Here is a 53,042-nt window from a genome sequence, read left to right on the forward strand (position 1 = left end):
ACATTTAAATGTAGGTATAATGATATTGTATTGATATTTTGTTTTGTCAATTATCAATGTTCTATACATAAATACATTATAATCAGTACGGTATTGCAGTAATATTAAAAAATTATTTAATTTTAAGTTTTAATATATTACTATACGTCTATATTTATATACTATAGTAGATAGTAGATACTCTTATCCCTTACTTATCTACATTTTTACAATGACATTTCATCATCACAATATTTTAAGAATCAACTCATTTTTCAATCTTCGTTATTATCAGTCAATTTAAATTTTGTTGTTACTTCAAATTCGTTTTTACTAAATTGTTTTATTTTTTAATACGAGAAAAATATGCTCGTATAGTGTTTTTTCAGATATTATTATTTTATTAAAATGTTTTTTTCCGTCACGTTTAGACTGACGTACAGCAAACGATTCCACATACGCGAAGCCCTTATTATTAGACGATAGAGAAAAATCTCGAGATTTCGCAAAGAATCCGCACGCGTATACCGTATACCCTCGGGGTAGGTGTGTGTTCTGTATATGTATGTATACACTACGAGCAACGAGCTATAACACTATATATATACAATATACTATGTATACTGACGGGCCAAGTAATTGAACTGGAACCCTCTGACAACCGAACTGTCAATGTTGTGGACGTTGTGGTATATCTTATCGGGTGAAAAAATCATTTTCCCTCTCTCACTACATATACACACACACACTGTACGGTCTCTGTGTGTATATAATATGACACCTCTTCACCAACACTCTTAAATTTCTCTCTGATGTACAATATGATGAATGTGCGTGTGGGGGTAATTTTGTGTAATTACTGTATTACATACACTTATACCTATATATGTGTGGTACTATAGCGCGCTGTTCTATAGTACAATTTATTATGTATACAGATTATAATAATATATATACAAGTAATTTGATTTAGGAGATAAACCACGAGGTCTGTAAAAGAGTATGGATTAACGAAGCATAGAGTAGATTATTACATTATAATTACATATAGATATAAGATATATAGTGAGATCAGAGCCTGATTTAAAGAAATATTAGACGTCCTATAAACAATTTATTTTGAGTCTATATTTAACTTAAAAGATCGGAAAACATATTGATTATAAAAATAATAAATATAATATAAGGTATAGCTGACTACCAAATACAAGTTATCCATATATCACAATATTGTATACAGTTAATAACAATAATACGCATTTTTTTTTTTTTTTTGAAAATTTGGCAATAGTGTTTTTTTAACATCGCATGAATCATGATTGATTACTATAGTGGTGACAAAGAATTCAGTTCAACTTATAATGTTATAAATAAATAATAAATATAAAATTTTCTGCATTAATACAATAAAATGTGTGCATGGCATAAATAAGTATTTTTCTTTTTGTATCTATGTCTTATAAAGTATTAATGGGTTCTAAATATTTGAGGGTCTTGTTCTCGTAAGCCGTAAAATAGGAACAGAATGGGATTGCATACATTTTACAACCTCGTGCCATCACATACGGCAATTCAAGTTCTCCATTTTTTTTTTTTAAACGTTACCAACTTAGATTTTACTCAGTAAATCAAAAATGGTATTAGGTATATCAACCTAGGTGGATCAGATTTTAAATTTTTATTAGTAACATATTATTTTGCACATTTCAAGAAATAGACAAATATGAAAAACAAAGTATTTCACCTTTTATTTACCATTAGATTTTTATAGGGACTCCAGGATATTTAATGCCACGGATCCTTAACGAGCTTACAAGTTATAACCTAATTCCACTAAAAGTACCTACAAGTAAAGTTTAAACAAATTTTAAAAAAAATACCAATAGAAATAATTAAGATTTCCAAAAAGTACTTTTTTTTATTGAAAGGTTAATATTAAAACTCTTTAAAATGCATACTTATTAGGTATAGCTACTAGTTAGAATAATGTGCACTATTAATCTTAGTCATTCTTAGACAAGCGTCTAACTTAGGTGACTAGGTCTATCTTTATACCTAAAAACTAAAAGTAAGGTTTTTAACAATAGATTACATCTATTATGCTCTAATCTCAAATTCAAACTCTCAATCAACCAGTGGCACAACTTAAGTTTTTATTTGGGGGGGGGGGGGGGGTAGGCTAAAAGTACCAAGACAACTTTATATTAATTTTAATATAAATTTTCTATCTTTAGTATATACAATACAATTTTAAAATGTCTTCATTATTTATCACGTTAACAACATCTCTCTCGATATTCAGAAATGCTAAATTCGTGAAACAATCTTGGAGCATACTGATTCGTAACAAATGTTTGATACGTCTCATAGAAGAAAACGATCTGTCATCAGTTCTGTAGCAAGTGGCTGAGCTTATGGGAATAATTATTGCTACTTGTAAGTTGTAACAACTTATATAGATTAGGATAAGCATGTTTTTCGATCACTTTTCTAATATCAATAATAGGTTTAATAGTACCCAAGCAGTTTCTTTCTACAGTCATTTCTTATTTTAAATCATTATTATTAAAACAATTAGATATTACAATAAATGTACATATTTAAAAAAAATATAATTGAAAATTTTAATATTAACCGAGTAAAAATAAAATATAAACTTCCAAGTAAATCTATTTTAATAAAACATTTAACTGAACCATTAAATTTGATAATTATTTAATTTAGATATTGAGATTATAGATATAAATTATTATATAATGAATAATGATTATTATTATTATTAGATTTTATCACAAAAATCACAAAATTCTGAGATTCAATGTTTTCATCAGGGAGGGCTATGGGAATATTAAGGGGGCTAAGCCTAGTTGCGCCTATGCAATCAACAACTAACTTAATATAAAAATCAATGTTAAAACCACCTTCCCAAACACGGTACTATCCAGGTATAATTCAATCAACAAGGCCGAAACTGAAAAAATTTCGGGGGGGGGGTCCAACTTTTTTTTTAAAATATAGATACTGAAATTGTATAGTCAATAAAATATTTTCACCTCTAACATGTTTCTATTTTTAAAAATTTCAACGGCGGAGAGTCAAAAAAGATTCTATAAATTTAGTACGACAAATTATTTTATGATTTAACTATGCCTCTGGAGAGTAATGGCAGCGCCATCTACCAGCGCTGTTTTATAATTCTTAAAGTGCTCTCAAAAAAAACAAAACATGTATATAGGTACGAGGTACCTACTTCTAAAATATTGTTAACTTTACACAGACGCTTAAAAATCTTTTCGTGTTCCTTTCACCTTAAAAAGAAAAATCTCTCCTGTCCTTTATCTTGGAGTTGAAACCTAAATTAACATTTAGACCGGATCATAGATAAACTGCTTACCTAGGACCCACATTTAAGATCAATAAGAAAAAAAACTAAACAGTATACGTATACTACAGTACCACAACTTTCCCGTCCTATCCTTAAATCAAATCTTTTCCTCAGCAATTAAATTACTATATTTTGAAAATAAATGCTGTGACCTATTTGGGCTTATTGAATACAAATACGGGGTTATTCAAAAGTCAAAACCATTACAGACTAGAACAATTCACGCATTTCAATTCATATTACCTTCCGTTTGCTAACCTTTGCTTTTGGTATGTTTCCAAAACCTCACTCCACAATAACATTAACATTGAAATCATGATAGATTCTATAATCTACCCTGATTAAAACCACCAAAGCCATAGGCGTACGTACAGGATATGCTTATAGGAACACTTGCGGGCTATAAATAGTAAATATTTACAGTTTTCACTCACAATTTTTATTTTTTCTAATTAACTATAGTTAGTACTGTTAGTAGTTACAACTTACAATTTACAAAATAAAAACCAATAAATATTTAGTCATGTTTTTGATAATAAATATTTATGCTATAAAGTATAAAGTGTAAATCGTAAATACTTGGTACTTCCACAGACTACATGAATAAAATGTTACATGACAGACTATATGAAATTGGCACCTCTATAAAAACCCGCTTAATATTTGCTGTTATAATGATAATCTGATGTCATGTAAATAATAATTTTTGCAATACATTTTTGTATCAAACTAATAAATTTTTAAGACTGAAGAAAAAGTGCTATTTTTATATAGTATGATTAGCATGAATACTTTTTTTAAAGCTTAAACACATATAAATGAATAATTTCCAGCAACACCTACCACTAAGTCGGTATTATACTTAAAAGTCCGACGAAAAAAAGTCTGGTAAAAATTTATTTTTAAAAATTATATTAATATATATATATTAATGAACACTAATTCGATTTACATTAATAATTAATGGAATAAGAATAACCATTTACAAATATTTGCTTACCTAAATTATAATATTGTATTATTGTAGGTATTTACGGTGAATAATAATCATAAATAGTTTATCTATATAGTAACTAGTTAGAGAGAGTTAAAAGAGACTTAAAAGAGTGTTAAGATATTTAACTGTAAAATGTATAGGTAACAGGTAAGTCGAGAAAAATTTTGTTGTTTGTGTAACTTGAGTTGCAAATTAAGATAAAAAGTACTTTTTTTTTCGTTTTTAAACTGACGGCGCCGCGGGATTCATTTTAACAATACTTCCGTGACGTCGAAAAATAAAAAAAAGTACCTACATAACGATTTACGATCTTTCAATCTTTGGATAGGTACCTAATGAAAAGTACATACAATAATATTGTATCACAATCAGTACAATAATTTGAACAAATTATTTCGCTATTTTAGCTACACTGATTTTATCATGACCAATCAGAGAATATTATTTATTTTTCCAAATGCTTTCGGTTCCGGCGAGTGTGTTACAGAGTTATCTGTTCTGTTAAAACTTAAAAAGTTAGTTTTATCTGTTTAGTGTTTTAAATTTCAAATTTTCAAGTCTGTGTTTCCATTTACCGACACTCGTTGGTATAAAAATTCTAACATAAATATGGACGACTCTACAAAAGCTGCAATATTTGAAGATTTTGATACTAGTACATGCATTTATACATTATATTCAAATGTTTAATATTATTATTAGAACCTTAAATCATTACCACGATAATATGTGTATTTTACAGGCCAAAATGAATTTCAAATGGATTTTACTGATGATTTGACTAAATCAAAATTTAGAAAATCTCAATTCAATTTGTCTGTTTCATTAACACCCGGGGAACTTAGTGCTATATTTGATACACCTGTGGCTCAACCAAAACTAAATTGTAAGATTTAAAATTTCTATAATTGTCTCTAAAAATATGTAGGTATAAATATAAATAATAATATGTATTATATATTTCATTAGCTGAAAATGGATTGTACAATCAGTTTCTAGATGTTCTTCAAGCATTTCGCATTAGTTCACCTCTACAACTTTTAGAAATACTTCAATACTTTATTGATAATTGTATAGACACCATATCCATTTTAAAAGATCAAAATCAAGTAAAAAAAAAAATTTTTTTTATCAATTTCCCTTGTTTTTTTTTATTTACTGTGTTACTTTGTATACTTGTAGAATGTAGATTGGTTAGAACAAGAATTGAATACATGGCGTTTATTGTTAACACTTTTTCAAGTACAACATTTAGAGTCTGAAAAAGTTGATAATATAGTTAGTGATCGAGATTTATCAGATGCCTTATTCAAAGAAGATCAGAAATTAAAAGGGGTAATTTTAATTTTTGTTGTAGATAAAAAAAAAATATGCCAAACAATATTAGTATTATTACTGTTTTTAATATTAATTTATATTCAGATACAAAGAATTGTCGATTGGCTAGAGCACTGTGCTGCGGAAAATATGGAAAATGAATTCATGAAAGACGCAAAACATTTCTCTGATGAGGAAGTCGCTTGGCCTAATACTTTAGGTCAACTATTGGTATATATCTGAGTATAATATAATATAATTTGGCCTTTTTTTCTAACAATTTGGAAAAATCACCTAAAATGTAAATATTTACCTGTAATATTATTTGTTTTTTATAATTTTAGAAAAAAGAATTGATATATCAAAGTTCTGGAGCTATGGTCACTAAATTAGATCCAGATGCGCCTAACAGGCAATCAAGATCTATTCACGATCTAGACCAGGTATGTTCTTACTTATGCTATTATGTATTATTATTTAGCTTTTGTATAATAAAATATTTTAAAATAACTTGATATACCTAAATGTTATAACTAACTTTTTTGTAGTATTCAATGTTCAAACAATTATAATGCAACAATGTTTTATAGAAATGAACTAAGCCGTTAAATGTTTGACTTTTTTTATATTATACTGATGGTTAATATGTGGGAACAGTGGTATTGGTAGCAAGATCTCGACCCTTGATAGGCATAAAAAATAATAAAGTTAAACTTTTTCCTTAAATAAATTAGTGTTTAATCTTCAAAGAAGCTAAATGATCCATTCTGCTATTTTCAGCCATAATTTTAGTATTAAAAATATTTCTAGAACTTGTTTCACATTAACAAAGTTATATTTTTTCATTTTTAGAATACCTAAGAGTATTTGCAGTATGTCCATGACTTTCATAAAAAAAATATATGAGTATACGATGTATATTTCATGTATAGTAAAGGGCCTATGTTTGATTAAGATCTGTCACTGATTCACTGTATTAAAGATAGATAATATTTTATAGTTATGATTATGTATATGTACATATTACTATACAGTGTTAGTTACAGTTATAAGTATTTGAACTTAATGTATTTACCATATACAATGTGCACTTGAATGATTAAACAATTAAAAAAAAAAAAATGTTTAAATAATTTTATGTTTGTATGTTCAAACTGATTTTCAATTATTTGTAACTCCAAACACAACTATTTAAATTATTTTGGTATTGATTTTTACTTAATATTTTTATTTATTTTTAGAGTATAGGCCATAAATATTTCATGATTTTAAAATGATTTATTTAAAACTAATATAAGAAGTTTTTAATATAATATGTAATTGAAATTAATATTAAATAGGTTGACGATGATAGACTTCTAACCCAAGTGTTTACTGAGATTCGTTGTGGTCGATTAGAAAAAGCTGAACTGTTGTGTTGTCAGTATGGTCAGTTTTGGAGGTCAGCAATAATGGAAGGATGGCGGTTATATCATGATCCATTTTATAAACCCAAAGAAGAACAGAACCCTTCAGATGAAATACTCGGGAATCCAAATAGGTATTCAGTCCATTTATTTTATATGTATAACAAAACAGTTATTTCACATACTATATTTTATCATAAATCATAGAGATGTTTGGAAGGCGTGTGCTTGGAAAATATCATCAGACCAGAAAAATTCACCGTATTGGAGAGCTACTATTGGCATATTATGTGGAAACATTGATGCCGTTTTGCCTGTCTGTAACCGATGGGAGGACATTTTATGGGCACATCTTCATACTATAGTTAACGTAGCTGTTGAAAGCCACATACAAACACACAAATCCAACAACTTTATAAGTTTACCAGAGAAATATTGGGAGTATAAGTAATGGGATATTTTTTTGTTTTCAATTATTTTTTCTGTAAATTTAAACTTTATATTAATGTTTTTATTTTATAGAATGACAATGGATGATATTATAGCTGAATTGAAATCCAATCCTAAATTGGCAGTACGTCAGGAAGCACATAAACCCAGACGTCAAATTCAGCAATATTTTATGACCAATCAGTTTCACGAATTAGTGAATACCATGGCAGATTGGGCTGAAAATAGTTTGGAATCTGATCCTCAGTTTTTACGTTTTCTTGCTCATTTAATTTTAGTCATTCGATGGGCTGGAATTCAACATGATGAACTGGCTGCAAATTCCGTAATACAGAAATATATAGAGGTAATTTTAAAACACTACACAACATGTTATATTCTATGAATTTGATCCAATTATATTTTTTGCTAGGTCTTAATCCCAATGAATGATTCATTATTAGTAGCTTATTATACATCTCAATTGGAACAAGCTAGTCAAGTTATTATATATTCCAAGTTTCTGGAAAAAAGTGTTTTGACTGAACAACGAACTCAAGGATTGTTGGCTGCTGAAAAGTTTTCACTTCCAGTTGAAGAGATAACTAAACGTATTGTAGAAACATACAGGTATATATTAATTTTTTTATTATTAATAAGGTCAAATATTATTCTTTTACATCTTTCTTTGTAATAGTTGTAGAATATTTAGTACTTATCAGCAATCGTATTTACTTATTCAATTTTTCAATTAACCCCTTAATTCTGTTATTGCAACTACCTCAGGTTAATATTACATTTAATACATTTTATTATTTTAAAATAATTCTGTTATAAACAAATCAAAATAACATAGGTCTACCCAATAAAACAAATATCAACAAATGATGTGTTTCCAAGTATAATTAGTATTTGTGACCCACATACTTGTCTCTTTGATATAGAAAAAACTTGTAGATTGTAATATGGTCAATGTTCCAAGGGAAAGTCACATCTATTTTTTTTTGTGATAAACCTTAATTTTATGGGATGAAATTGTGTATTAAAGAGAATTAATATATTGGCAACAGCATTGTTTTTATATGCTTGATACTTTAAGTTTTGTTAGGCAGAACTACTTATATTAATTTATTTTGTAAATGACAAAATTGCTTTAAAATAATATTATAATAAATAGTATATTCAGTTGTGAATTGCAATAGTCGATAGATATTTAATGTTCTATGTTATATATAAATTTGTGTTGTGATGAACATTTTAAACACATCATTGTTCTTCATTTTCATATGTCAATTTTTCTACATCATTGTATTGTAGATTATTTATTTTTATTCATCCAATAATTATGAATAATGAATATACAGGTGTCTACAAAATCAGAAAATTGATTAATAATTTGTATATCTTATTATAATAAACTATTTTAATGCAATTGAAAGTTATGACTTATGAATTTATGATTATATTTAATAAATTTAAAAAAATTATAGAAACCGATTTACCAATATGACTACTGGCCAAGATCTATTTTCTGAAATTACCAGTGATGACTATGAACTAATTTCTGCATTAGATTGGATAATTTATTATCCTCACCAAGTAGAAGAGGCATTTATACAAATTAACGCCGTTGTACGTAACTTTGTTGCTCAAGGAAAAATCCAAGCAGCCCGTCTAGCATTTAATAAGGTATATTATTTTATTCTAATCAAATAACACTATAATATCATTAAGTAAAACTTTAGGTTCAAAAGGATTCAATCAATAGATTATTAAATAACTCTGATATTGATATTGAAAAACTCTTAGAATTTGATATGGTATTAGTTTCTAAAAGAATACAGTCACTCGTCTTGGAATATTTAGCATATAAATGTTACTTGGTAAGAAATATTCCTTAATTTTAAATGCCAAATGATAATTTCTAAATAAAATAATTAATGCATTTTAATTCAGGACGCAGAAGAAGGATTTGCTGAATGGTTTCATGAATATCATCAGACCAAACCAATCGAACCAATCAAACTACATGGAAATGCAGATTATGCTAAAAAATTGGTCCATGATCACCACATGGAACAGTATCAAACAGCATTAAGCAACTGGAAAAAGAATGTATCCAGTTCATCACAAGTATGTGTAACTATTTTGTTGAATTTAAAATTATAGTAAAGCATTAATTTAAATTTTCAGATTGTTGTTGAACAACTCTTTAATTTGCTTTTTTTCCCCAATGGCTGGCTTGTTGACCATGAAAATGAAGACAAAAATCGTCATGAACACTTTGAACTTTTGCGAACTATTTGTATTCCTAAGGTCAGTGATTCAGTATTTAAAAAGAATTTTTTTTTCTTAACAAACTAAATTATATTAAATTACCGGCAACTAAATTTGCGTGTGGATACTAAATATTGCTCATCTTTATTTTTATTTCAGATTTTTATGCTTTTACATACTATATTACATAGTGCTGAAAAGTATACTGAATGTATCAAGTTAGCTAGTTACATAACAGACAAGACCAATAAGTTCTACCAAGTAATAAAAATTAAAAATAATTTGAAAATATAAATAATTCCATAAATGATCTATTATTTGTTTCAGTTATTCACTCAGGCTGATTTAAAGAAATTATTAGCAAAGATTGCTGAATCATCAGTCTGTTTGATGGAGTCAAATAATCAAGAATTAGATCCTTGGGGATTCTGATTGTCTTTATCTTATATTATAAAAAATAAATGTTTAATGTTGTAAATATTTTTTTTTATAACTAAGTTTTATTTTTAAGAAGACATCCTTTTTGTATTTATTGTTTTCATCTTAAATATACATAACATAGTCAATTTAAATTCACCTCAATCAGTGAAATTTTGTTATTTTTAATCTATTAGAATAAATTGATTAATCAAACTACATAGGTGTAGAAACTTTTAATAGACTTATATCAGTTTAATGAATTAAAGCTGATTAGGAAGATAATATTAGTAAATAATATTCAAATACATTTTTAACTTAAACGACAATGAGATACTTAGATTTTTAAAACTTGAATATTAAGCATAGTATCTAGATAAAAGTATAATGTTTGTTTAAAAATACTTCAATAAATTTGAACTTGAATTCATACGAGAATTAAAAAAAATATATATATATTTTATTCCATAAAGATGCCACCTGAAATTGGATTTGATAATATAAACATCATTTTTTGAGTAAACCCTTAATATATTTATTTAATTTCTAAACAACAATTATGAAATATTTATACACTTTATTAAATGTCAACATATAATTATAGATTACAGAAAATGCAAAGGTACAACAGTTGTATAATCAATATAATATTTATTTTGATTTTACAAAATAGGATATTTTTTTTTTAGTAACTAAAGTAACCTAAATAAATAAAGAAATTGCATTCGAGGTTTCAGAATTTGTATGATCTGTAAACAAAATAAAATAAAATATTAAAAATGTTAAATAGTTAACTATGGTACAACCAAGCCAAAATTACCAGTTAACATGGGACAAAACTAAATTTAGATAGGTTAACTAGAAATTTTCTTAACTGGTTGTACTATAAAATACAATGAAACTCCTAATTAAGAAAAAATATGATTTTCAATGTATGTTTAATATGTATTTATACCCTAAAAACAAAAACTACACAAATTTTATATTTTTATCTAATAATTTATATATTTTGTATTACAAAACGTTAAATGTATATTATAAATTTTATAATTATTCTTAATAAAGATTAATTGTCAAGTAAATATTAGTCAACATTTAAGAATATTGATGAAATATTAAGTTTTGGAGCATATTAATAATATTACAAATTCTAATATTTGATAAACAACAGGAAATTGAACATAAAAATAAAATAATATAAAAATTTAGTTGATTAGTAGGAAATGCTTTCCTATTTTTTTTTTTTTTTTGTAAGAATAAATATGGTTTTTCATTTTAAATTAGGTTATAAATGTATGTAAACCATTTTAAGTTATAGTATTAAATAATACACCTCAGAGAACCCAATTTTATCTAAATATATCTTAAAAAAATTATATTTTTATATCCTTTTTTTTATCAAGTGTTATTCGCCCAATAAATTTAAAAAAAAACTAATTTAATTTAACTTAATCTGTTCTAGTTTTTTTTATATATTAGACTTGTTTTAAATACATATTTGTAAGATTAAAATAAATCAATGAAAATATTTTAAATTTATTAATACATATACCTAATTCTAAATAGGTAATAAGTTAAATTTTATTTGGATGTAAGGAAAATACTTAAAAGGACCATGGAATTCTCACCTTTAATACTGATGACTAGGCTGATACATCCATCAATCATATTAATACCACACGCTCTCGCTCACATGTCGTAAACTGCTAGAAAATTCTCACATTACATCAAAGTAGTATCGAACATTTTGGTAGAAAACTATTATTAATGTAATTATTTATATAGTATAAATTATAACAACACTCAATGGAAAGATGAAAAAAAAAACCAAAACACACATTATTTATAATAACACTCATAAAATATAACAGTCATAAATTACAATTTATTTGTTTTTAACATGTAATACTATAAATGAATTGTAAATTGTAATGTGATTAAGCAATTAAATAATTGAAAAAGTATTTTTTTTTTTTTTATAATTGGTTTGAATTATGAGAACTAGTTAATTAATATGACTAGGATAAATGAAAGGAAGGGAAGTTAAGGACACACATTTGGTCAATCATTAACCATCACAATTCACATTAATTTAGTCTAAAAATAGCAGATTACATTAATTACCCCGGCGTTTCCAGTCTTGTACTTTTCCATATGTACGATGGGTTTGGTAAGGAATTGGTTGTGTTTGATATGCAACTTGGTTAAGTGCAGCAGCTAGCATTCCATTTGTTAGAACACTGCTCATATATTGTTGTTGGTTACTAACTTGTTTATCCTATACAATGCCAGCACCAGTATATAAAAATTGATAAAGATGAAAACGGTTATTCAACTTACCCTGTTTTGGTCAGACTTAGGATTTGCTTCAGATATATGGAGGGATACTCCTTTAACAATATGATCTTCATCACAGAGGCTTTGTGCTACAGAGGCATCGTTAAAGGTAACAAAACCAAAGGCTCTAAATGGTTTTGGTATGAATACATCGGTGATTTCGCCATACTGAGAGAAATATTTACTTAAATCTGGTTCACTAATATCTTCAGTAAGGCGGCCTACAAATATCTTGTGAGGTACTTTAGAATAATATCCTTCCTAATAAAATATAACAATAAAAGTTCTGTTTTAAAATCTTTGTACATAACTGGAAATTTAATTTTATATTGATATAATATTAAATACAATACTCTAATCTATACTTTTTTTCTTTTAGCTTAATAGGCTTTAAACAAACTGGTAGTGCATATTAAAAATAAGTGTGTACGTATAACATAACAATAGGCAATGGCTAATAAATATACTTAAAAATTTTACTTTTGAGGCAGGTATTTTGACTTCAACCCATCGATTATTAACATAATGTCGCTGTCCAAGGGCTTTTGCCTGAGAACTATAATCTTCATATCGAATAAAACCAAATCCTTTAGAATTTCCAGATGCATCTCGCTTTATCTGAACATCATTATGTTGTAATATATTTTTAATTTATATAAATGCTGTTAAATACCTGAACCATGACTAGTTTTCCAAATTGTACGAAATATTCTCGCATTTGAGTTTCTGATAGTTGATAGGGTAAACCAAGAACAATTAGATCTGTACAACTCATACTATGGTAACCTTTAGACGGTTTACAGTCAGTCTCTTCGAGTTTCCTCTTATCGCCTTTTGGGAAAATAACCATATTAAATTAGATGCCCACCTCTATATACAGGCCAAATCAAATTGGACTATAATCTCATTATTAAGTAGCTATAGTAGTAGTTACCCACCCTTGGGATGGACACAATAGAATTTATGACCAGCCCAACTGCCTTCTGGAGCGTGGAATTTACCGTCGTACAGTCTAAGTGCTCTGTACGGTGAATACGAATCGAGACGGAACTTGAGACCTGTGACTCCGGGAAAATATGCGCTCAGTGTAGCTGTTGAAAGAGTACCGTCACTTTCCAACGGTATCTCCATAAAATCTTCGCCTTCGCATTCACACACCGGAATATACTTTTCTATGTTTTCCATCGTAATATTTACAATATTTTGTTATACCTAGATCAAAAGTGTCAAATTTAAGCTACCAGAATTACTGATTGATAAATAATTAATATGACAATAACTGTACAATTATTGTGGTATATCGAAGCAATACGGTAAATAATATTATTATTATAATAGTAGTAGGCAAATTATCTGTAATAACGTAGCATAAATAAAAAATAAATGTAAATATTACAAACTATACAATAATAGTAAATAATAATAATAGTAAATTATAGTAACAATACGATGTAGTACGTTTTAGTGATTATCAAGAAGTGTTTATCGAACGTCGGTGTTTTGGTTTTAAATGTGCTCAAGTTGCTCCCACTGTATCGCATTAACCTCAAACAGTTGTCCCGGTTCAATTCTGTTGGATCGAAGCAAAATAACAAGTCACTAAAAAAATATTATATTCTTTAACAGATACCGATTACAATATTCGCTAATCATTGTACTACAATTTTTTGTTTTTTCTTAACGTTTAGTACCTATTTTTATAGACAATAAACTTCATTGACCAATTTGGATATAAAGCATATTATAAAGAGAAACTAATCCAAACATAATGGTAAGTTCAATAATTCATTATTTTTATTATTATTATTTCTTTGCTGGACTTAAATAATCGAAGTTAGTGCTAAAATATTGAATGTAATATAATCATTGTTATTAAATACTGAAGTACTCATACCTTGTAATGTATATTTCAATAGAAGGTTATTTTCATTTAGGAATTTGGAATAATATGTCAGAATATATTCAATAATAATAACATAAAATAAAATCTTCACAGAAATTAATTCCAATAATAAGAATACAAATTTTTTATTTAATATGTCAATGATTTATATTATATATTATTCTGTATAATGTTTTTCATCATCATTTTTCAATCATTTCAATTGTTCACAGAATCAATATAATTTTAAGTATTACAACTTTCATACTTATTTAGTATAGATATTCTGAAAATTTAACAAATTTTTTTTTTTATTAGTTTATAGGTATAATATATTTATTTATTAAAGATAGATTATCCTTAAGTAAATATATTTATGTTTTTAAAATTAATAGGTTGCATGTTTGAGGTATATTAAAATTATTCTGATATTGTTTGTCTTGATATTCAATTTTCATTGATCTCGATTTATTTTTATTACATTTTTAATTTATTCTATTTCTTATTTCAGTTTCGTAATCAGTATGATAGTGATGTTACCGTATGGAGCCCCCAAGGCCGCTTGCATCAAGTGGAATATGCTATGGAAGCTGTAAAATTAGGTTCAGCAGTAGTTGCATTAAAGAACAAAACACACGCTGCTATTGTTGCTCTCAAGCGTGCACCAAATGAACTATCAGCTTATCAAAAAAAAATTATTCTTGTAGACGATCATATTGGATTTTCATTCTCTGGTTTATTGGCTGATGCTCGCATTCTTAGGTAAAACTTTTAAGTGGTATTTAATGCCACGTCTAGACACCCAACTATGGTTAGTAAGATAAGGAACATCTGACCATAGATGAATAAACAGTGCTTTTATTTGAACCTAACCCATGTTTTCCTTCAGTTTTCTATTTCTGTATTTTTTTTATAATTTTAATAATTTATTATTTATATAAATATACTCAAAATCAGTCAAATATTTACTTCTTATTTTGATTTCTAAAGTAATTTGGAGAAGTATTAAGAATAATGTTTGTGAATTTTTGTTATCTTATTGTCATACTTAAAATGCAGTTCAACAAAAATATCCACAAAAATTAAAAAATACTCTAAGCTTTTTAAAATATTACTTTATATAATTTAAAATAATATGTTCATGATAAAAATTTTAAGAAGAGTAGTAGTACTAAGAATGAACAGCCATGATCCACTTCATAGGTATTTATATTAACTATTAAATTGTATTAAATATATAGTCTAGTACTTTGAAGCAAAACTGCCCATTCAAATACACAGGAGTAACTAGTAATGGCTCTAGATTAAAATTTCACTTCTGGATGAAACCTATAGTCAATACCACATAAATGTCGATTAACTCCACAAACTAAGTCAAATGTGATTGAAAAAATAGTACAAAGATAACTATTTCGATTAGCTCTGAGTTTTTGATATCAGACAGCTGTTTTTCATCCTACTGACTATGGTTGTACATCTAGACAGACAATATTTTAATCTTGAAGCTTTATTGTGGTAACTTAAAATGTAATAAATTTATTTTTATTTGTTTGTAGCAAGTATATGAGATCAGAATGTTCTTCACATAAATTTGCACATGGAGATGATCTTCCTGTAAATAGATTAATGATCAAAGTTAGTAACAGAATGCAATTGTGCACACAACGGTATGATAAACGCCCATATGGAGTTGGTTTACTTGTAGCTGGTTATGATGTGAGTACTTATTAGTTATTATATTATAAAATTTAATTATATGGCTTAGTGTAAGAAGGATCATGTCAATCTTAATTATTATTTTTATTATTGAGTGTTATTTTAAAAGCTTTAATATTTCATTCCATGATATCAGTCATTACAAACTAAAATCCAAATTGCTACGTATGTAAACAGTAGCTAAAATTATATAATTATAATGATTGTTTTTACCCCAAGCCACTGTGTGATCCACAAAGTTAATAGCTTAAAAATTGAATTATGTTATAATAGGATAATGGTCCTCATATTTACCAAACATGTCCTTCTGCAAACTATACAAATTGTAAAGCTATGGCTATAGGCTCACGATCACAGAGTGCTCGTACATACCTCGAAAGAAATTTAGAAGCATTTAAGGAAGCAAGTTTGGAGGAATTGTTGAAACATGGTATGAGAGCTTTGAGAGATACTCTGCCCAATGATGTCAATTTAACTTCAAAGGTAAATTTTATTTTATTTATAATCAGCAGGATTGTTTTAAATTTGTATCATTAATTTTATAGAATGTTTCAATTGCTGTTGTGGGCAAAGGTCATTTATTTGAGATTTATGACGAGGAAAAAACTCAAGAAAAATTATCATTAATTGAGGGTGAGGAAAGAAGAGCTCCAGCTCCAACAACTGATTCATCAAGTGGTGGATCTCAGCCACCACAAGACGGACCTGGTGCCCCTCCAAGCGATTCTGTGCCAGCAGTTGCAATGGAAACAGAATAATTATAATAAAATTTAAGCTAAGAATATTCATTTTTTTTTACTAATATGTCTCAATTGATTAAAGAAAACATTGGTTATGAGATTTTTACTTTATTTATTTTAAAAACAAAATTATAAATTACTTAACAGTAATGTTATGCTTTGGTATACATGTGTTCATAATTATTTACAGATTTTTTTCACATTATATTTAATAGTAAACTTGGTTGTTGAAGATTAGTATCTAGCACTCCTCTTCATTAACTTGGCAGTAATTTTAATTTGATAACTATTATTCTTAATATTGTAAGGTGCAAACTTATAAACTATATATTATTATTTTATTTATTAACATACAGAATAGTATTAGGTGAACAAATAGTATTGCTTCTATATAATAAAATTATCTTTATTATTGCAAGTATATCAATACTTAAATATTTCCATCAGATTGAATATTTTTATGACTTATACTTTTAGTCTTTAGAATTTAGATGATTTATATTTTAGCAATTATGTTTATAATTATAATATGCCAAAGGAAAAAAAACACCTCGATGAATGGTTTAATTATTTTTTTACATTTGTCTGCTAATTCATATTTATTTTATTATTTACGTTTTTGCCCAATTCAAAAATATAATATTGTGAGTGTATTATCTGCCCAGTGCAAAGCGCTAACATTTTAAAACTAGCTCTATAATAATATGTTTGGTGCGATTGTTAACTATTAGGAAATCACAATACCAATTCATATTTTGCTTATAAATGTGTAATCCATACATTAATCATAACATAAATTCCGTCAACAATAATAATTTCTTTTTAAAAATACACTTCGTCGTATATACATAATCGTTCAAATGTAATACATAGGACATTATAATATTTTAATAACGATAAAATTTATTGAAATGTACATAAAAAGTAATAATAACATATAGGTAGTCGAATAACATAGACTGTTTTGCAATGTACAAGGTAAACAAAACAAAAAAAAGAATTCAACAATAGGGGATTTTCACGCCCTATTGTAGAAGTATACAGCACAGCAGCACCGGATGTAATCATCCGGTCTAGACCAACGTGTCTAACACCCTAGTCGCGTGATGGTGGTTTTCGACCTGGTTCTGCGGATTGTGGTGGTGCCGGCCTTGCAGGAGTTCGATGGATCCCATCAGGTACTCGTTCTCGCTATCCACGATGGCCGCCTCGTACTGCAACTGTTCGATGTAGCTCAGCCTGGTGCGCAGTTCGGTGTCTGTATCGCGTATCAGCAGAGCGTTTTCGCGATACATCCGTTCGGTGTCGACCAGTTCGGTTTCGACCCGTTTCAGTTCGTCCAGCAGTTGCTCCTGGTCCCTACATCGTTCCACGTTCACGTACAACCGGATAAGACGTTCCTCGTATTCGTATAATTTCTTGTTGATCTTGACGATCCTCTCCAGGTAGGCGATGGCTTCTTGCGTCGACGACGGCGGCGGAGTTCCGGAGTCTGCGATTTCACCGACGACTCCTCCTTTCCCTCTAACATCACAACCGCCATCGTCGTCGTTTTCGTCATCGCGGTCGTCGTTCTCCACGCTGGCACCTTCTGTGATGCCGCTGTCCTTTTCCTCCTTGTCATCGCCGCATCCGCTGCCGCCCAGGTACGCTTCCAACAGATAATTCGATCCCAACGCGTCCGCCCGGTTTCTGTGCGTTTCCGTCTCGATCTTCTCGATCTTCTTGTCGCGGTCCTGCAACTTTTTCAGCTGCGCTCGGATCGTGTCGCTCTGCTCCAGTATGAGTTTCAGTAGCTCCTCGGCTGCCTGCGTGTTGCTCAGTCGCTTCGGGTGTACCGTCCGCGAGGCGTACTTGACCACCACTTCCCGTCGGCGCTTCCTGTGAGCGCCGCGGTAACCGCTCATCTCGGACGTTATGTCGTCGTCATCGCCGACGCCGCCGCTGGTGACGCTGTCGACGATGTGACCGTTGCGGTGTTGTTGCTGGTAGCCATTTCCGCTCACTTTTCGCAAGCACAGCTTTTGGTCCGGCCGCAAGCTCTGCCAGATCTTCAGCACTCTGACGCCGGGATCCGCCACCATGGTGGCTGTGTGCGCGCCGTCTACGGCCACAGCGTAGTCACTGCCGCGACCCGTCAACGTGGTCGCCACGTCGGCGCACGTGGTACGCCTGTCCGCGTCGTTGATCCAGAGTTTTTTGTCGTATAGCCATATGGGAATTCTGTCGGTCGTCATCTCCTACGAAAAAAAACCATTTAAAGTTAATACGCGTTTTTTAATTTCATATTATTATATTATTATGTATTTCAACAATGCAACATAATGAAGTATGAACACTATGATACAATATAGCAGGGATGAGCAACTGAAAGTTATTAGAGGGCCGATTTTTAGAAAATTAAAATTTAGTATAGGCCAGAGTATCGAGCTAAAAAAAAGTCATTCAAAATATGCATTTTAATTTAGCATAGACGTAGAATAGAGTATAGACGATTGATTTTGAAGTTGTATGATGTAATTTGAAAATGTAGCGTGGGCCGCCAGTTGCCCTGCACCCCTGCAATATAGTATATACATTATGAGTTTATGACCATTATGTGCATCTATAATGCAGTGGCTCTCATTTTTTTTAGGACCACGACCCAAATTTTCCCCTTAAATCTATCGCGACCTACACTATATAGTTTTACTTTTACAAGATCAATCGTAAGTAGTTCTAAAAAAGTTTGTTTATTACTTTAATTATTAGTTATTAGTTTGTTACTTTATAGTGTAAAATATATACTATAAAGTCCAGAGGTTTATAATTAATAATATAAATTTACAAATGTACATATAAGTATCTTAGAATCTATATAATTAAAAAAATGTTCAAGACCCACCGAAAATTGTCTTGCAAGTTTGCAACCTATACAGTTAGAGAGACGCTGCCACGCTGGTATAATAAATGATGCGATTGTGTGTTTAAACCCAAAGACGTGCTTTCATATAACATTTTTTGGATTGGTTAATTTTTGCTTACTTAATTAAATAAAAACAATCGATTTCATCGAGATATGTTAGATATTTTCTAAAACATTATTAATAATATTGAAAGCGGCCTATGGGTTGCATAAAACCTCAATGTAATCAAAAGTTGTTGCTATTCTGATTCACGCGGCGAAGAATGATAGTTATTATCATATCATATTCATATAATATTATAGGTAGGTATATCATTATTAAAGTCTCTGCGCGCAGTACGAATTGAAAGTATGTATGCACCTATTGCACCTACCTACATACCTATAAAAATTGTATTACGCAATAGATTTTCGGTTTTGCAGAAGTGAATTTCCGACATTTTGTTATACCTACACGCCACATAGTGATTAAGCTCAGCTAGGTAACGCATAAATTTACTTAAAAATCACTTAGTGATAAAAAAAAATCCTTGTAAATATACTTAGTTATTCGACAAAATTCTGCATGTTACTGTATAGTTGGGTAGTAATATACCTTTTGCATTACACGCAAATGCGAATTATTTACAAACCTGTTCTCTTGGTAGACACCTAATTTTCAATCTGTTGACTGCCTAATTTGGTATTAAGAGGACGTCTCGCCGGCATTTATTGTCTCTGTCTTACAAATGCGTAATACATTATTATCATACCTATGGCAGCAAATTTACGCTCACACAGTATAGTTGACGTTTAGTTTTGTTAATTATAAATTATAATGTTAAAGGCTGTAGAGCATGGGTCACCAAATTGATCTATTGGCTACTATTCTACCTATAAAGGTAACAACGTATATTTTAATATCGAAACAAATATTACAAGTATGTAGAATATTAAAATTAAAAAGTATTGATAACTTTCAAAAATTAAAATTTTGAAAATAAACTCCGACGGAAAAATAAGCAATGACTGTTTAATTCTTGACTTTTATTCGGTTGCGGAGCAGGAAGGTATCATTGCAATGTCCCCGGATTATAATTTTAAATTTCAATGGCAAACTTATATTACCTAATTATTTTGTTTCTGGTTAAATTTGACATAGAAAACGATGAAAGCAATAAACTTATACCGTTAGTAATGTATAAGTATTAAGGAATTTTCAATATAAAATTCAAATCAATGAACGTGCTACAAAACTACAATAAGTGTCGCACATATTCCTATTTATTTTTGAACTGTGTTTCGACATTAATGACGAAAAGAAAAATCGAGAATTAATGTTAAGCGTGTACACAAGTTATTTTATATTGTTTATTAATTGTTATAACGACGGCCTCGGACACTTTTTTTGCGAAATTTTCTTATTTTCAACAAAATGGTCTATGTAGCTACCTATAGGATGTATATTATTATAGAATATTGTGTTCTGGACAAATTTAAAAACACATTTTAACACTAATATCTGTGTTGTTGAGATAATACGTAATTTAATGTCCTACACTAAAAACGTGAAAATATAAGTATGTAGAAACGTGACTTTATATTGTATAGCAGTACATAAGCTGCAAGGCACTTCAATTTCATTTCGTATAGGTAATTATTTTTGCTTTTTTTCAAAAATATTTTGATTGCACGGTGGAAAGTCTGATCGATTTCACGATTTTGAATTATGACGATTCTTTAAGACTTTAATTTTTGTATTCCTATCAGAATATTAATGTTTTCCTTTGTCGTCGTCGTCATCATTATTTATTGTCGGCGCAACAGATAGCAATGGCAGTACTGCAGCGGCAGTGAAAGCCAAACGCTTTAAAACGGACCGACGCGGCGTGGACAATAATAATAACATTTATTATTATATATTATTAGGACGACCACTGCGGGGTAAAAACGTGTTGGGATGTGAACACCTACTTACCTACCTATCTACGAGTTTTTTTTCAAGATTTAAAAAGATAATTTTTGGTTTTCGAATTAGATTCTTCTATGCGCCATGCGCATCTAGATTTTTTTCTTTTTCTATTAATCCAAATGTACGCAGAGGCAGCGAGGCGCGTCATATAATATCCACAAATATTTCGTTAAAAAGTTTTTTGTTTTTTCACAGGAAACCACGTACCTCTCTATTCATCTGCATTATTATAACCATCTATCACTTGAACCTTCAATGTGTGTGTTTGTGTTTGTGTTTGGTTTTCCGGCGGATTTGACGTGAACAAAAAACTTTTGTTACATTGATTTCTCTTGCACTATTACAATATTTATAAGTATCTAATATATATATATACTTTATTTATTTCGGTTTGTATTCGCACAACGTACCTATCAGGTTCCTATAATACAGTTACAGTACCTATATTACACTGGTGTACTACACTCACTAATGGACTTTCTACTACTACTAATAATAATAAAAATGGAAATAAAAATTAATCGGACGATTGTACTGTATGAAGTATTAATGAAGTAATAATTAGCGGTGTGATATCGTGGATACAGAAAAGTAATTTATTTTGATTTTCTGTTATTTGCTCCCGAAAGGTGTTTTCTCTTGAGTGAAACAATAGTTTCCGAACCTAAACCGGATGTTATCACGTATCCATTATTATTTTGTGTATACCTACTATATAACTATAACATAATATGTAAACAGAAAATAAATTATACCTACCTATATAACTATATAATATAGCTAGTTTATACTACATTTATAATAAATATCATAGATATATGGTAAATTGGTAAACGTCTTAATTCTTAAAACACTGTTGTCATTTTGGACAAACAACAGTTAAATATATAATATTAGTTATATAGTTATATAATGTTATTTTATAGATACGAGCGCCAATGTACACGTAATGTTATGAAATTGATCGTTGTGCGCGTGAAAATGTGAAATATACTAGGAATGGCAAACAATCAAATAAGTATATTTATAATTTATACCAGCCGACAGCCATCAGTCTCAGTTACGACTATGATAAGTATTAACCAAGTGTAAGTCGAAAAACCGCATCCTGTCTATTATTTAATGCACGTTACGGTGCAAGACGAATTATTATTAATAAATAATAATTATCATCGCGTAAAATTGCCTATATGACTATATATATTTACATATAATTGTTTCGCTGTGAGATGATAATCATTCGATTGTGCACCCGAATGCAGTTATTGTTTTCTGCGGTGTCTAAAATTATATTCTTATAATATTTATGTGTTAAGTTTATAGCGTGTACAGTGTACACTACCCATATATATATATATATATATATATATATATATATATATATATTATAATAACACCACATTGTATTGTGTGGTCCGTATAGTGGTGCACTGGTGTCTATATTATATGTTTTATACGCGCCACGATTTATAGAAGTCATAATAATATAATAGGACGAAACGTCGTGCGTATTTCTCATAGTGCAGTGTAGGTAGGTACATGTTATTATTATTATTATTATTATTATTATATTGGTCCATTATTATAATATATACATACAGACATATATTATATATACATAATATAATAATCTATCCCTGGCCATCCATTGTTGTTTTCGTGAGTACGATAATTATTATATATATATATATATATATACACACGTTATGCGTATTATAGCACATATATTATATTATTCTTGATTATATTCACGAATACGACATAATAATATTGTTATAAACTTATAAATATACTGCTGCAGCCGAGAGTAGTGTTTCACTGCGATGCTTGTGGCTTGTCCACTGACGATTACTTTTTATCTATTTGATATTTTTTAAATTTAATTTTAGGAAAATAACTGCTCATCTATCAATTTATATAATTATTATATATTAATATTATTATTTTTACGGTCGGATTACTAATTTCCATTTTATGTTCAAATGTATAGTAATATAATATATTAAATCATATTTTTATACGTTTTAAAATTTAGACGGGAATGACACAGTGAAACTTCCGTTAATGGATACTTCCGAATAGCAGACAAAATTGCAGTTACCGAGAGTGATATTTAGAGGTTTCACTATGATAAATTTCCGATTAAACTGTGGTGAACGATGACAAACACGATGTAACTGCACTCTATATGCAAGTATGAAATATTATTACTTCCTATATATATATATAAATGAATAAATGATTTTTATTAAAATAATGAAGTTTAAGTGTATAACCGTACGTCCTTTATCTATATACATATATCCGATGGTGGAGGAAGTACGTGTTTTTATTATTTTTTTTTTAAATCATTCGGTTTTTTTTTTTAGTTTAACTGGATAGTTTTTTGAAAATCAGTTGCCGTATATAAAATATATAATATTATATAACTTCGCGTGCAATCGAAATCGCAATAATTTTTAAACCGTATTTACGTGCGCGTCCAACGCTTCAGTGTTTTTAGCGCTGTATTCTGGCTGCTACTTATACACACCATAATAATATATTATATAGTTATATATTATAATAATAAATGTGTATAACGTGATATTATATTATATTATTATCATCATCGTCACTTTAATATTATTTTGTTATACTTACACTACTCTATCTAAATGGTCGCCAGAAGTAATTTTTTTTCTATAATATAATATATAATAATATTAAATTATATAATATATAGTGTCTTTTGTGAACTTCAAAGCGGTCGTTTAAAATGTAATTTCTAGTTCGTTGTCTATAATAAAATAATAACAATACGTTCATTATACCATTATACTGCTCGTGTATATAAAAATAATAATATATTTACTTTAAACCTATTAATATATAACGATTATCGAGTAGTTGTTTTAGATGAATCTACTACTAGCAAATAGCTACAAAGGAACGATAACAACGACTGCATTTTGTTTACATTTTATTACGTACAAAATATTATGTAGGTACTATATTATGTAAACGGATACCGGCATATATAGCCATATAGGTATTATATTTAATAATTAATATTGCAGAATAATCAACATTTTGAGTTAGAATAACTTATGACTTAAACATTTTGGTGGAAACTGCATTCAATTATAACGTCGATACCTCCTATAATCTATACAGGTTTTTTAAAGTAAAATCCGGATAATCCGATTTATATATATACTTACGTATATTAAGTACCTATAATAGTATAATCTGCGTATACTATAATAACTATGTAAATATTATTGTAAAGTATACGAATAACGAGTTTAATTTACGTTTTACAAAAACAAAAGTATAGGTAGGTATATATAGTATATAATATTATTTAACTGTGACTCGCCGTGTTTATATTATATTTATATAGGTACTTATCAACTATGTATACTCGACTACATTATACATTGTATCTAACCTACTACCTACTTTACTGCCGCGAAATTATCTATGGTTTATTCCGTCTACTATACCACGAAACTTACTTATAAGTTATTAGTTATTACTATATATTTGAATAATTAATTTAAGTAAATAATTCAACTTTTAAAATATTAATATAAATTATAGCCACCTTACACATTTTCCATTTTAGAATTTGAAGTCGATATGCAAAATATATACAAAAATTAAATTTGTATTAAAAAAAAATATTTTGAGCTTTAGTGAACCCGCATAAACTACTTACAACATTGTAATAAACGTGGCTCTATAATTCCGTTCAGCATAATGTTTCAAAAATATCAATTTTAAACAAGTATAACTGACGGGGATAAAGGGTAAACTTACTCTACTGACGTCTCAGCTTTGTATAATACTATATAATTATATACATATTATATTATATTATTTTATACACGGGTCTTTCATTGATTAATTGCTTAAAGTTAAGATGAGCTGTCGAATCACATTAGAGTATAGCCCTTTCGTATGCAATATAAATTATTATGCATATCTAGTTGGCGTTTAAAATGTTCACAATCTTCGCTGAAAAAAATTTATCAAAGTCGATAGAAGAGTGTTTGAGATACACGCATTTTTGTATAATATATAAACCACACAATATTTATATTTTATTTACCTATACTAATGTTATACTTAAATGTATATACCGATATCATAAATAATAATGCGGGCATTGTGCAATATCTTCGTTATAAAATTTCGAAATTATCAACATTGATTAGTCGTCGACTTCAAAAAGTAATCATCCACGGTGGTTGGTTTTCGAAAAATGCGTATATTAATATAAATTTGCGCATACCTAGGCGTGGTAGTAATACTATATTTGTATACAATGATAATAATATGTAAAGACGTTTAATATCAAAATGACTAACATTCTGTATTTATAATGTGTTTTTACTTTATAATCGTCTTATAATTTACAGCAATATGGTATAGAATAATATTTACCCATTTATGCATGATTACTAGGCATCATAATAATATAGTAAAATGCCAGGAAGTTGTTTTATACAGAATATAAACAGAACGAAGTATAAGTTTCCAAATGAACATAGTCATATTATGGTCACATGGCGTATGAAAAATGTAGAAAACCTTTGAAAATTGTATCGGCTGATGCAGTCTATAGATTCTTAACGTATCGTAGAAAATGATTGTTGTTCTCGACGAGGCCAATAAGGGAAGTGCTTTTAGATTACCACGGCGGAAAGTTAAAGTAAAATCCAAATAAAAATAGACAAACAGTTATAAATGTTATAGTACACATCTACTGTTGAATTATTTTAGCGCTTCTTCCTTGTTCGTATTGTTATACTGTTTGCAAACATCCGTGTTGTTAATATTGACACTGAGGTTCCTTGCTCCAATTATTATTTAAGATTCGTCATAAAAAATTAAAAAACGTATTTTTATTTTCTTGGACATAATATGTATTGTCACGGCCAGTAGGTAGTCAGTTATTAATGTATTAATAATTAACGGTATACATATGCATAGCAGCCTTTTTAATTGCATTATAAAAAAAACCTTGAATTTAGTAACCTGTACACTACACTGCAATACTTGTAGTATAGAAAACCTTAATTTTCATATTATACTCGCATAGGAGGTACGAATCACAGGTGTTATGCGAACCGTGATAATTATTTTCTAGCAATACACCGTTCCTTATGGTTAAAAAAACGCACATCATACTTTATTATACGAAATATTCAAATTTATAAATATTATGTTCTAAAATGCTTTAATCTACGTAAACCTATATATACTATAGGAAACGTTGTGTATTATAATTTACAATAGTAGGTTTACTCAACTAACCACGTGTCATAGATTATTTTCCTGCTACACATTTAATTTTTTATTTATTTTCGTAATGAATTAAATTTTTCATTGAATCAAAATAATTGATCAAATCAAATATAAGGTCTGAATATGGAAAAAATTATATGTTACCAACGACTTTTCGGCATATTAAAAATTTGAATTCTATATTTATTTATTAAAGAACTGAGAAGTATTACTAACTATTTCAACTGGATGACTATATTACGGTTCAAATCGAGATTTTAAAAATACATGAAATAATTAATTAATCCTAAATATATATACATTTTTAGAAAATTTAATTTTTTTATACTCTTTCTGTACGCACCTGAGTCAGATAATTTATTATTATTTTTTTTAAGGCAATGCAATTTCTTTCACAGATTTTTCACAGATTTTTTTTTAAACAATTTTTTTACAAGAATTATACGTATAGTTTTATTTATAAAATTATCAACAAGTTATAATAAGTTGAAATTTACAAATAATTTATTTTTAACTATGATTATATTTTATCCTTGTTAAATCAGAAAAGTTGATAAAAAAAAATGTTTTGCTATATTTAAGAACAAATTTAAATTGCCATACACGTACTGAAAGAGCTAAACATTTGAAATTTTCTTAAAATGTGTATTTTGATACTCCTTTTCACTTTCTTTCAACTTAATTTTAATCTAAGGCCATCCAGCTGAACTATTTTGTGGTATTAACTTCTTACCTAGTTATAATACTGTTGTATATACTATACAATAAAAACACCTAAAAAAAATTGCTTATAGAATCAAAGTTTTAGTATGCCAATAAAAAATTAATAATAATAAATGTTTAAATCTAATAATATACTGTAGGTACCTATATAATGGCTGTTTGCAATGTCAGATTTGAAGGTTGCCTAGGTTAAATACCTAGTGGTATATAATTTTAAATTAATATCTGTTATGTTTTTATTAGATTTACTGACGTGATTAAAACGTGCAGCGAGTATAATACTCGTATATACGAGTAGTAATATTAGTAATTATATTTGTATTGACATTTCGTTTTTTAAATATTTCACAAAAGAAAAAGGTAATCTACAGAAGAAGAAAAAAAATAATACGTACACTTTTATTAAGTCATCACATTACACGCAATACCAGAATAATATAAATATCGTACCTACATAATACTACGCGTCGCCAAGCTCTGCCGAGAGACCGGCAAATTGTATAATAATAATTCGTAATAATAATAATTTGTCCGATTGAGACGCCGTCGCCGCCGTCGTCGTTTTCACGAGATGAATGTGTAGCAGACGATTCGTTATTACACGGACAAATGAGCCGTACTAAAAGCTATTGTCGTTTTCAATGTCATTTCTCGCATGCATAGTGTCTCTTACGTATAATAACATAATATACAATTGGTGTGTGTGTGTGTGTCTGCGCGAGAGAGTGCGTTCAAGCCTGTGTGTGTGTGTCTCAGTGTCTCTATAGAAAGCCACCACAGCCCGAGTATTATTATTATTATTATCATTGTTGTAGGCAGGTACATTATTATATATTACGGGCACGCTGCTAAGCAAGACTCGAACGCGTTTTTACTTTTTTTTTGTGGCGCGTCGACAGGCCGTTTGAAAGGAGCCAATTTCCACGGCTCGTTATATCGGACAATTGACGATGGTCGTGGTGCCCAAACTGCACCCTATTCAAGGAGGTGTACAAAAAAAAAAAAAATTTAATAAAAATAGGACATATAATATACACTCTTACGCATATACGACATATTGTTATATATACGCTGCAGATCGCGGGAAGACACGTCAAGCTATATGTATGTTATATTTATAACCCTTTAGTTATGGGGATCGTTCGAATTACGAGATGTATTATAATATTATATATATATACTCGGGCACTCGACTGTTCCACAGTACATAACTAATGGTTTGTATATGATAAGTATAATAATAATATTACCATCCAGTGCGCAACATGTATAAGAGTAAGCGCTACGGTGCGACGTGTTACCTCCGTATCCCACGGCGGAGACATGCGTGCAACAGTTTTTCCGGCTATTTTTGTGTTCCGGCTGTTGTTTTTAGGTACACGAAATATTATTATCGCCGTTGATGACACGCACTATTAATTGAAAAATATCGATGGTTAAGCGCACGCTAGTGACGCGCGTCAAGCGCGATTTTATTTTATTACATTTAGTTCGAAAAAAGTCGAATTTAAATAGTTTTGAATATTTACATTTTTAGTTAAAAGTTAGTTTTAAAGACTATTTTATGGGTAATAATAATAAATATTATAATGATTACTTTTCCTGAAGTGATGTTTAGCGTACGATATCCATAACTCGTATTTCCAATTTAAAACCAATACTACGATTGAATTTATTATTTTTACAAAACAACATGTTAACTATTTTCTAATAAATTGTTTCAGATTGACAGACGACAGCACTCGCAGCAGTATAAATATAAACTTAATATGAATTGACATAGGTATAAACTATAATATTTTTATTATTTTATTAGATATATGTATTTTTTAAATTTTTTGTATAGCGTCTTGTCCTCGATATAAAACATGCGCAATACACATAATTAAACATTTTCCTAATAATTTCGTTTCTACCATATTTATAATTTTAATATAGTTTAGATAATATTATATAATTATAACATAAAAATATTACCTTGGCCCAAATTTTGCTAAAAAATTACGTTAATGATTCTTCTTTGATCCTGAGATTCTTTGTTATTGCTTTTTTTTCTATACTAATGACTGTAACAAACGATGACCTATCGCGAGATTCGCATTCTCATTAAAAAAAAAAAAGAAAAAGTGTACCTAGAAAATAAAATAACGATATTATCAATACGTATACCTACGTAGGTAATATGTTATTTTAAATAACGAAATAAGATAATAAAATTAAGAATTTTGATATAAGTTTATTTTATTTACGGTTATGACTAGATGAACTTAATTAATAATTAAATTCATAATTTTTTAGGGGTGCAAGGAAGACAATTTCATTAAATTCAAGATATAGGTACAACGGGAGCAAAAAAGTAACGTTGGACAATTTTCAAAATATAATCCAACGTTTTACATTTGATTTTTTTGAAATAGTCACAATATAATTATTGTTTTAGTAGGTACCTAATGAATTCATTGTTAATACTATATTTGATGCTCGATTAATTTTGTTTTTATTGGCTATTGGATAGGTACCATAGGTTTATGTTAAATATATTCATAATTATTCGTAATATTGAAAACTTAATCTTAAAAAAGTATTACCACTATAAGTATTATACCAATATTATTCTTATCAAGTTGGAGAACACATTTAATATGAGAGAAATTCGTAGCATTAAAAATTGTTGTTTTTGTATGAATACAATTTGTACGTATATCCAGTCATAATATTATTCCGTTCCAATTATTTTACTTGTTTAATAGTTTCTAAATTGTTTATTTTAAAATTTGTGGTTGTTTTTTTTATCTATGGAAAATTACTTGGGATAAGTCATGTGACAATTAATTTGATTATGTTTATGTTTATTATGAATTATTGAACATTTATTTAACTATCATTAATTTTCATACTGTTTTGCGTACAATTCGGTTATTTGATTACTATACATTTGCTATTTTACGTTTTAGGTACCTACTTGCAAATAATCTATCCATCTAAATTAAATTATAATATCACGAAGATTAATGAATCTTAAGCAGTAATATGATGTTTTATAAGAGACACTTGATTGTAGTGTGTATGTCTATAACACTAACACTAATTCTGACTATAATACTACCTTAGATCATACACAGACATACAGTATATGATCCAAGAATATAACACATTTCAAACTACATTTTAGATTACTTAAAGTATATTTTATATCATATGTCAGTTTTGTCGTGCATTCTAAAAATATGTGCAAGTCATTATTTATAAATTATTACCAGTATTGATTGACTTCGGATCGTGTGATCTAAACACGAAAGCCTGTGACGGATAATATTTATAATATCAGGATTGAGTTCGCGATAAAATATAAACATTGGTAGGTACACGAAGAATCATAGGTACTATATTTCTTGCCCTAAATAATAAATTATACATAATATATTTCATCATTATATAATATTATCGATAATTACGATGCATCATTTTAGCACTTATGTGGTATAGACATGAGTTCAAAGTTAGTATCATCTTTAATATCGATTTTGAATAACAAAAATATAAATATGGTATAACGTGAGTAGGATAAATATAGTTCTGTATAATAGTACATAGTATAATAACTATTATTATTACGTACTGTCTTCTGAACTGATATTACCGATGTTGTGATATATATTGATGAATTATCTCATTTTTTTTCTTGTGTATCCATGATCGATACCAGTAAGGGAAAGCGTAGAATGAATAATGACGTAAATTGGCGATATTCTCAGGGGGGCTTCAGTGCAGAACGTTGGTTGAGGTTGCAGGTGACATGTACGATCGCCTAGGGTTAGCTTATTTTTACCGTGATATATATATATATATTCAAGTATTTAGGTATCTACTAGGAAAATTTTAAATAAAGATACTGCGATCAGTAATACAAAATTCACATAAACGTGTCTATAATGGTAATAGAGAGGGCGTTATAAAGCCACGGCAGCACAGCATTTATCTTATGATATTTTTGTAAGTAGATATAGTGAAAATATTCAGGAAAACTAAGAAACGTATTAAGTATATTTTTTCTGTCTGTAGTCACCTCTAGGAGGGCAGCAAAAATGCTTCGTTTAGGAATTAAAGGTAGTTTTTGGTAGAAATTTGGATCTAGTTGGTACTTTAAGAGAATAAAAAGTTAAAAATTAACAGTACTTAAAAAAAAAAAAAAATAACACCTTTTAAAGAAAAAAAGAAAATTTTTACGCAATATCAATAATCGACATAATCGCATTTGCTTTGTTTTATTGTTACTCAAAAACAAATAAACGTAGGTACCTAGGCATTTGAAGTAGACAAGTAGTATACCGCTTAACGAATGTCCTGCTGTGGTGATTCAAACTTAGAATTTACAACTATAATTTTTAAGCATATGATTATAGTTAATTTAAACACGTTTGTATCGACACAGGATGCTCCTTAAATGGTATAAATAAATTTTATGTTTTTAAAAATATGATCCTTATTCCTTAAGTATATTAATAAAAAGTATAATTTGAATAAATATGTTATTCAAGGATAAAAGGGGATGAGCAATGGGTATGCTTAGAAATACTGTACATATGCGTAAACTTAAATTTATTCATTGTATACAAGTTTAGTTTTGTGTTTGACGGCAACCGTCGTATGATAATAATCTAGTTCACGTCGCAATCGCCAACATCTGTAAAGTGACTGTACACGATGTTTTCACACGGGGCACAAGAAAAACGACACACGCTCAGCGTGCAGAAGTTCTTTAATTGGCGACAATTTTCAACGCGGTGCCAAGTTTTTGGGACTTTCTGAATAGATATAAGTACCACACACAATAAAATACATGGCTGGTTAACGTTTCTCGCGACCACCGCAATGGGAATGGTGACGCCGATGTGAACATTTCCAAACTAGTGTTGATTTTATTTTCAACAAAATACACCTATCCAACGAAATATTAAGGTGATAATATTTTATGTACCTACAAACATCAATACAAGCATTACACCATGAAATATATTTATTTTAATTTTTCTGCAGTCGGTGTACCAATTATATAATATGCAACTTTCTTGTAATTATTAATTATAAAATAATCAATAACGTTATAATTATTATCATAAATATGTATGTATATTTCGAGACAATTAATTTAAATCAATTAATTTGTATATATTTAATATGACAATATATAGTCTATACGCCTAGGACAGACATGGTTAGAAATTGCTTTCGATACAAATGCATGTTGCAGAGGGTAAAGCATTATGTTTCATAATCAGTCTTCCGTAAACAGCTGAGTCAATACTCGAATATATAAAATGATATTAATATACCAAGTCAAATAATATTTATTGTTTAATTTTTTTATTCTTGAAAAACATTTTTCTTATGAAAATTAAATTCAACAAATTTTCAAATACATATATTGTTCTTTGCTTATTAAAAAGTAAACTGCGGATTAATATGTGTTGCATTCTATACTGGGAAGACGATAATTTATGTAAAGCTATATAATATGTATTATATGGTACCATCAAATTGGATTTTATTCACATTGTTATTGCCGTACATATTATATTGAATATTTGAATATATAATTACTTCAGAAGCTTATAAATAGTGGCGCCGAGCCGACCGACAAATTTTAGTGTTTCTGTATGTATATAAAATTATAGTACCTATACATAGTGCATATGTATATGTATTTGGCGGGTATGTATAATAGCTGGTACTTACTCGAACCGTAACACGTGCACTTAAAATGTGTTAATATGATATAGGTATTATGCGGTTTTAACTATTTTAAGATATATAGTAACTGTTGTGGAGCGACTGTTCGATTTTTTTTTTTTTATAATGAGTATTATAATATTATAAAGGTGTTATTGCTTATTTATAACCCATCAGTGGAATGATATAGCAGGTAGGTATGTCAATTTGGTCACGTAATTTGGCGATTTAGAGATTTGTGTTACGGTCACTGCTGCAACTGGAGATTTCCTATGCTACAATACATGTATATACTCGTATATATATACATATATATATACACGCTGCTAACTGTATAGGTTTTTTACTACGAGCGCGCATACATTAAAAAGAAAAATTTTATATTTTTAAAAAACAGTCTCATGCTTAATATCTATTCGAATTAAAAAAAAAAACCCCTAGTTAAAGACCCAGTTAATATTTAAATATTTAAGCCATAATGGTTTTTGGTTTTAAAATACAATTTTAACAAAATAATATTAGTGTTTACATAAAAGTGTGATATAATAAAAAATGTTCACGTCTTTAGATTACCTAATGAATGACGATGGACGATGGTCGTGCCCGTAGGTGATTGATAAATGGATAGGTATATTTGACATTAGCCGCCACTTCTAAATGCTTATAAAATTTGTCAACCGATGGAATGGTACCTTTGACCTCAAAAAAATAATCAAATACTTAAATAATTTAAACTAAATCATAATGTCATCAAATTTGTATTCAAGAATCGTTATAGTCTTCATAAGATTAAAATATAATTAAGATCAAAATATAATTTAAAAATACCGAAAAAATTTAATTTATATAGTAATTAAATAAAAAAATAATGTAATGCATAACTTGATAAAAATGTATTAATGTTAAAAAAAGAAATTTTCAATAATTTTTTTTTAATGATTAAATGTAAAATAAATTGTCATGTCTATGAGGAACTAGGAAATTGTATATTGAATAAAATAAAGTAACAGTAAATTATAAAATAAACAATTTAGAATATATCAAAATTTGGTAAATTAATTTAAATGGAATAATATGATTAAACAAACTGTCTTCATGCAAAAATAATATTTTTTAACGCAATTAAATCTATATCTCGTGTTAATGTGTAATCCTAACTTTAGAACAATGTCAGGTATAATTCTTTATTGAGATTAAGTTTTAATCACTATGAATAATATTCTTATAAAATTATAACAATAACTTTTCAATTAAAAATAAGTTGGTATCAGCAGGACACTTGTTAAATAGTATAAACATCTAAATATTTTAAAATGTGATCCTTAAATTTACTTAAAAATTCCAAAAATCCAAATTTAAACAAATTAATTATTTAAGGAAAAATTATAGTGGCGATTCACTTTGTATAATACTATTTAATTATATCATAATAATATAGCATTTAGTTTTAAAGACATTTCCATTTCACAGGAGTTGGCATATTGTAATATGGTTGGAAACGAAATAATACTAGCACGCCAAATTACAATTTCACTATATAAATAATACATTTAAACTTAATAATGTTACATTATTAATGTATATTTTTACGTGTATATAATTATTGCCAGTATATTATAAGTTATTATTATTGTTGTTTTAACCATTATAACTTTAAAATAAAATGTTTACTGTAGTATGTACCTCTTAAAAGAACTTACACTACAATTATTTGATTTTAAAATAGTTTTAAATAAAAATCAACACAATAATAATTGCTTAAATTTTTAATAAATTATAGTTTACTATAGTTATAATAATGCTGTTTTATACGCATAATGAATTGACTACTAAAATATATTTAAATATTGTGTATTCATGATAATTATTTCATAAAATTAGGAATATCTAAGGGGTTTAATTATAGTTTTACGAAATTAAATTATCATAAATTATTCAATCTGATGAGTGAATAATAATTACACCTTTTACACACCTTTTATTTTCTACTTTTCATTAAATACATTACTATATAATTGTCATCACGCCCAGCAAAGTTATGATATAATTGTAAATCAACATTTTCATAATGTTTTAATTCAAAAAGAAATCTACAGTTATAATAATAGGTAGGTAAAAATAAAAATTAATGTTGTACGACGTACATTTCAGTGTAATAAGAAAATTTTGATTTTTATAGGTTCGACAAAATCGAAGATTTTTTTTCTTCTTCGACGTACTTATTTACTGTACGGTATTGTACTGCAGAAAAGTACTGCAATATGCGCTCATTTCTATCATAAAAACTTCGTCTTCAATTTTATATTTTTATGATTTGGAAAATCGGCGCCAGAGTAAAAAAATATCGAACCATACACTACTTAACTCCTGTAAACGATATACGTGTAGTACAGCACTGATCCGTGTTATACATCTAATCGTTTTGCTCGCCAACAAATATATAATACGTTGTGCGTTTTATTTGTACATAATAAGATATACATCCGGGTGTGCTGTATATATACTTGCAGTTAGAATTATATAAAAGGATGTTATATCGCCAAAGAATATATGAGTCATATTGTACATGATATTATATATTCGGTGTGTGTGGTTACTAATTCACGCCAATCTAATATTATACGCTGTATTATCAATTATCATTGTCCAATATATATATATATATTATATATTTTAAAAGAGAAATAAAAAAAAATGTAGGCAGGTGTATAATACTATTCATGTATATATTGCCGAAATTAAAAAGTTTATGATGTGACTAATTCATTTGTTTTAGGATGCGACTAACTGTTTATATAAGGTGAATATATAGTTACCGGTACCATATATATATATGTATATAATATGAAAATTACGATTCTACCGCGTTGTACATATAGGTACCTATATATATATAATATAATAACGTCCTCTTCCCGTCACATTCTCACATCGTCAACGTTATCATTGTCATCCCTACTTCTCCGTTTTGTCATTTTAATCACGTAGACAATATATTATATGTGCAATATACATCATGTGTATAATATTATATTTCACAATACCCACGGACACGGTATGTTGTTTTGAATTCCGGTGACAGCAAAACATAAGTTGAATTTTGACACTTCGCCAGCACATTTATAATATATAATAATAATGAAAAGTACCTAAATAAAAATTGGTGGCTATAAGGTGTCGGTGATATACTTTGTAGGTATAATATACCTATACGATCGTACACGGTACAATGTACATACGGTGTCGTGTTGGAACGTTTGGAATGTAAGATGTAAGCAATATATTATTGTAAATAAAACAAATTAAATATATAGCTATATCAAGTAATTCATATGTATACGTTTCACAATAGGTTCGTGTGCTAAATACAACTGGCTATGCAAAAACAAAAACAAATTGAAAAGAAGATAATCTCATTTATAGCCTGTACTGAGTGTGCTGTATAAAAAACAGTGATTAGATAGTAATAATTGCAATAGGATGTCTCCGAAGAGGTCCCAGTGTAATAATTTGACTTGATGTTTTTTAGATTTATGTTATACCTATAACCTATGTTTCGTCAAGATTCGAAAAAAATCCTAATTCTATTATTAGGTATAGGTTGAAGGTAATCAAATTTAAGTTACTGATTTGCATAATATTTGTTATACTTGATCCTGCGAATTCAAAAGTATTACAAAATATATATACTTTCAAATAATCAAATAAGTTCAACGCTTACAATGACAATTACTTAAATGTTTTATGTAAATTATTTTGTCCAAATTATGATTTTACATGATTACATATTATTGCAAATGATTTAAATCCATATTATTGAAGTTTATACTATTATTTGTCCAATGTAACATTACCCGTGGGCACACTATATTAATTATTCAACGGAGAAAATTTACTGGAAACTAATTATGTAACATCGCTATTGATTGACTGTCGAAAAACGGTTAAACTCGAATATGTAGATCACGTTATACGCATGTTTAACCGACGTAACTAGAAGAATGAAGGTTGCAATTTTCATCAATAGAGAGATGCTTTATCGAAAATATCTGGAACGCGAGAGAATCGATTTTAATCAAACCACTTCTCAGTATAATGTTTGATTTTTCGCGAAGAGGTAAATTGAGACCAATTTAACACCATTGAAATATTATATTATTCTGACAGGATAATCATTGAGCATTGTATCGTGTGTGTTGTTACAAGTTAATGGGTACGAACGAATGCATAGTATATGCCCATATAATATGAGTGTGAAATATACTAAAATGGTACATATTATTATATGGTCGTTAATGATTTTATGAATAAATGGTTTTTATTTAAAGTATATCGTTTATATAGGTATATATATCATACGTCATACATCAAAGTAATCATACATGGTCTGTTTTGTATGTGATGTGCTCGATAAAAAAATCAAATTGTTATTGTTTATGAAATGAGTCCTCGAGTATTGAAACTTGGAGTACGACGATATTATTTATGTGTATTTCAAGTAGGTAGTCGCGTGAAAAGCGGCAACTCTCATGAGATATATTTGAGCACCTACCCATACGTCTTTGGTTCGTTTCAGATCGTATAAAAAATAGTAATAACGATAATATGTCAATGTGCCTGCAGCAGGTCAACGCTCGAAAATGATTGTTTATGATTTATTGATAAACGTATCCAGTAAACTTCACGCCGTCAACTCAACGAATGCTATACAATAATATGATGTAACCTATACAGCTATACCTATACGACAGTATTTCGTGTGTCATCATATCAACACGCCTAACCTGCCTACCGGAATATTATCTCCGTATTATTGATTTAATAAACCTATTGACTAAACTATAAGTACCTATACTGTATATTTGATAACGATTGCAGTATAGCAACTGAAACAAACCCATGGCCAATTCATACGTTTTAATGTGCATATTATGTATATTCCACCAGACTTTATTTGTGTTTAGACCATAAAAACCACATTTTAATTACGGTTAAATATCATTATATCCTGCTTTATCTATATTCAAATTTACGATTGACGTAGGTTTACTGTTTTTCGTTTTACGCGCATCTATAATGCTAGTACCTAAACGTTAGTTTTTTTTTTTTTTAATATCTCGGACATTTAGTTATTATATAAACCATTCAAGACATTTTAATTTAGTCACACAAATCTATATATACTTACTTGTATTTACGAATGGTAATTATTCACGTATAGTATTCATTATTGGTTCGTTTTAACATTCGTCGCGAGAGTGTCTCTATTGGATAACTATTCCCGAAGGTATTGACGATATGGTACTTACATATAGTTTATGAGAAATATTTCGATAGGGCATAGTACTTACACACGAATGCGCATAAATATTAATGGTTTTTTTTATATACTATTATAGTTAGTAATAATGTTTATTGAATATTACAATGTTATGGTCATATTATAAATTAAATTAAAAAAACATTTTCCTTTTTTTTTAGATCTTTGTGAAAGTCTTTTTTGTCTGTTACAAATAAAAACATGAACAGATAATAATATATTTATATATTAAGTAGAGCATATTTTTTCAATAATATACGTATAATTTATATTTTAAAAATAATAATATATACACAAAATATAAAATAAATTATTTTTATTCATTTAATTTAAATGTATATACATATATTATAGGTATTTTTTTGTCAGATAAAACAAGACGTTAGATACGTTGTGATAAAATCCTGGACGATCACTCATCTGGAATTCACACATAAGTTAAAACGCAAGCGCAAGACGGTGACTAAAAAATTCTTTCATCTGTGACTCAAGTTAATATTTACATAATATTATAAATACGATTACACAAAAGAACCAGTTAATACATTTAAAAGTAAAAACTATCGGCTGTATTTAATGAAAACTTTGTATTTTAGAATTTGAATTCGTGATACGAAAGTATATTATGAAGTATAAAAGTTACGATTTTTCGCGTATTATACAATTTGTAATTTAAAAAAATTATAAATATAATTATAAATAATTATAAAAATAGTGATTGTAATTTATTTTTAAGCCATAGTATTTGTATTATATTGTTTTATGTCTAAACTAAGTATTTAATTTTAATTTATTATAAAACTAGTTGAATCCACATATGTGTATTAAATTTCAGAAACTTTTTTTTGAAACTAAAACATTTCCTATACGTTTAAAATAATTATAAAACACACCAATTACAAACATATATAAAACTTCTACAGTAGCGGGTAGGTACATTTGTATTTATTAATTTATTTTAAATAGAATGAAAATAAAATAAATACTTTTAATAACAAATTGTGTTTTTATAAAAATGATCTATATATTTTTTTAATTTATAACTAACTTCAATAAACAAATCTTTTTTAATACTTCGTTATTTAATTAAATATTTTTAATAAAAACTGTTTTGGTGAGATATTACCAACACAATATAATAAAAGGTTTATAAATCTATTAAAAATAAAAAAAAACCTGTCATTCAATGGTATAACTCGGTACAAGGTCAGAAATCGATCTATATTGTATTTAGGTTTACCGCCTTATTCAAAGTATCATTCATGAAGATTTGTAATAAATGAAATTTGAAACAGTCAAGGTATTATGGTATCATAGGTTAATAAATAATAGAAATCATACAACAATACCGTGGAAAATATAATAAGAATTAAGTAATTTGTTCTTTTGAGCAAAAATGTCTATAGTTAAAAACGAATGATCGTTTTCCGAATCGTATAGACTTCATAAATTATTGCGTCTAATTATTAAGATTATAACTATTCTTTACAATATCTAACGTTAAAAAATTATTTTATTTAAATGGCTAAATAATAAAAAAAAATGTTTATACACCTAGGTATATATAGTTTGATTTATTTGACTATTATAATATAGTGCGTACACTTAAAAAATGTGTTAACATAATTATATACAATGTTATTAACGTATAACAACATATATTATATAAAATATAAAATATAAATTACACAACTACTTCCAACATTTAATAATAAATTAGATAGGTAGGTAGGTATAATACATAAACATCATAAACAGTTTAATACGACGCATTTATCCGAGAACGTGTACCTATATATTTACATAATATGTATTACAATTGGTTGACATATTATGCGTGTTTCAATCATTAAATTTTATTTGTGAGTTGAGATTTTTGAACATTTGCTTATTGCATTTGAATGATAGATATAGGTAGGTTATAATGAATAAATACAGGAATTAAAAATCATATTTTATCACGATGAACGTTTAAGATATTTCTCGAGTGTCTTAAAAAATATAAACGTACAGATATAAGAACGTTAAATAATCAACATTCAGCATTGTAAATAATGTGTAATACAAACGTCTCCAGGTTTAATACTACCTTGTGATTACATTCGTCAAGGTAACATTACGCACATTTTAATACACTATATATAATATTATGATTATTATGTATACAAACATTACGGTTTAAATGCAATAGACAATATTATTATAGTCCCAACAAAAATAAGTCTATAAAACTACATTTTTAGATTTTCTGTAGTTTACTATTTTATAAGAAAACATTTGTGTAAATTACAGCAAGGTGTAGTACTGTACTATAGGTATATTTTCAGGGTATCCACTTGATTTAATTTTAAATTTAAATAAAATGTATAATGACAATAATATAGTCGATTACATTGATGACGAGAATATTTTGTTTTGTTTTTATACATTATATAATAATATACAATTCATTAGCTCTTCTTTATTAGTAAGATTCCATTTCATAATGATACATTATGTTTAATTAGTTAATTATCTCTTTTAGATAGTAAAACACGTTTTTCCTTTATGAAGAACCCTTATACAGTATTAATTAAAAAATTCGATGCATAAAAGTACTGTAGTTTTGAATTATAATGATATTACTATAAAAGGCATATTAAGTATATATTAGTATTAGTATTATATATATATTTTTTTAAATATATGTTTTTTTTACAAATAGTAGATACATATTAATGTATTATATATATATATATATGTGTGTATGTATACATATACTCTATATATGCATGGGTAAAATATATATTATCATAATATTATTCTAATGGCATATTTTAAATTCAAATGTATTATGACTGGAAACGTTATTTATACTATAAATACGTTTTGCTTATGAGTTATGACAAATAGATTTCACTGTACCTACGTAACTCGATAAATTTGTGTATCATAATATCTCTCAAATAAAATGATTCATTACTGTGCATTTTTCAGACGAATTTAATTACAATAATGTATGTACCTCTACTCTTTTGTATAAAATGTGTATATATATATATATAATATTATGATGTGTGTGTGTATTTCGTATATTATCATCATTTGTCGTGACTAGCTCAAGCTCTGCAGAACTCGTATCCGATCCTAACTCGACGTGGTCTGACTTGAAAAGTTTCCCTATGGGCGACGTTCGGTCGGAAGAAAATAATCATTATTATTATTATTATTATATTGTATTACAACTATCGCGTGTAGGCGGTATTAAACGATTCGTAGTTCCTTGTATACACGTAATAATAATACTATAATAATATCATTATACGACGCGCGTGTGGTATTCTGTACATACATACATACATGTATAATAATACTATATCAAATTGCACGAATGATATTATATTTATTAAATATTTTGATGTACATAGTACGTGGAGAGACTTTAACGCTGCAGAGCCACGTGTGGCGCAAGCTCGCTACGAAACCAATATAGCGATACAGTATTTTATTATTTCGAACGTATACAAAAAACAACTATATAATAACGTAGTAAGTATATATACTTAAAAAAATTAATTTTTTTTTATTTGAATATAAAACATAGACTTACTGAGATTTCATTCGTACGATCATCTCAAACAGATCGCAATCGCTGCCGCCTAACACATTTCAATCGTTTACACGCGATGTATATGGTATATATATATATATATTATAAAGCACTCACTCGCGCGAGAACTCCGGCGATAACTATAATTATCACAGTTACGATAAACGAATATAATATTATATTATATTTATATAAATTAACACTCGACGAGTTGTGACTTGTGAGTATGTTCCGATCTCGGCCGCATGTCCCGGACGAGACGAATAAGACTACGAAGTCATCGATGACTACACTTGCACGGTGATGGCGAGGCCGCGGTTCGCGTCACACTGAACACTCATTCAAAAAAAAAAAAAGAATACAACAAAACGTAGAAACACACGAATCGGTCTGGTCGACGGCCGTATGCAAGCGGCGTGTCCACAGTCAACTCCCACTACATTACAATAATGTTTATGCGTGTATATATAATGTATACGACTGTATCACATCGTTCGGGTAGTGGAGGTGAGTTATTACGTCATCACGACGAGACCCACATTTCTTGGGCGGCGGCGATGTACTTACCTATATTTATACGATATTATAATAGACGATGTACATCTACATTATATTGTACCCATCGCAACCACGAGATCAATCTCAAAATCCCGGAAATCCTATAATGTTATGTTACACTATGTGCGTATACGAAGCTATTATAACTGAACTATATTATAGTACGTGTCTATCGAAACAACACTATATTATTATACCTGCCCAGTCTTAAAATTCTATAAAAACATTCTACAATTGTAAGAATATTATAATTTATCAATTTTATTTCGTATTATTTATGTATACGTATATATATTTATTAATTAAATTAAATTTTATATAAGTACTAACTAAAAAAAAAATGTTTATATTTTTTGTTATGAGCTATTACTATAATATTATTTTGGGTGCATTTTTATTTTTTATTTTAATGGACAGTAAGATATTGAGGTACAATATTTTAAATTTTATAATTATAATAAATTGCAATACGTTTTGCGAAAAAATTACGATTTTTTACTGTTTTTATTGTTGTGATTTATTACAGGTTTTCCCTTTTTTTAATCCGTTATACTCTCATATTCAATTAAATTCATAAATATCGTTAATAATTATTATTTACGATTACGACTGTTTAAATACTGTTTTTTTGACGAATATAGTATACTTAAAAGTGAGTCAAACATTATTTGTAGGATATCTCCAATAAGGCATTCGACTTCTCAATTATTTTATAGCGATCGTCCTTCTTCCAATCCCCCAACCATTAAGAGTCGAATGAGGATTAAGGGAGGTATTATTTAATTAGTGATTATAGATACAATTCCAAGCATTGGAACTATACAAATTAAAATTACAAAAATAGAAACTCCTATTGGCTATTTTATCTATATTTTCGCATAAAATTGATATAAAAATACATAGTGCCTTTGAGATTTTAAATATACTTTAAGGTTTTTCTACGTCTTGATTTGGCCTGAACTGTAGCAGCTTTGAGTATAATTACAAATTATTGAGGAATTAAAATCAATAATTTATGTTAATATTTTTAATATTTTATTAAACATTTCTAGTAGAAAAACAATATTGCTCTAATAATTAATAAATAATCATAATGAATTGACTGCCGAATTTTTAAACTAATATGTATTAATAGCTATTTTAATTTTATTATATATAGTATATACTATATACATAACAATAATATGTACCTATTAAGAACAATTTAAAAATTGTATTAATTGATTTATATTTTGTAGTATGCCAAGATGTGGAGTTGGTGGCGCTAAATTGCACATTTTGTCAACTGGTAACCGTTTGTTAACTGTGGACGATTGATGAGATTTTTCACTTGACAATTTGTACAACTAATGCTTATTCGTTATCCCAGTGATCCAGTTTATGTAAAATAAAATATATTAATCCTAAATACTGTCACTTGATAAAAAGGCGTCTTACATTAAAAAAAATATTTTTTATAATAATAAAACATTATTATATTAATATACCTATATCATAAAGATGTATTATTTGTACTGCTATTGCAGCTAATATCGTAAAATAATTTCCGAATCAATTTCGAGACAAACTCGTCAAATATCTCGCGCGTCTCGTAACTGACCGAAATAACGCGATTTCGGTTCACTATTATTATCATCATCATCGTCGTGATTATCATGATCATGATCACGATACGCGTATCGCTATTATTATTTATATATATATATCTGTGTGTGTGTATACGTCATCGGTTTTCCGTCAAAAATCGTTTACAAGACACGCCATTCGCCGTTCGCCATATATCGCGATGAGAGTGTATAAGTGCGTGTGCGGTGTTCGTCGATATACTATAATAGGTTTAATGTTTGATCGGTTTGACTGAACCATTTATCGTCTTAAACCGCCAATTATTATTATTCGCAAAAGTACGATAATAAATGAAAGTTCATATATAATATTACATACAGCTGAGTTTCTACAAGATTGCAATCGAAACTATTTTTCTATTTGATGTCTTTAAAATATCATGATCTTGGAAAATTAGTATTTTGATAGAGACTCATTGCAATATCATCTAAAAATGTATTATACAGTGAAATTGTTGCTTTCGTTTATATTATCAAATGTAATGAGTAGGATGTGCATGCGTGCCTATAGTTCAATCGGCTATGTGGAATTATGCAATCGCGTAATCTCGGGGGTTCATTCGCCCCTCTCGAAATGTTTATGAAACATTTTTTTTCATTGAACTAATATTATAACTTTTAATTTTTAATTTATGCATATAAATTCTTATATTGGCCTTCTCCGAGCCAGTATAGGCACTGTGCCTAAAGGGTCCATCCGACCCAGAATGGACACCCTAGTTGTTTAAAACAACATGATGTGTACTACTATGATACCACTTAGCATACTGCGCTATGGCACCTATAATGTTTTATCGAATCGGTTTTGGCAGGTCGCGCGCCTCAGGTGAAAAATAAAACCACTTCTGACGTATAATATACGATTATTATTATTATAAGTATATAATAATATTGTATATATGTTATAGGATATCGCGCAATAATATCACGCGATCTTTATTCGATTATGATTACCACCCGAGACGCTGCGTTCAATTAATTATCCAATACACGACTGCGTGCTGCTACCGGTCTTGAGTCGTTCGAACTGCGTTTAAATGGCTTTCCAACCGCTTAAATAATAAATGTGAACCTGTAATTAATATATTTTTTTTAATGCTCGTAATACTTATGTTGGAAAAATATGCATTTTTTTTTCTATAAATCGTCAAATATTTTTTGCAAACAGCATCTAAAACTTTTCTCCGGACTAATCACATTTAATTTAAACTGCTAAATTTAGAAATAATTCATATTTTCAAATTAATTGTAAATTTCACAACGTAAAGTATTAATTTATTCAAATTTTTATTTCCAATTAGATTTAAATACATAATATATATTTTAAACATATTTTTATTTTATACCACATTCAACCGTTAGGAATTTCCGTTTTTCCTTATAATGAGAGTATTTATTATTTGGTAGTTTCAGTTCGACGTTTATTTTTTTAAGCATACTATATTAAAAAAAAACTTGGGTACAAACTGGTTTTTATATTTATCTGTCAACATAAATACTCGATGTCGCCAGCTTTAATACAAAGCGCGTACCCTTAATATTATAAAATCATCATAATATGTTTGAACACTTCCAAAATGAAAAACATAAGATACTCTGTAGGCAATTAAATGAAATCATTTTTAACTAAACGATTTTTACTATAAATAGGTTTTCAGAGTTTTCTATATATAGTTAAAAGTAAACCATAAACATTTAAAATGATTAACTTTGTTTATTGTATATTATAACATTGTATGAGTATTATTACTCTGTTATGGTACTTATTAATTTAAGTAATTGAATTAATTTAATGTACATACCCATTTTACATTTATTAGAATAATAATGAAATTATACAAGTATAATTGTATATATTTTAAATTGTATTCAATGTACAGTGTACACATTGTTACATTGACGATTTAGGAATGTACCGACCAGACGTTACTTTCCACCGTAAAATATGTAAGTAATAGTATTAATAGAACCAAATGACCAATATCTCTTGCTTGAATCATAAAAAATCAATCATTAAATTAGAAATGTCACTGAAAGCGATACCAACCATACAATATTTAAATTTCTAAATTCTGATATATAATTTATACATCGTAAGATCTTGTTTTTCAACAAATATATACAATTACTATTTTAATGATTCAGATAACATATTATACGGCCATATATATACATACATAATAGGTGTGTGTGTGTGTGTAGATATTGATAGATATATGTATTTTCTTTTTTAAATTATTGTTTTTAATATTGACGTCTGGGTCAGTCTGGGAAGCTAATTTTGGGTATTTTAAAGATTTTCTTAAATAGATACAAGATTCAAATACATCAGAGCTGATTATTTGATTATACGATCTTGATGTTCCTCACGTAGATATACTGCCCCTCGAAAAAACACGCTGCCTGCAGTGATTGTTTACACAAGATAAAAAATGCTTTCCACAGCTCTATTATAGGCTAGTTATATGAGCCTGTCACGAATTTTATTTTTAATGCACAATATATTGTTCCCAGGAATTATGCATATCCTTTACTTCTAAAATAATATGTTTTCTTATTATATACACGAATGAAATTTATTACACTAGAATGTATTATAGTATTTTTTTATTATTTTAAGCGATTGAGATTAAGTGTCTTTCATCTTTGAAATTTTTGACCGAAAAAAGAATCATTTGATGGATTTCATTATACCCATTCCCACGTTAAAAATATATTGTTATTCAGGTATAAATTTGTATACTAAAATAATAATACATGAAATAAATTCATATTTTATAGCAAAATATTTTAACCATTCGAATGTTTACCACGTTTTCGAAATTCTATATCTTATAACAGAACAAAGAAAACGATATAAATAGCCAGCTGCACATTTGCAATTATACCTATAATTTATAAATTCATGCGTACCTATAGGTACTTTTAATATAATATTCATTAACCTCTTATTTTAATTTATGTTTGTTAATGAAATAGTTTCATTTACCCAAGCATTGTGTTTATATTATGAAAAATTTATAAATCGACGAGAAATGCAGTTCGTTTTCAATATTTTACTTTTGTTTATCATATTTTTATGTAATATAATATTTTAATAAAAGATCTTAAATTTATTAAGACTTCTAACGGATGTATTTCTCATAAATTGAAATGATAATATTCAAAGAGTATAGAATCACCAACCTACTTATTATCTATTCTATTAGTTATTGCAAACCGCAAAATTATAAAGTATAAATTCCGAGATGAAAAGCAAATAACGTGTAGGTATACTATAGAAAATTAGAAGACCACCACCTCGCTATAACTATAACTGTACAATGGTGGAAATGATCCATCATTAATTTTTATTTTTTATTTTTAAATCTATGTTTAATGACGTTAATCGTTGATGTGTATAACTGAACTGCGTTTTAAAAATCGTTTTGTAAAGATTATTTTTTGCCGTTTACAGTTAATAAATATTTGTAGATTGTACAGTGTTAGTAAACTAAACATATATTTATTCAAAATAAAAGCAATGTAAAATAATATGTAATTTACTAAATTAAGTAATAAAAAACTTTTATTTGTTTGTACTTAACAAAGAAACAGTAATTGTTCATAGTATAATTTATTACAAATACCATGGTAAATTACGAGTAATCTATAGGGATTAGGGACCATGCAAATGAGAATATATTAAATTGTATTGATCTCCAATCTAATATAAAGTATACCTAGATAGGTGCTTACTTTTCCAAATTCCAATCGTAATTTCTTGATATTATTTTTTATTTCAATAAAATAAAACTGTATTTTTTCTATACAAAACTTTATTTTAGACAATACGTAGGAGTAATAAGGAAGTTATTTTATTTTTTTCACATTTATCTGGATATATTGATTGAGAAACTGATTTTTTTTTATAAAATGTTTCATGAAAACTTATCTTATAAAAAAATAACAATGTTATTGGGTTATACGCAGTTATTTAAATTTTGAAACGTAGGTAGAAAAAAAAAGTAGCATATAGTATGAAATTAAATTGGTGCTAAAAATAATTTTCTCTATTCTTTGTTGAAACTATGAAATTTAATATTAAATGCTATTGAATCATAAACTGTTTTTATTCTTTTTTTTTATCACTTTTTTAAAAGTAGCTCAAGACTGAACATAAAATATTTATTATTTCTGATTAAAATAGAAACAAATGTGGGCATTCCCCTTTCTCGTGAATTGGAAATTCTGAATTATAAATAATTAAAAGTTATTAAGCTCCTATAATATATACTCTGATAATTCCTACATAATGAAATTATTTAATTAAAATAAATAACAATATCATTAGCAAATTTTATTTTAATATTTTTGACATTTTTTAACATAAAATAATATGTATATAATAAATTGTAATTAAATATAAAAAAAAAAGGTGGGCAAGTTGTTATCAATCTGCTGTACGGTAGTGGGTCATGGTAAGGATGTGTTATAAATTTAAATTCAATGATATATCGCATTGTATACGAAAAACGAATTTGATTGTAGACGGTCATTACTCATCAGCCTATATCACTAAGTATAAATTTATGTTGTGATTTTTGATATTGCTATTTATTTTACTATTAGTTATACAGTAGGTTAAAATAATTTATTTTAATATTAGTAATACAATAGTCAATAGGTTGAAATATTTTTTGCCGAAAACATCGCATTTAAAAATATTATAGTATGTTCAAAATATAATAATATACATGAAAGTTGTGTTCCCATTAATAATGTTTTTGAACTATAAAAAATAATGAATTTTATTATTCATTTTCGTAATTTTGAGGAATTTTGTCAAAATTTGAACTTAAAATTCCTATGAAAATAAATTGTAAATATTTTTATTTATCTGTAAGCATAATTTATGTGGGACCCAGTGAATAATATTTTATCAATATTTATATAAAAAAAAAAACGAAAGAATAAAAAATTTTAAATGTTTTTAAATAAATAAAAAAAGCAGACATATTTTTGAAATTCTATCGTTTTTAGGAATTAATCATATAAACAATTTAAGTATTTACGGTTATTCCGTTAAAATCGAGTTATATAAAAAAAAAAATAATCGATTTTGTTGTAAACTAGTTTTGTTTAAAAATTTCGCTTTTTTTATTTATTTTCTTCTTGTTTTTGACCCCTCTAAAGTTTAAACAAGATCTAATCTGCTCTCTGAAACCACCCTCAAAGTTAAAAATAGAAGGTTTTTTCACCTACTTATCGTGTATACAAAAACAAAAATTATTATTGTTTAGATTTCTTCGTAGGTAGTGAAATGGTATGCAATAAATTAAGAAACGAAATTAATCAGTGATGTTTTTTTTTTAAAAAAAAAACGTCAGTACTTATTTACGTAAATGGTAAAATCAAGAAATTCAGAAAAAATCAAAAAAATAATGTTAATTTGTAAACAATGTTGACGTCAATATTTAGATGATAGTTCTTCTGTGCATGGTGGAGGGTATACGTATGTAAGAATACAGAAGAGCAACAAGAAATAATAGATAGTATGAGATGAAACTACTCGTCTATAGGGAGTCTAACACGGGTTGGATTTCAAACATAATATGTAATGAAAACTGACGGAAGTTGTGCGGTGATCGTATAGCACACGCCTTCTCGGTCGAGCGGTGGGTATGCATATTATGATTTTATTATAGTTTTAAACAAGTTAATAATAAATTATTAATTTGATTTAGGTATAATAGACTCATGTACTTCACTACTTTAGAGTTTTAATATTTCAAGACAAATATTTTACACATTGCACAATAGACGGTACTGACTTATTACTATACTGTATACACTATTCTATAGAACTACTAATATAATTTCCATATAATATGTACGAGTATTCTGTAATTGTTCAAAAATAATGAACTCGGTCAATTTTTAAATAATAAGTTGTTGTTTTTCAGATATTTAATTATATTTTAAACTAAATATTTAATGAGCCAATAATATAGATAAAAGTTTTTTATAGAAATCTTGATTGTGAGAACTTTAAATTTATGTTTAGAGTAAAAAATTACATGTTACTACAGATTAAAAAAGATTATTGCAATCGTGCCATAAATGGTGTATATATACGTACACTTTTATGTTCTGTAAAAAATACTTTTTAATTTTATCACAGTACCTACATAATTATTAATTATACGTATTAAATTAAACCTTATGAAAACTACATTTACCTTTGCTTAAAATGTAATCTAATATTTGATTTACACACCGCCCTTTTAGTTAACAATTTAGTGGCGGTACGTGACTATACCTAAGCATCACTGTAAGGAAGATAATTGAAATAAAAGCGAGCGTTCTGAATTCCAATTTCGTATAGTCATCATAATATCAAACTTATTGAGAAGTGTAAATATTATAATAATTGTATTGCACGTATATATTATATTATGTCATAGTAATATTTAAATTCTATAAATAAAAATTACTGGAAACAAATGATCTAGTATTGCAGAGAATATAATATATATATAAAAAAAGGAAATAAAATGTAACTAATATAAAATACCTTCTTGTCATTTCAGTTTTGACCCGAAACGTTTAATCTGTGGCCACTGTAATATAAACATGATAAAAACGAAATACTCGTAAAACTACGTTTGGTCTTGCGAGTTACAACTAACAAAGGCGAGCATTGCTCGTCGAGCAATAAGAGATGTCATTTACCTACTATAGCTACAATATGTTATATATACATTATACATAGACGCAGACTCCTCGTATTTTATATTGCTACTGTCCACTGTACTTTCGCCATAGAATACCTATTATACGATTATCGGATCGTAAGTGAATGTGATATTTATACTTTAACCATATCTACAAATTACAACAGTAAAATGGTAACTATATGAGTACATTGGACGGTAGTCGATAAAAATGTCTAGTCGTCTATAGGAATAAATTTCCATGCCAAAAAAATCTTTAGGTACAACAATTACAATATACCAAAATTTTATGGTATGAAAATGACCAGAAGAACTATAACTTATATTAAATTTATGTACAGGTAGCTCTATTGTGAGCTACCTCTTCTCCATTCCGCCATTTTCAATCTTCGCTTAAATTTACTCAATGTGCATATAGAATGTATAGATCTATAAATTGTAAATATATCAATAAATGTCATTAAAAAAAAAAAAAAAAAATTGAATAGTTATGTTTTTGCCACCCCTTTATTATTATTTTTTTGAAAACTGTTATTGTGATATCTTAGCATGAATTATTTATTCAATAAATCGTATATTATCTACGTCCTGTTAATTTTCCTATATTGTAGTATAGGTAGATTGAGATACCAATAGATTTAATCAAGTTAATTCATTAATACTTAAATTAATTTTTCAAATTACGATAAATTTTTTGACGTTTTATTTTGTTGGTTATATACAAGGTTTCAAAAAACTTCGTTACTTCATATTCAGAGCGAACACGTAATACATTAATTTGTGTATTATTTTTATCAATATTGTTTATAATAACTATGTAGGTACCAAAACCATATTACCAACAATCATAAAAGTTCGTATATATATATAGGTAATATATAGGTAAACTTTAAATTATCGATATAGTTTTGTTTTTGTTTTATCATAGAAGCTTACAATCGATTGTGTTGGGCAAAACCCTCTACCTAGATAGGTATAATTAATTGATGGTTAATTATTATCTATAATATAAAATTTATAAATTTCAATATACTATTAATGATGCATTCTATATGAATATAAATATTATATAATAATAAATTAAAATATATTTTATAATTAATAAAGTAAATTTAAACAAATTCAATAATATAGTGTTATAATTGAGTTCACTAACTATAGTTTTTATTTTAGCCAAATTGTATTTATTTAAACATCGATAATACATTATCTTATTTCTTTATAGTACTAAATTATTGAATACATTTCAATAAAATCATACAATTTAAATTAAAGTGATGTAGTCTTTATAAACTTAAGTCATTGGTGTTTAGAGTTTTTTGGCCCCAAAAAACTGTTAGAAGGTATTCAAGTATAATAATATACATAAATATATAATATAATTGCAAAAATGTGATGATATTTAGCATCGTGTTGATGGAGATTTTTTTCGCGTTTACTTTTCTTGTTTTAAGACACGATATATATTTATTACACTGACAGTTTTAATAGACGAGATGCATTTATGACGGTGTCCAACTAGTTTTATCGTGTATTTTTCGTAACAAAAAGCGTACAAAATGCGTGTTTTTGTGTTTAAATCCTAGCTGGTTTATAAATATAAGATTGGCTGCATATACCTATATTCACTTCACCGGAGCCGATTAATACACGGACGACAGCCGAGTTGGGCAAGATAGCTGGTTTATACAAAATATTCAATTTTAGGATTGAAATACAAATTAAACAATTACAACCAATTGAACCAA

General features: G+C 27.7%; 4 protein-coding genes across 8 annotated transcripts; 2 read left to right on the plus strand and 2 right to left on the minus strand.

Moving 5' to 3' along the window:
• Positions 1 to 4,832: 4,832 nt before the first annotated feature.
• On the plus strand, positions 4,833 to 10,372 carry LOC132917151 (nuclear pore complex protein Nup107). The gene is made up of 16 exons (XM_060977750.1): positions 4,833 to 5,016; positions 5,104 to 5,247; positions 5,331 to 5,470; positions 5,544 to 5,696; positions 5,784 to 5,909; positions 6,023 to 6,121; positions 7,019 to 7,218; positions 7,292 to 7,531; positions 7,607 to 7,880; positions 7,947 to 8,143; positions 9,004 to 9,202; positions 9,259 to 9,396; positions 9,470 to 9,646; positions 9,707 to 9,829; positions 9,950 to 10,051; positions 10,118 to 10,372. Exons 1-16 carry the CDS (start codon positions 4,971 to 4,973, stop codon positions 10,220 to 10,222), a joined length of 2,463 nt encoding a protein of 820 aa, XP_060833733.1. The 5' UTR covers positions 4,833 to 4,970; the 3' UTR covers positions 10,223 to 10,372.
• A 392-nt stretch (positions 10,373 to 10,764) lies between these two features.
• Positions 10,765 to 13,979, minus strand: LOC132920843 (TAR DNA-binding protein 43-like). 5 transcript variants are annotated; one of them, XR_009660794.1, is made up of 7 exons: positions 13,483 to 13,971; positions 13,218 to 13,375; positions 13,025 to 13,162; positions 12,548 to 12,805; positions 12,332 to 12,485; positions 11,836 to 11,910; positions 10,765 to 10,956 (listed from the first exon to the last, which is right to left on the minus strand). XR_009660794.1 is itself a non-coding variant. In XM_060983565.1 (7 exons), exons 2-7 carry the CDS (start codon positions 13,727 to 13,729, stop codon positions 10,910 to 10,912), a joined length of 1,002 nt encoding a protein of 333 aa, XP_060839548.1. In that variant the 5' UTR covers positions 13,730 to 13,756; positions 13,830 to 13,979; the 3' UTR covers positions 10,765 to 10,909. The 5 variants fall into 5 exon arrangements, 3 of the variants coding, with proteins under 3 accessions (XP_060839548.1, XP_060839538.1, XP_060839563.1); XR_009660793.1 differs by having other exon boundaries at positions 11,836 to 11,913; XM_060983565.1 differs by lacking the exon at positions 11,836 to 11,910 and having other exon boundaries at positions 13,483 to 13,756; positions 13,830 to 13,979.
• Positions 13,980 to 14,116: 137 nt separating this feature from the next.
• Positions 14,117 to 16,982, plus strand: LOC132920866 (proteasome subunit alpha type-1). The gene is made up of 5 exons (XM_060983591.1): positions 14,117 to 14,315; positions 14,938 to 15,188; positions 15,983 to 16,142; positions 16,416 to 16,625; positions 16,688 to 16,982. Exons 1-5 carry the CDS (start codon positions 14,313 to 14,315, stop codon positions 16,898 to 16,900), a joined length of 837 nt encoding a protein of 278 aa, XP_060839574.1. The 5' UTR covers positions 14,117 to 14,312; the 3' UTR covers positions 16,901 to 16,982.
• Positions 16,975 to 42,735, minus strand: LOC132920835 (uncharacterized). Its single transcript, XM_060983543.1, has 2 exons — positions 42,396 to 42,735; positions 16,975 to 19,122 (listed from the first exon to the last, which is right to left on the minus strand). Exon 2 carries the CDS (start codon positions 19,117 to 19,119, stop codon positions 17,956 to 17,958), a length of 1,164 nt encoding a protein of 387 aa, XP_060839526.1. The 5' UTR covers positions 19,120 to 19,122; positions 42,396 to 42,735; the 3' UTR covers positions 16,975 to 17,955.
• Positions 42,736 to 53,042: the final 10,307 nt, after the last annotated feature.

Source organism: Rhopalosiphum padi, chromosome 1, assembly GCF_020882245.1.
Source record: "Rhopalosiphum padi isolate XX-2018 chromosome 1, ASM2088224v1, whole genome shotgun sequence".
In the NCBI taxonomy this organism is placed as follows: domain Eukaryota; kingdom Metazoa; phylum Arthropoda; class Insecta; order Hemiptera; family Aphididae; genus Rhopalosiphum; species Rhopalosiphum padi.

What these genes read in the sequence shown, in the direction of transcription:
- LOC132917151 (XM_060977750.1), top strand. Translation starts at nt 4,971, where the DNA reads ATGGACGACTCTACAAAAGCTGCAATATTTGAAGATTTTGATACTA. An exon ending in TTTTAAAAGATCAAAATCAA is followed by an intron (nt 5,471 to 5,543) that starts GTAAAAAAAAAA and finishes GTATACTTGTAG; the next exon opens with AATGTAGATTGGTTAGAACA. An exon ending in CTATTCACGATCTAGACCAG is followed by an intron (nt 6,122 to 7,018) that starts GTATGTTCTTAC and finishes AATATTAAATAG; the next exon opens with GTTGACGATGATAGACTTCT.
- LOC132920843 (XM_060983565.1), bottom strand. Translation starts at nt 13,729, where the DNA reads ATGGAAAACATAGAAAAGTATATTCCGGTGTGTGAATGCGAAGGCGAA. An exon ending in CTATTGTGTCCATCCCAAGG is followed by an intron (nt 13,376 to 13,482) that starts GTGGGTAACTAC and finishes TTTTCCCAAAAG; the next exon opens with GCGATAAGAGGAAACTCGAA. An exon ending in TCAAAATACCTGCCTCAAAA is followed by an intron (nt 12,806 to 13,024) that starts GTAAAATTTTTA and finishes ATATTTTATTAG; the next exon opens with GAAGGATATTATTCTAAAGT.
- LOC132920866 (XM_060983591.1), top strand. An exon ending in TACTTGTAGCTGGTTATGAT is followed by an intron (nt 16,143 to 16,415) that starts GTGAGTACTTAT and finishes ATGTTATAATAG; the next exon opens with GATAATGGTCCTCATATTTA. An exon ending in ATGTCAATTTAACTTCAAAG is followed by an intron (nt 16,626 to 16,687) that starts GTAAATTTTATT and finishes TTAATTTTATAG; the next exon opens with AATGTTTCAATTGCTGTTGT.
- LOC132920835 (XM_060983543.1), bottom strand. Translation starts at nt 19,119, where the DNA reads ATGACGACCGACAGAATTCCCATATGGCTATACGACAAAAAACTCTGG.